Below are 72,089 nucleotides of genomic sequence, written 5' to 3'. Positions count from 1 at the left end.
CGGTCATTTATCAACTAGCGGCAAGCTCCCTCAATCACGCCACTGGCAATCTGATAGCCAGCATCCAGTGCCTTGTCATAGCAAAGCTTTGGACGGTTTTTTTGAATAAGTCTGCATACTTATCAATGACCTACCGTTTTGTCAGACCTATTTTGCTAGCACTTTGCCTGATGCCCATGGCCACCTTGTAAGACTCTCCATTGAGTATCTTCAGGGATCATTCTGTCACCCAGTTTTTAATAGCCTCATACCACTTGTCGTGTAAGCAGTGACTGGCTTTCCACAAATATTTAAGTACATGTATAAAGTCCATGATGATGGTTACCTTTACTCCATTATTTTTCATAATCCCGGTAATTAGTGTTCGCTGATGATGGTGCCCATCAATAATAATGACCCACTGTCGTTTCTGCTCCGGATCTCACCTGAGCGCTTCCTCGAAAGCTTCTTCTATTATGGCTTACGCCTCTCTTTCTACACTGACCAACACTCTCTTATTCCTATCTGGAGGATGTAATTTAACAACGTTGTAGCTCTTCCGATCCATATCCATGACTGATTATGCCGTTCGGAGATTTGGTCTTACCGTATAAACGGTGGCCACCTGTGCCATTCGTTTGCTATCTTTCTTCTTTACAGGACTGAGCTTTGTTTGCAGCTTATGATGACTCTTTTGCGCGTTCTTCTTGGTTGCTGCCCTAAACCCTTCCTAGTGCATCAATAGGTCATTACCGTCGAAACAGAGTATCTGCAGGTCTTCTGTTTGCTCAACGTTTTCCAACCATACTGGGCAACTCTCACGATGTTGTTTACTCGTTCGATCATAAGAGCGATCCATCACATCGATGACAATTTTTGCCTCATGCAATTATAGTACTGGTCAGTATTGAGGTTTAACTGAGCATTCAGTGGAAACACGCTGGATGCTTGCACTGGCTGTAACTGTGACGCCTGACTATGACAGAATCAAACAAGCTGGTAAGTTGTCTGGAGGTGTTTTTTCTGACGTAATGTCTCTGCTCACCGTCGCTACCAGTTATCACGATTGCTGCGGCTTATTATTGGCCTGTTTATACAGATACCCATGGAGGAGAAGGCGTAACACTTCGTTGCCTTCAGTCGGGATATAGCTATCTATGGTGTCATGCTCTTGTTGGATAGTGGATTCAAGGTGCTGAATGATAGCGTACAATGATCACGAGCTAGAGAGAAGAATGAATAGTTGAGAATATTTGCGTAGGATGCGTTCACACGAGACGGTGTTATGCAGTTATTGGTTTGACGACGTTATATCACTATAAACCGTTTCTTTTTCGTTACCGGATATATCGACAACCATGATGTTTTAGCGGCTGCATTGTCGTATCAAAAGAGCTGCACCATTTCTATTATTGCCTGTTTCCGCAACATAACTTTATCAAAGGCCTTCAGCTCTTTTAGCTTCATATGTTTCCTGACTTTGTTATCAGGTTCAGGCCTTTCTCATGCAACTAGGCTACCAATTTCTCATAGACATAGCCATTATTTCCATAGATCCAACCCGTGAACTCTTCTATGAGATTTGGTACTGGTTTACGCTCATCAGTGGTAGCCGTTGTCAGGCAGGATGATAGAATTGCTTCAAGATTATTCATGATAAGGTGCAACTGAAAATCAAACTTACGACCTATAGACGTTTTCCACCGTTAGCCTCTTCACTGAAGACCTTGTGCTGTTGATTCTATGGTTGTCACAGACAATGATAGGCGTCGATTCAATGAATGACAGGCCCGTTGGTTGTCCCATGCACTGAGGCTTTAGATAAACCGTCAGTGGTGTCAAAGTCTGTTGCATGAGTTGTACAAAGCGATTGCAGGATACTAGGTTCGGGAAATAGTCTGATTTAGGTTGTGTGATCAGCAGCTGGTAATAGTGCTTGAAATTGCGAAAGGCACTCTGATGGAAATAGATGATGATGGTCAGTATTTTACTGAACGATAGTTTGGATATCACTGTAGGCTTTTTTGCATGACAGATGAGTTGTCTATGCCATTGCTATTCCAAGGTTATGCAGAAACCATCCACATACAAAATACATTGACAATAGACACGGGAGCCTCCAGTTCGTTATCTCTGGTTTGATATGCGACAGATCGCAAGTGGCTGTGGCTCAACTGTCTCTTACCATAGAACTCACGTTAATTAGAAACATTACAGGCTGAAACCGAGTCAGCAATCTTATGTCAACTTGGACTCAGCACTGTTAGACTATCGGCCATCACTGATATTCACAAGTCATCCAATATGGTCAGCAACAGGCTTCAGGACATATGACAGCAAGAATTATTGATGGCAAAGCCATTGCCCTGCAACTGACCGACTCCATCGCCGTACAGGTTAAAAAAAGAATTTCACATGGTCTCCGCATGCCCGGACTGGCAGTTATTTTGATTGGTGATAACCCTGCATCGCTGGTCTATGTCGGGAAAAAGCGAAAAGACTGCGAACGGGTTGTTTTCAAATCCATATCACATGATCTGCCAGCCACAACCAGTGAGCAGCATCTGCTTGAGCTAATCGACAACCTGAATGAAGATCCGGAAATTGATGGCATACTGGTTCAACTGCCTTTACCTGAACATATTAATAGTGGACGGGTCATAGAGCGTATTAGACCAGATAAAGATGTAGACGGGTTCCACCCTTATAACATTGGCAGACTGGTTCAACGCATCCCACTGCTCCGCCCATGCACACCAAAAGGCGTGATGACGCTTCTGGAAAGCACTGGAGAACAGATCCGCGGGAAAAATGCAGTGATTGTTGGAGCTTCCAATATTGTGGGTCGCCCGATGACAATGGAACTATTACTTGCTGGCTGTACCACAACAACAACTCACCGATTCACTGAAAACCTTGCAGCCGAAGTGGCCAGAGCGGATATTCTGGTCGTTGGAGCAGGCAAACCAGGCCTTATCAAAGGAGAATGGATCAAACTTGGCGCTGTCGTTATTGATATTGGTATTAATCGGATGGAAGACGGCCGTTTGGTTGGCGATATTGAGTTTGAAACAGCCAGAGAACGCGCTTCATGGATCACCCCTGTACCAGGTGGTGTTGGACCCATGACGGTAGCAACACTACTGGAAAATACACTGTACGCCGCGAATAACCTACATAACTGATGCCCCATCAATATTCTGCATGGTATCACCCAGCCGATTTGTCTTATCAAAAGCTTTTTTCAGGAAATCAATAATGGTGTGGCTCTTTTGATACGACAATGCAGACGCTAAAACATCAGGGTTTTCGATATATCCAGTAACGAAAAAGATACGGTTTTATGGTGATATGACTTCGTCAAACCACTAATGCCATGACACCGTCTCTTGTGAACGCATCCTACGGCAATATTATCGATTATTCATTCTTCTCACCAACTCGTGATTATTTTGACGCTATCATTCAGTACCTTGAATTCACTCTGGTGTGGTTCCCTTGCTATGGCGTCCCATTCATCAGTTCTCCATGCTTATGAAGGCGAGGTCATTCCTTATGGGAGTTACAATACTCCTGCCAATCTCCACTTGAATCCAGTGAGCGTAGTTTCAACACAGCCTCTGCCCCTTGCAAACTACTTTGCCATGGTTAGATCTATACGGTTATTGATCAAATGGCGGCAAGCTTCCTCAATGACTCCACTGGCAATCTGATAGCCAGCATTTGGCGCCTTGTCATAGCAAAGCTTGGGACGGTTTTTTTGAAGATAGTCTGCACACTTGTCAATGGTATCCCGTTTTGTCAGACCTCTCTTTCTCGCATTTTGCCTGATCCCCAGTGCCACCTTGTTAGACTTTCCCCGGAGTGTCTTTAGGGACAGTTCTGCCTCCCAGCTTTCAATAGCCCCACAACACTGGTCGTGTAAGTAGTTACAGGCTTACCACAGGTATTCAAGTACATGGCTAAAGTCCATGATTATGGTTGTCTTAACTCCATTCTTTTTCATAATCTAGGTAACTAGTTTCCGCTTATGATGGAGCCCATCAATAATAATGGCTAACTGCGGTTTCTGCTCCTGATCTCACCTGAGCTCTTCCTCGAAAGCTTCTTCTATCACGGCTTACGCCTCTATTTCTACACTTGCCCCACTCTCTTATTCCTGGCTGAAGGACGTAATTTAACGTGAGTTCGACGCTCAGAAAGCCATTGGTATACCTTCTGTTCGTACCGAAACATCAATATGTGTTTTTATGGGCTGCCGCCGTGTATAGGCAATCAATTCTGTCATCAGGTTTACAGTAAAGTTAAATGGTGAACGGTGTTGAGTATGTTTGATCTGCAGAATATTCTTCAACTGATCATTTAAGCTTGCTATTACTGCCAGTTTACTTAACATCACTTTATCAAAGGCCTTCAGCTCTTTTGGTTTCATATTTTTCCTGATTTTAGTTACCAAGTTCAGGCCTTTCTACCGCAACCAAGCTATCAGCTGCTCATAGAAACAGCTCTGATCTCCATAAACTCAACCAGTTAACTCTTTGATGAGATTTGGTACTGGTTTACTGTCATCGGTGTTAGCCGTTGTCAGATAAAATGATAGAATTTCTCCAAGATGGTTAATGCTAAGGTGTAACTTAAAACCAAACTTACCACCTGTAGACGTTTTCCCTTGTTTAGCCTCTTCACTGAAGACCTTGTGGCTGTTGATCACATGGTTGTCACAGAGAATGATGAGTGTTGATTAAATGAATGACAGGCCCGTTGGTTGCCCATGCACTGAGACTTTAGATAAACAGTAGTGGTATCAAAGCCTGTTTCATGAGTTCACAAAGCGATTGTAGGATACCAGATTCTAGGAACAGTCTGATTCATGTTGTGTGTTCAGTCGCTGGTAATTGTGTTTGAAATTGTGAAAGGCACTATGGTGGACATAGATAATGATGGTCATTATCTCACTGAGCGATATCTTGGATATCGCTGGAGGATTTTTTGAATGGCAGATGAGTGGTCTATGCCATTGTGATTAACAATGTTATGCAGAAATCATCCACATCACAGAATACACTGACGATAGACACGGTAGCCTCCAGTTTGTTATCTATGGTTTGGTACTAGGAAGATAGCTAAGTGGCTTTGGCTAACCTGTTTGGTACCATTGAACTCTCGTTAATTTAACAACGTTGTCGTTCTTCCAATCCATATTCATGACCAATTATGGCATTCGAGGATTGTGTGTTACCGTATAAACGGTGGCTACCTGCGCTATTTATTTGCGATCTTTCTTCTCTCCTAGACTGAGTTTGGATTGCAGTTGCTGCTGACTATTTTGAGCGTTCTTTCTGGTTGTTTCCCTAAATCATTCCTAGCACATCACTAGGCCATTACCGTCAAAACTTAGGATCTGCAGGTCTTCTGTTTGTTCAATCCCCACCTTGGCTGTTTGTCAAAAGCCTTAAAGTCTTGAGCCGTATCCACTACCAGTTGCATAGACTGTCGTTTACCAACCAGACCTTGGCAACTCTCACGATGTCATTTAATCGTTCGATCATAAGAGCGGTCCATCACATCACTTACAATTTTTGCCATATGCCATCAGAGTACTTATCAATATTGAGGTTTAACTGAGCATCCATAGGAAACACGCTGGATTGCTTCCGCTGGCTGTGACTGCGGCGCCTAACTACGACAGAACCAAACAAGCTGGTCAATTGTCTAGAGGTATTTGTTCTAACGTGATTCCTCTGCTCACCGTAGCTACTCATTACCGACGGTTACCGCGGCTCATCATTGGCCTGTTTAGCCAAGTACCCTTGGAAGAGAAAGCGCAACACTTCGTTGCCTTCAGTCTGGATATAGCTCTCCATGGTGCCATACTTTTGTTGGATAGTAGATTCAAGGTGCTGCATGATAGCCTCCAAATAATCACGAGCTAGTGAGAAGAATTAATAATCGCTGGTATTGGCGCAGGATGCGTTCACAATAGACTGTGTTATGTAGTTATTGGGTTGACGACGTCATATCACCATAAAACCGTCTCTTTTTCGTTACCGGATATATTGAAAACCATTATGTTTTAGCGGCTGCATTGTCGTATTAAAAGAGGCGTCACACAATAAGAAGAAAAAGCCTTGGCAGAACCACACCGGCAGATGGGTATTATTCTGTTTTCATGGAATGAATGAGTTAACGATCAATAATAAAGAGCAGCATGTGGTTTGCTTGAAAGAAAGACAATCGGTGTGGTTCTTTTGATACGACAATGCAGCCGTTAAAACATAATGGTTTTCAATATATCCGGTAACGAAAAAGAGACGGTTTTATGGTGATATGACGTCGTCAACCCAATAACTACATAACACAGTCTATTGTGAACGCATCCTGCGCCAATACCAGCGATTATTAATTCTTCTCACTAGCTCGTGATCATTTGGAGGCTATCATGCAGCACCTTGAATCTACTATCCAACAAAAGTATGGCACCATGGAGAGCTATATCCAGACTGAAGGCAACGAAGTGTTGCGCTTTCTCTTCCAAGGGTACTTGGCTAAACAGGCCAATGATGAGCCGCGGTAACCGTCGGTAATGAGTAGCTACGGTGAGCAGAGGAATCACGTTAGAACAAATACCTCTAGACAATTGACCAGCTTGTTTGGTTCTGTCGTAGTTAGGCGCCGCAGTCACAGCCAGCGGAAGCAATCCAGCGTGTTTCCTATGGATGCTCAGTTAAACCTCAATATTGATAAGTACTCTGATGGCATATGGCAAAAATTGTAAGTGATGTGATGGACCGCTCTTATGATCGAACGATTAAATGACATCGTGAGAGTTGCCAAGGTCTGGTTGGTAAACGACAGTCTATGCAACTGGTAGCGGATACGTCTCAAGATATTTAGGATTTTGAGGAACAGCGCAAGGTTGGGATTGAGCAAACAGAAGACCTGCAAATCCTTAGATTTGACGGGAATGGCTTGGTGATGCGCTAGGAATGGTTGAGAAAAGCAACTAGGAAGAACACGCAAAATAGTCAGCAGAAGCTGCAAACCAAGCTCAGTCTTGGAGAGAAGAAAGATCGCAAACGAATGGCACAGGTAGCCACCGTTTATACGGTAAAACCAAATCTTCGAATGGCAGAATCGTTCATGGATATGGATCGGAAGAGCGACAACGTTGTTAAATTATGTCCTTCAGCTAGGAATAAGAGAGTGTGGGCCAGTGTGGAAAGAGAGGCGGAAGCCGTGATAGAAGAAGCTTTTGAGGAAGCGCTCAGGCTGGATCCGGATAAGAAACGCCAGTAGGTCATTGTTATTGATGGGCACCATCATCAGCGGACACTGATTACCGTGATTATGGCAAAGACGGGAGTGAAGGCGAGCATCATCATGGACTTTATCCATGTACTTGAATATCTGTGGAAATCAGGTCACTGCTTACACGACAAGGGGGATGAGACTACGGCAAACTGGGTGGCAGAACGGTCCCTGAAGATACTGTGGGGAGAGTATGACAAGGTGGTCCTAGGCATCCAGCAAAGTGTGAGCAAGAGTGGTCTGACAAAACGTGAGGCTATTGATAAGTGTGCAGATTGTTTCAAAAAAACGTCCCAAGCTATGCTATGACAAGGCGCTGGATGTTGGCTATCCGATTGCCAGTGGAGTCATTGAGTTGAGCTTGCCGCCATTTGACTAATGATTGTATGCATATAACAGAGGAAAAGTGGAGTTTGCAAGGAGCAGATGATGTGTTGAAGCTACGTTTACTGGATTCAAGTGGAGATTGGCAGGCGTATTGGAACTTTCATAAGGAATGCTCTCGCCTTCGTAATCATGGAGACCTAATGCATGTGGCGTCGTAGCAAGGGAACTACACCCAAAGAGAATGAACGATAATCAACATTTTTGGTGCTTTTTACGAGTCTGTATATTCCTGATAGTGGTGGTAGAATACAGGTAAAAATAACAAACCGCTGGAATTTGAAATTTTTCTGACAGATCATGATTATGGAATATTTGTGATCCCATTTGCTCGAAACCTTCGTGAATTTGGTATATCTGCCACTATCAATACCGTTGATACGTCCCAATACATTAACCGCCTTAGGAAGTTCGACTTTGATATGGTTATTCACAGTTGCTACCCAAGTGTTACGCAAGGAACGGAGCTGGAAAATTGCCGTAACGGTGCCAATGCTGACAGTGAAACATGGCAAAATCTGAGCTGGATTAAAAAGGACGCATTGGACAACATGATTGATAGAGCCACTAATGTAGAGGCCAAAGATAAGTTAATTATGTATACCATGGCTATTGATCGCATTGTGCTCTGGTACAATGCAGTGATTTCTCAATGGTACCTGCCTTATTGGGCGATGGTCTACCAACCAAGCCTGAAGCACCATTGAAGTTGCTAACCACTTTGAACATGGTTTACATACTGGGTGGCGAGAATTTTGAAAAATACTTAGCATAAGTAACTAACAATGATTACAAAAGCATGAATGGCACTTAACAACAATCCATGGTTAAGTATGTATGAGAACTATTACTTAGAAGCAATACTATTTTAGAGATTGTAAAACACTAACGGTTTTTTATGATGGTAATGAACTATGGCTATATCAAAGCTGCAACACTGACCTTGTGGGTTGCACTCTCCTTTGCAACTTTTTCTTCAGCCAGATCGTCTGCAACAACATCAGCTATATTATCCAGTAGTGACGCACAAACAGCGCTGGTTCTTCATGGCGATGCAAAGTACGGGCAACCTGGAACAACCTTTAAACACTTTGACTATGTCAATCCAGAAGCGCCAAAAGGTGGTAGTGTGCGAATGACTGCCAACGGTACTTTTGACAGCCTCAACCCATATACTAATAAAGGAACGATCGTCACTGGTATAGGTCTTGTTTACGATACGCTTATGACCCAGAGCAGGGATGAACCATTTTCTCTGTATCCGCTCATTGCAGAGTCAGCAGAAACGGCAGTGGATAATAGCAGCATCACCTTTAATCTAAACCAACGTGCACGTTTTCACGATGGAAAAGCTATTACTGCCAATGATGTAAAATACACTTTTGAACTGCTTACCCAAAATGGCCATCCATTCTATCGAAGTTATTATTCCGACGTAGAATCCGTAATAGCTCTTGCTGACAGACGGGTTCGCTTTAACTTCAAACATTCCAATAACCATGAATTGCCTTTTATCCTTTCAGAGCTTCCAGTCTTACCAAAACATTACTGGGAGCTGGAGGAAAACGATTTCTCATCAGCCTCTCTTAAGGCGCCTCTTGGTAGCGGTCCTTATCAGGTCCTGCGCGTTGAGGGTGGTCGCAGCATTACTTATCACAGAGTGAAGGATTACTGGGCACAAGATCTACCAGTGAATGTGGGCCGTTATAACTTTGATGAGATCAGTTATGACTACTACCGGGATGAGCATGTTGCACTCCTAGCTCTGAAAGCGGGAGAGTACGATTTGCGATATGAGAATGTTGCCAAAAATTGGGCCACTGGCTACGATGTTCCCGCTGTTCACCGGGGTGATCTTATTCTGACAACAATCCATACCAGAAACCCTGCGCCAATTCAGGGATTTGCTTTTAACCTGAGACGCTACCCTTTTCAGGATCCTCTGGTTCGCAGAGCTATTGGTTATGCACTGGATTTTGAGTGGTTAAATCGCAACCTTTTTCATAATAGCTATATTCGCTCACAAAGCTATTTCAGTAACTCCGGAATGGAAGCTTCTGGCATTCCTGAAGGCGAAGAGCTTAAGCTATTACAACCATGGCGTGGTAAATTGCCTAAAAAGCTGTTTACTGAGCCTTATACACTTCCAGTAACTGATGGCTCTGGAAATATCCGTCCACAGTTGCAGAAAGCCCTGACTCTTCTGAAAGGCGCAGGGTGGTCTCTGAACAAGAACAGGATGGTTAATAATCAGGGCCAACCACTTAAGATTGAGTTACTGATAGCCCAACCTTCTCTTGAACGTGTCGCACTGCCTTTTAAGAAAAATCTTGGACAAATGGGCATAGAACTTAATATTCGTACAGTTGATCTATCCCAGTACATTAACCGTATCCGTGACTTTGATTATGACATGAGCGTGGTGGGCTACGGGCAGTCTGCATCTCCTGGGAATGAGCAAACCGGTTTCTGGGGCAGCAAAGCGGCTGATACCAAGGGTAGTAGAAACTATATGGGTATACAAAGCCAAGTTGTTGACGCCATGATCAATAATGTTATTAACGCCGGTAGCCGGGAAGAACTGACCACTGCCGTTAAAGCGCTGGATCGTGTTCTACTATGGGGAGAGTACTTGATACCACAATGGTATTACCCTTACGACCGGATTGCGCACTCCAGCAAATTGTTAAGACCAGAGGCAGACCTATTGTACAGTACTGATATTTATACTTGGTGGATCGACAATGAGCCTGCACGAAAGAATGCAGTAAAGGTGAAAGATGCTACAGACTCTGCTGTAAGTTCACCGGAAGGTAACATCCCATGGCATTAGTCAATGCCTGATATTGCTGGGCCTGATCCCGCTCTGGATTTATCAACGTAGCAAAAATGGTTAAATCCACTGTTTAGCGCCAAAGATCAATGAGCGACAGCCTATAAGGAACGTCCAGTAGAATCACCAATGCATAACATGAGGTCTACATGAGCGGTTATATATTGCGACGGTTTGCTCTGATGATCCCGACTTTGCTCGGGATTATGCTTGTTAACTTTGCCATCATCCAGGCAGCACCAGGTGGTCCGGTAGAGCAAATGATCGCTAAGCTTGAAGGTTTCGAAGTCAATGCTATCAGTCGTATTGGTGGTTCCAGTAATGCTGAAGTACAGCAAATTAGCTTGGATGAAAGTGGAGAATACCGTGGGCGCAGGGGACTTGATCATGAGTTAATCAAAGATATTGAGAAACTTTATGGCTTTGATAAGCCGGCTCATGAACGCTTTCTGCAGATGATTAAAAATTATCTTACCTTAGATTTTGGGGACTCCTTTTTCAGAGATGCCAAAGTCGTTGATCTGATCACAGAGAAGCTACCGGTATCTATCTCCCTTGGCTTATGGAGCACTTTGATCATCTATCTGATCTCGATACCACTTGGTATCAGTAAGGCTATCAAGCATGGCAGTCGCTTTGATATCTGGTCCAGCACCATTATAACCATGGGTTATGCAATTCCTAGCTTTCTACTGGCAATTCTTTTAATCGTACTTTTTGCAGGTGGCAGTTACTGGAACTTCTTTCCTCTCCGGGGGCTGGTGTCAGATAACTTTGAAGGGCTGAGTTTTTTTGGCCAGCTTATAGATTATACTTGGCATATGATTCTTCCTGTTATCTGTATGGTCATCAGCGGCTTTGCCACTCTGACGATGTTGACTAAAAACTCCTTTCTGGATGAGATCCATAAACAGTATGTACAAACTGCCAGAGCAAAAGGCCTAGACGACCGACGAGTGCTGTACGGTCACATCTTTCGAAATGCCATGCTTCTGGTCATTTCCGGTTTTCCAGCAGCTTTGATTGGCATCCTGTTTACCAGCTCCATGCTTATTGAAATTATTTTTTCTCTGGATGGTCTTGGTCTTCTTGGGTATGAAGCAGCAATAAATCGTGACTACCCGGTGGTTTTTGGCTCCCTTTATATTTTTACACTATTGGGTATGCTGATTAAACTGGTTGGCGACCTGACCTATGTAGCAGTTGATCCACGTATTGATTTCGAAGCCAGGGACTGACGTTTAATGATCAAGTTTACTCTTAATCCGCTGAACCAGCGCCGTTGGCAAAACTTTAAGCAGAATCGACGTGGCTATATTTCACTATGGATTTTTACTATCATCTTTGTCATCACTATGCTGGCAGAAGTGGTTGCCAATGATAAACCACTGCTGCTCTGGTTTGATGGTAGCCCATACTTTCCAGCTTTTGTCACCTACCCTGAAACCACCTTCGGCGGGGAGTTTGAACTAGAGATGGATTACCGCCAAGACTTTGCCAGAGAATTGATAGAGCCGAATGGCTGGATGCTCTGGACACCCATCAGATACAGCTATGACACGATCAATTACGCTCGAATTGCACCTGGCAACCCAACTTTAGAGAACTGGTTTGGTACTGATGACCAAGGACGTGATGTTCTGGCCAGAGTTATTTATGGCTTTCGAATCTCGGTGCTGTTTGGTCTTGCCCTGACATTGTTCAGCACCATTATTGGTGTCGCTGTCGGGGCACTTCAGGGTTTTTATGGTGGAAAAATTGATCTGTTCGGTCAGCGGTTTATTGAAATCTGGTCAGGCATGCCTAACCTCTACCTCCTAATCATTCTGTCCAGCTTTGTTGAGCCAAGCTTCTGGTGGCTATTGGCCATCATGCTGTTATTCCAGTGGATGGCATTGGTAGACGTGGTTCGTGCAGAGTTCCTGAGAGGTAGAAACTTGGAGTATGTGCGAGCTGCAATAGCCCTTGGTATGACCAATGGCCGTTTGATGTACCGGCATATATTACCAAATGCCATGATAGCCATTGTTACCTTTATGCCATTTATTTTGACGGGGGCGATCACAACGCTCACATCACTTGATTTTCTTGGGTTTGGCTTACCCGCTGGTTCGCCATCACTAGGAGAGCTGATTGCCCAAGGTAAGAACAATCTTCAGGCGCCTTGGCTTGGTATCACTGCATTTCTGGTGATGTCCATCATGCTGACTTTACTGGTTTTTATTGGTGAGGCATGCAGAGATGCTTTGGACCCAAGAAAATATTATTTCGATTAGAGAGTTCCAAGTAAGAGAAACGTTATGAACAAACCGTTACTGGCAATTAACGATTTAAAAATTCGTTTCCAACAGGGAGACAGTGGTGTTGATGCCGTTAAAGGGGTTACTTTTTCTGTAAATGCAGCGGAAACCGTAGGACTGGTTGGTGAGTCAGGTTCAGGTAAGTCCATTACGGCGCTGAGTATTCTGCAGCTACTACCAGAGAATGCCAAATGCTCTGGCAGTATTAAGTTTAATGGTGAAACTCTGCTGGGCTATTCAAAGTCACAAATGCGGAAAATCAGGGGTCATAAAATCAGTATGATTTTTCAGGAACCGATGACTGCATTAAACCCTCTGCATACCATCGAAAAACAGATATGCGAAGTGCTTGGTATTCATCTTGGTCTGAAAAGTAGCAAAGCGACTGCGAAAGCCCTTGAGCTACTGGAACTTGTTGGCATCAAAGATGCTGAAAATCGTGTGAAAGCCTATCCTCACGAGCTATCAGGAGGACAGCGACAGCGGGCAATTATAGCCATGGCTCTTGCTTGTGAACCAACACTGTTAATTGCCGATGAACCAACAACTGCGCTGGACGTCACTATTCAACGACAGATCATCAGCCTGCTGGCAGGTCTTCAGAATAAGCTAGGGATGGCAATCCTGTTCATCAGCCACGACCTGAACTTGATTCGACATGTTTCTGACCGCATCTGTGTTATGCAAGATGGAGGCATTGTTGAACAAGGGCAAACAGAAACGGTCTTTACCACTCCTCAGCATCCTTACACTATTGATTTACTCAATGCTGAACCTACCGGAGAACCTGAGCCTCTTAACGAAAGCCAGACAGAATTAGTGTCGGGTAAAAACATAAAAGTCTGGTTTCCTATTAAAAAAGGTTTTTTAAAGAAGCCGGTTGGTTATGTTAAAGCCGTGACCAACATCTCACTGGATATTCACCATGGTGAAACCCTTGGTATTGTTGGAGAATCAGGTTCCGGTAAAACGACATTAGGAATGGCATTGCTTAAGCTGCAAACTTCAGAAGGCCTGATTCAGTTTGAAGGTCAACGTATAGATTGCATGAGTCAGAAGCAGTTTCGTCCACTTCGCAGGGAAATGCAGATTGTCTTTCAGGATCCTTTTGGCAGCCTTAGCCCAAGGATGACCATTGCTGAGATTGTTGGCGAAGGCCTTTATATCCATAAACTGGTTACTGAAGCTAGCTTTGAGCAAATTATCATCTCTGCCCTGAATGATGTGGGTCTGGACCACGAATGCCGTCACCGTTATCCCCATGAATTCTCCGGTGGTCAACGTCAACGTATATCCATTGCTAGGGCTCTGGTTCTCAAGCCAAAACTGATTGTTCTGGATGAGCCTACGTCAGCATTGGATAGAACGGTCCAGTCTCAGATTATCGACTTATTGAGAAGCTTGCAACAAAAGTACAGTCTCAGCTACATTTTCATAAGCCATGATCTCGCTGTAGTCAAGGTAATGAGTCAACGAATCATTGTCATGCAGGATGGCAAGATAGTAGAACAGGGACTTACATGGCAAATTTTTAATCAGCCTAAAGAAGAGTACACTCGGGGACTTATTAATGCCGCTTTTGAATCGCGACAGCATGCATAAGACTTAATTTGGTGTGGTGCCATTGCTATGATGCTACGGTCATTAGTTTTTCATGATTACAAAGGCGAGAGCACTCCTTAGAGAGGTTTCAATGCGCCTGCAAATCTACACTTAAATACAGTCTCTGCGGCTACGTTACCTTCACTGTATGGTGACACCAGTGTCCAGTTATTCTATTAATAAAACGCTCGTTAGTTAGCTTTACAGCTCCAGTCAGATCTTTCATCCATGCTTGATAATGTGACAGGTACTAGGTTGAAACTCCGCGAAATACACTGCCTAAACAGCGTTTAGAGTGACTGTGGTAATAATTTACCTGCTTCTCACCGCCACAATTGATATTATCCTGAATCACACTGTCTAAACGGTAAAAGAGCCGCAATCTATGTAGTTATTGGTTTGACGACGTTATATCATCATGAAGGCGTCTTTTTTTTTGTTACCGGACATATCAAAAACCTTGATGTTTTAGCAGCTGCTTTGTCGCATTAAAAGAACCACCACAAAAGGCATTCAAGAAAACCATGATACTCCATTTCAGTATCAGATTAAGAGTCTGGATCACCTTAGCTCAGTTGCTGCAACATGCTGTGAGCTAAAGATAGTTGAATATATTTATGCACGCATAACCAAGGATTCTGATGCACGGAGTGTCACTATAGGATAGGCAGTTGTAGCAATGATTAGTCATGGCCTTGATTTTACCAGTCAAGCGTTGCATATGTTTTCAGAATTTTTCTAAAACAACGTGAGTTCGACGAGATAATACCTATGTGCTACATAGGCTTCAGCCTTTTTGTACATATATGTTGCAGAACAAGAGTAATTTGAGTACTTTAATTGGCTGGCCAAGTTTCAGAAGGAGTCTGGGGGCCCTTTTTAAAAAACATAACTATGCCTAAAGCCCTTAAGATCTAATGGTTATAGCTAAAATTGAAGCGTCGTACTAGCGTTAAAACAAGCATGTTGATCGGCTGGTTGAAGAAGGCATTCAGGCAGAACATTTAAACGGTAAGATTCTTGGCCGAGGTCTTGATGATTTGGATGATGCTGCGTTAATGAGTTTGGTGCGGTTTTTTTGATACGACAATGCAGCCGCTAAAACATCAAGGTTTTCAATATATCCTGTAACGAAAAAGAGACGGGTTTATCGTGATGTAACGTTGTCAATCCAATAACTCCATAACCCCGTCTCTTTGGAACGCATGCTGCGCCAAGACCATCGATTATTCGTTCTTCTCACCAGCTCGTGATCATTCGGACTCTATCATCCAGCACCTTGATACTTGAATATCTGTGGAAAGCCGGTCATTGCTTACACGACAATGGGATGAGTCTATTAAAAGCTGTGTGGTAAAACGGTCCCTGAAGATACTCAGGGGAGAGTTTGACAAGGTGACCATGGGAATACGGCAAAGTGCGAACAATAGAGGTCCTTCACAACTGGAGGCTATTGATAAGTCTGCAGACTATCTTTACAAAAACTGTCCAAGGATCGGTTATGACAAGGAGCTGGATGCTGGCTATTCGATTGCTAGTGGGGTTATTGATGGAGCTTGTCACAATTTGATGAATGACCGTATGGAGCTAACTTGGGCACAGTGGAGTTTGTAGGTGGTAGAGGCTGTGTTGAAGCTACGCTCTCTGGATTCAAGTGGAGATTGGCAGGCGTATTGGAACTTCCATAAGGAATGCTCTCGCCTTCGTAATCATGGAGAACTAATGAATGTGGCATCGTAGCAAGGGAACATCACCCATTGGCTTTTAAGGGTTTGAGGCGTAGTGGTGTTTTTTGAAAAGTGCCCAATGGTCCCTTCGTAGTCTTTGCCAGCAAATAAAGTACTCAAATCACTCTTTTTCTGTAACATGAATATATACAAACAGGCTGAAGCCTATATAGCTAGCGCAATGGATTATCTCGTCGAACTAACGTTAAAATGCAAGGTTTGTAGTCAAAATTGAGCTGTTAAACTCACGTTGATTTACTAAGGTTACAGCGTAAATAGCGTATGTTAGTGCAACATAATTATGCTTAATCTGCCGCTATCTGTGTGTAAGTCTGGCGTTATTCTCGGTTTCTCAGAGTTTGGTCATATGTTCGTATTGGCTGAAGCCCTTGAAAATCAGGGACTGTTTGACTTTTCTGGAAAGTAAGAAAAGTCTACCATTGCGTGAAAGTGTAAAGGTGGATAGGTAGGTGCAGTGCTAATACAGTTGGTGAATGCTTTGGTATATGACCATCACTAACCTAATTTGTATTGAGGTTTGGCGGTGGCAATCCGTTTGTTGTATTGGTATGCTGCAGACGTTGAGACAGCACCCAAGTGCTTCTAAGACAGACGTATATTAAAAATGTATGTGGTAATTGACGGGAGCTAAGCTTGTGAGTAGTATTCACCGCCGTTGTCCAGTGGAACTTTTTATAGTTTTTTTGAGAAGGAATTGCTCGGAATTTTCGTGGTATAGCGCAGGCTGGCAGCGCGCCTGCGGTGGGAGCAGTATGGTGGTAGTTATAATCCCTCTACTACACTAGTTTGAAAATGATTAGAGCGCCCGTAGCTCAGTTGGATAGAGCATCCGCCTTCTAAGCTGATGGTCGCAGGTTCGAATCCTGTCGGGTGCGCCATTTTTAAAGATGATTACTCATTCTAAAGCGGACTTGATTATTTGGTTTATTTTGAATAATCGCGAGTTCTTTTATTGGTGGGCGTAGCACAGTTGGCGGGGCTCAGGATTGTGATCCCGGGGGTTGTTGGATCTAGGCCCTTAGCCAACCATAGTTTGTCAGATGTCCGGTTTTGATTCTTGGGTGTTTGAGAAAGCAGTGTCTTGTGTGCGTCGTATGAAGTGCTGTGAGCGGGTGTGGTGGAATTGGTAGACACGCTGGTTTTAGGTACCAGTGCCGAGTGGCGTGAGAGTTCGAGTCTCTTCATCCGCACCAATCATTAACGGGGATAAGCGTGCTTATCCCCGTTTTTGTATGTTTCATCCAAAGAAACTGCCCTGATGGGGCCGTATGGACCAACTAGTCCTTGGCTTTGAAGAACCGTATATGAATTACAGGTGTAAAAAACTGAGCAAACCTGTTGTGTTTTTGGTCTCTAGACTGTACTTCTTTATATAATGCCTGTCCAATTCGTTGGTTTTTACCGGAGGAAAGTGAGAGTGGCGCGAATCCTGTAGGGATTTGGAATGTCTGAAATAAAGAGAGTTCCTTTGCTTTGCTTGGTTCTGATGTGGCAAAACGTGTGTTTATGCATTTTTTGGATACATTTGCTAGTCTATGCGCCTTTTAGCCAATTGTTTACACAGGTTTTGGCGGTGAGGAACAAAAATGCAAGTCTCCCTTGAAACAACTCTAGGTATTGAGCGCAAGCTGACAATAACGCTTTCGGTTGCAGACATTGATGGTGAAGTCAATAAGCGTCTGCAGGATCTGTCCAAGCGCGTCCGTCTGGATGGCTTCCGGCCGGGCAAAATTCCAATGAAAGTGGTTAAGCGTCGCTACGGTGCTGGTGCCAGACAGGAGGTGCTCGAAGAGATGATACGGTCTTCCTTTGTTGAGGTGATTCATGAGCAAAAGCTGAATCCTGTTGGCACACCATCTGTTGAAGCCAAGTCTGACAATGACGAAGGTTTTACCTTTGTTGCTACCTTTGAAATCTACCCTGAAATCGCCTTGAATGAGTTTAATGGCATTACCGTTGAGCGTCCAGTTGCTGAAGTTCGGGAGTCGGATATCGATGAAATGATCGAGACTCTGCGCAAGCAGTGTTCCTCTTTTGAAGATGTTGAGCGTGCTGCTAAGCTTGGCGATTGCCTCACCTTTGATTATGTCGGTACTAAAGATGGTGAGGCGTTTGAGGGTGGCAGTGCAGAGAATTCGACTCTGGAGCTGGGCTCTGGCCGTATGATTCTTGGCTTTGAAGATGGCTTGGCCGGTATTGCTGCTGGTGAAGAGAAAGTGCTTTTCCTGACGTTACCTAAAGATTACCAAACAGAAGAGCTGGCTGGTCAGTCTGTTGAGTTTGCCTGCAAAGTACACAAAGTATCTGGACCAACTCTGCCTGAATTGAATGACGAGTTCTTTGCGCGCTTTGGTGTAACCGATGGTGGTCTGGAAGATTTCCGTAAGGAAGTGTCCAAGAACATGGAGCGTGAGCTGCGTCAGGCTGTAAAGAACAAGGTCAAGAACCAGGTGATGGACGGTTTGCTGAATATTCACGAAGTAGAAGTGCCTTCTGCTTTGACTTCTCAGGAAATTGATCGCATGCGTGAGCATGCTGTTCAGCAGTTTGGCGGTATGAATGGTGTATTTGACCATAAGCAGCTGCCTGCAGAACTGTTTGAAGCGTATGCGAAAAAGCGTGTTGCTCTTGGCCTGTTGATTGGTGAAGTGGTTAAGCAGCGTGAAGTCAAGGTTGATGATGAGCGCGTACGTGCCATGATCGAAGAAATGGCTTCGGCTTACCAAGAGCCTCAGCAAGTAATAGATTGGTACTACAGTAATGATGAGCAGCTGTCTCAGATCAAGTATGTTGTTCTGGAAGAGCAGGTAGTAGATACTATTCTGGAAGCGGCTCAGGTTTCAGAGAAGACATGCGGTTATCAGGAAGCGATTAAGTCTGCTGCACGCGCTGTTGAAGCTGAAGAGGCAGCACAACAGGAAGAGATTGCCTGATCCAGCTGGTAGAAGGCTCTTTTTGAAGAGCGAGTGGGAGGGGTGGCTGATTTATCGGCTACCTGACGAAGCAGTTAAGGTTTTTTTGGCTACGGTCGTTTAAATCTGGAATGCAAGCGATTAACTAATGTGTCTGTTTTTCATAACTGACAGAGTGGTCGCTTTCCTTCGACTTGGCAAGGAGTTAAGACAGATATGTCCCAAATGATAGACCCGTCCGCAGTGGCAATTAACAACACAGGACTGGTACCTATTGTTGTTGAACAATCGGCCAGAGGTGAGCGATCTTACGATATCTATTCCCGCCTCCTTAAAGAGCGGGTGATCTTCTTGGTAGGTCAGGTTGAAGATCATATGGCAAATCTGGTGGTTGCTCAGTTGTTGTTCTTGGAATCAGAGAATCCTGACAAGGATATCCATCTATATATCAATTCACCTGGCGGGTCTGTAACTGCTGGTATGTCAATTTATGATACCATGCAGTTCATAAAACCTGATGTTTCGACCATGTGTATCGGTCAGGCTGCTAGTATGGGGGCGTTGCTTCTGGCTGGTGGTGCCGCTGGTAAGCGTTATTGTCTGCCTCACTCTAGGGTAATGATTCACCAGCCACTTGGTGGGTTCCAAGGGCAGGCGTCAGACATTGAAATACATGCTCGTGAGATACTTAGTATCCGTCAGAGGCTGAATCAGGTTCTGTCTCATCATACTGGCCAACCTTTTGATATTATTGAGCGTGATACTGATCGTGATAACTTCATGAATGGTGATGAGGCTGTTTTGTATGGTCTAATCGACCAGGTTATGAAACGACGCGGTTCAGGTGGCAAAAAGAATAAAGAATAAGCGGACAGGCTCTACTTTGTACTAAGCAGTAGATCACTTTCCTGCAATCAATGAAAATAGCCAGCCTGTAGTGTGCTATTTTCATTGTTAAATGGTTCCTGCAGGTTGATTTTTATCCGAAGTCGTTGGACACTAACTCAGTGGTGGAGTTCACCTAGTATTGTTGAGAACTCTATCAGAATAGTTTTCCAGAAGTGTGCATGAGGCTGGATGGTCACGCATGAATTCTGGTTGCACGCTGATCAAGCACTTGAGATTATGTACTGGTGCCTGCATCTTGGCAGGTGTGTAATCGTGAATCATGGAGCAGACGTTAATCAGTCTTATGGATAAAGTCTGCTTCCACTGGACAGTGCATGGCAGGCATTGTCCGTATAACAGGGTAATCGAATGACCGACGAAACAAACGGCAAGGGTGAAGACAGTAGTAAGCTGTTGTACTGCTCTTTCTGTGGAAAGAGTCAGCATGAAGTGCGCAAGCTGATTGCGGGCCCTTCCGTATTTATATGTGATGAATGTGTTGACCTGTGCAACGATATCATCCGTGAAGAAATTCAGGACAGTAGTGGCGAAGAGTCTTCTGATAAATTGCCGATTCCTCGTGAGATCAAGGAACTTCTCGATGAATACGTAATTGGCCAACCCAGAGCCAAAAAAGTCTTATCTGTAGCCGTATACAATCACTACAAACGTTTGCGTTTTGGGGATGCTAAAGGCAACAAAAAAAAAGATGATGTTGAGCTGGGGAAAAGTAACATTCTGCTGATCGGTCCTACCGGAAGTGGTAAGACTTTGCTGGCTGAAACACTGGCGCGCATGCTTAATGTGCCATTCACCATTGCTGATGCTACAACCTTGACTGAAGCTGGTTACGTTGGCGAAGATGTTGAAAATATAATTCAGAAACTGCTGCAGAAATGTGAGTACGATGTAGAAAAGGCCCAGATGGGTATTGTCTATATTGATGAGATTGACAAAATTTCCCGTAAGTCGGATAACCCGTCCATTACCCGTGATGTTTCTGGTGAGGGTGTTCAGCAAGCTCTCCTCAAGCTGATTGAAGGCACTGTTGCGTCTGTCCCTCCTCAGGGTGGGCGTAAGCATCCTCAGCAGGAGTTCCTGCAGGTTGATACGTCCAATATTCTCTTTATCTGTGGTGGTGCTTTTGCTGGCTTGGATAAAGTCATCCTAGGACGTACGGATAAATCTGGTATTGGCTTCTCTGCTGAAGTGAAGAGTAAGGAAGACAAGAAAGATCTGGGGGAGACTTTTAAGGAAGTTGAGCCGGAAGATCTGGTGAAATTCGGATTGATTCCAGAGTTTGTCGGTCGTCTTCCTGTTATTGCAACGCTTGAAGAGTTGGACGAAGATGCGTTGGTGCGTATTCTTGTTGAGCCTAAAAATGCACTGACCAAGCAATATAGGAAGTTGTTTGATATGGAGAAAGTTGAAGTTGACTTTCGTCAAGACGCGCTTCTAGCTGTAGCGAAAAAAGCCATGGGACGGAAAACCGGAGCTCGTGGGTTGCGTTCAATACTTGAGGCCGTTTTGCTTGACTCAATGTATGAAATTCCTTCCGATGAGAGTATCTCCAAGGTGGTTATTGATGCTTCTGTTATCAATGGAGACTCTGAGCCGCTGTTGATTTATGATAACTCTAAAACGCCTAAGGTGGCTATTTCGGATAAGTGATTTTTGTGTGTCCAAGATTAAACCATGCTTTGCGGGGTTTCTTTATGACTGCTTTGTGGAACTGCTGGATAAGGTTGTTAACGTGAGTGGACTGGATAATCCATTGCGCTAAAAATGCTTCAGCCTTTGTGTACATATTCATGTTACAGGGAAATAGTGATCTGAGTACTTTATTGTCAGGTAAAGGCTCAGAAGGAGCTATTGGGCACTTTTCAAAAAACATCACCAAGCCTCACGTCCTTAAAATCCAAAGGCTGTAGCCAAAATTTAAGCATCTAACCCACGGTTGTTACTTCCTTAACGGGAGGAGTGGCTGAGAATATTGCAATCTATTTATTCTGATTTTGGTGTGGTTCCCTTGCTATGACACCCCATTCATTAGTTCTTCATGATTACGAAGGCTAGAGCGTTGCTTATGTAAGTTACCATACGCCTAGCAATATCTACTTGAATCCAGCGAGCGTAGCTTCAACACAAACTCTGCCCTTTGCAAACTCCACTTTTCCTAGGTTAGATCCAACTGTCATGGGTCAAATGGTGGCAAGCGCCATCAATGACTCCACTGGCAATCTGATAGCCAGCATCTTAGCCTTGTCAGAGCATAGCTTGGTACGGTTGTTTTGAAGATAGTCTGCACACATTAACAATGTCTTTCAGTTTTGTCAGACCTCTCTTGCTCGCACTTTGTCTGATTCCCATGGCACCTTGACAGACTCTCACCTGAGGATCTTTAGGGACCGTTCTGCCACCAAGTTTGCGATAGCCTTATCAACCTTGTCGTGTAAGTAGTGACCGGCTTTCCACAGATATTCAACGTGAATTAGACGAGATAATCACTTGCACTACATAGGCTTCAGCCTTTTTGTACATATTCATGTTACAGAAAAATAGTGATTGGAGTACTTTATTGGCTGGGAAATGCTAAGAAGGAGTCATTGGGCACTTTTCACAAAACATCACTATACCTAAGCATTTAACATTCAAGGTCTGTAGCCAAAATTGAAGCGTTGAACTCACGTTATTCAAGTACATGGATAAAGTCCATGAGGATGGTTGCCTTAACTCCATTCTTTTTCATAATCACGGTAATCAGTTTCCGCTGATGATGGTGCCCATCAATAACAATGACGAACTGCCGTTTCTGTTCAGGATCTCGTCTGAGCGCTGCTTATAAAGTTTCTTCTATCACGGCTTCCGCCTTTCTTTCTACACTGTCCCTCACTCTCTTATTCCTAGAGTGAGGACGGAATCTAACAAACGTGAGTTAGACGAGATAATCCCTTGCGTTACATAGGATTCAGCCTTTTTGTAAATATTTATGTTACAGACAAAGAGTGATTTGAGTACTTTATTGGCTGGCAATGGCTCGAAGGAGCCATTGGTACTTTTCAAAAAGCATCACCATGCTTCAAGACTTAAAAATCCAAGGCCTGCAGCCAAAATTGAAGCGTCTAACTCACGTTAACAACGTTGTCGCTCTTTCGATCCATATCCATGACCGATTCTGCCGTTTGAGGATTGGGTTTTACCGTATGAATGGTGGCTACTTGTGCCATTTGTTTGCGATCTTTCTTACTCTCGGACTGAGTCTGGTTTGCAGTCTCTGCTGACTCTTTTGCGCGTTCTTCAGGGTTGCTTCCTTCAACCATTCCTAGCACATCACCAAGCAATTACTGTCAAAACTGCGGATCTGCAGGTCTTCTGTTTGCTCAATCACAACCTTGCGCTGTTTGTAAAAAGCTTATGGTGTGGTTTTTTTGATACGACAATGCAGACGCTAAAACATCATGTTTTTCGATATATTCGGTAACGAAAAAGAAACGGTTTTATGGTGATATAACATCGTCAAACCAATAACTACATAGGGTGAGGCTGCATTGTCGTATCAAAAGAGCCGCACCCATCGTCGTTAACTGGTAGCGACGGTGAGCAAAGAAATCACGTCATAAAAAAGATCTCCAGATAACTTACTAGCTTGTTTGGTTCTGTCGCAGTCAGGCGTAGCAGTTACAGCCAGAGGTAGTAATAGCGTGTTCCCGCTGGATGCTCAGTTAAACCTCAATACTGTCCAGTACTATGATGGCATGTGGGGAAAAATTGTCATCGATGTGATTGATCTCTCTTATGATCGAACGCTTAAACGACATCATTAGAGTTGCCAAGGTATGGTTGGAAAACGATAGGCTATGCAACTGGGGCGGATACGGCTCAAGACTTTTCGGCTTTTTACGAATAGCACAAGGTGGGGATTGAGCAAACAGAAGACCTGCAGATCCTCAGTTTTGACGGTAAGGGCCTAGTGATGCATCCGTGATGGTTGAGGGAAGCAACTAGGAAGAACGTGCAAAATAGTCAACATCATCTGACACAGGCTCAGTCCGGGAGAGAAAAAAGATCGCAAACGAATGGCACAGGTAGCCACCGTTTATACGGTAAAACCCAATCCTCAAACGGCAGAATCGGTCATGGATGTGGATCGGAAGAGAGACAACGGTGTTACATGCTGTCCTTCCACTAGGAGTCAGAGAGTGTGCGTCAGTGTAGAAAGAGAGGTGGAAGCCGTGATAGAAGAAGCTTTCGAGTGAGCGCTAGGCGAGATCCCGAGCAGAAACGAGAGTTGGTCATTGTTCTGGATGGGCACCATCATCAGCTGAAACTGATTACCTAGATTATGAAAAAGAAGGTAGTTATGGCAATAATCATCATGGACTTTATCAGTGTACTTGAATATCTGTGGAAAGCGGTCACTGCTTACACGACAAGGTTTATGAAGCTATTAATCTGGGTGACAGAACGGCCCATGAAGATACTCATGGGAGAGGCTTACAAGGTGGTCTTGGGAATACGGTAAAGTGCTAGTAAGAGAGGTCTGACAAAACGTGAGGCCTTGATAAGTGTGCAGACCTATCTTCAAAAGAACCGTTCCAGGCTTTGCTATGACAAGGCGCTGGCTGCTGGTTATCAGATTGCCAGTGGAGTCATTTAAGGAGCTAGCCTTCATTTAATCAATGACCGTATGGATCTAACAGTGGCAAAGTTGAGTCTGTGAGGGGCTGAGGCTGTGTTGAAGCTATGCTCACTGGATTCAAGTGAAGATTGACAGGCGTATTGGAACTCACATAAGGAATGCGCTCGCCTTCGTAATCATGGAGAACTAATGAATTGGGCGTCGTAGCCAAGGAACCACGCCCGTGAAATGAGCGTATGTCTAGAATACCTGTACTTTCAGGAACCAGAGCTGACAAGAAGTATCAAAAATATGGAGCCAACAGGATTGATTAGGTCAATTGTATATCTAGCTTGTTGAGTAGAAATGGAAGTATGTCAGTTCATGCAGTAACGCGTGACCTGTTTATGATATGGCAAAAGCTGTCAGAAGCAAGCCAAGGCACTTTATGGTCAGGAATATTTTTTCGTTAGCATTTTGTCGCCAGCTGTCAGTTACTGCAGGAACGACCGTTATGGCGGTAATCATTAACAGCGCATACAGGTTCCTGATTACTATCGTGCCTCAGCCAGATTAAGGAGTCTTGCTCCAATGTGGTAAGTTCGTGCAGCTATGTAACAAAGCATTGATACCAATGCTTTCCAATCAAAGCTCTGGTTGAATAGATAACAATATTCAGCAAGTTATCTTGGCAGATACTTCTGGTTAATATTGAGGTAACTGCCTTTCAGATAATGTTTGACGTTTCCGGTCATGGTGTTGACCCTCGTAAACGACTCATAGCCATCTATTTGTGACCACCACCTGTTACCACTGCTGTATGTGTGTGTCTGGTGTCGGCTATTTCTGTGAATGCACCGAGGCCATCACTGACAACACCGCAGGTATGATGACCGAGATGCTTTTGCGCCCAGAGTTCCAGCTTCTTTTTCCGGAAACTGGTGACCATGCTGAAACGCATATACAGCTGGTGATTTACCTCGTTGGTTTGCACAGCGGCAACAAATTAGTGCTTGTTTTCAGAACCTCTTCCCCGGTTGCCTTTATATTTTTCACCACCACAGTAGGAATCATCCATCTGCTGATGTCCCTGCAGGGGACGGCTGTCATCCAGTTCTTTCATTACCTGCATAATCCTGTGCTTCAAGCGCCCAGCAGCAGTTAAGAGATTACCAGCTGTCTAGATAGCTTTAGGGCAGATATTCCATTCTTTGTCTGAGTCATTAAAAATATGTCTAGGAACTAGGTGGTGGATGGTAGTTTGCCAGCTTTCAGAATGGTGCCATTGGTTAATAATGTCTGGTGACGGCAGCGGTTGCACTGGTAGAGCTCACTGGTTTTTAGGGTGCAATACTCTCGGCAATAACACAGAGACATTCAAACTCATTTGGCCATCGCCATTTGAAAAACTGGTCACGGCATTGTTGTTCCTAGCCATATTGCTGGAAGAACTCCACAAGGCTAATGCTTTTTTGAAACTGATTTTGTTCTTGGCCATGATGCACCTCATACTTCGAGGCAAACCGGTGTCGGAAGTTTAGACGGGAATGAGGACTAGGTAGATGGTAATAAGGTGCAGTTTGTGTATTCACTAAATCCCATATATATCTATTGTGATGCTCTTTAATTCATGTAAAGAGACTGGAATGAAAAACATAAAGAGGCCGATGCAGCTCAGTCTGATGAATGTGATCTAGAGGGATAGTAGATACTGTTTTGACTTTGATTTTTTTTGTTGATTCACTCCGTACTACCATTTGGGCTATTTCGTTATCTGGTTGAAATGAATCGTTACTGGTAGTTGTTATGGGTGTTTTTCACTGTTTGCTTCAAAGATAAAACTGTTTTTAAGCTGGGAATGGCCTTTTTTGCTGAGAAGATAAATTAAAAATATGGTTTGTTTGAATTAACTTGATGTATATGCAGCTTAGGTTGGGAGAAGATATGTGTATTTTCTGACGACTGGTGTGGAAGGACTTTAATATTTGGTCGGAGCGAGAGGATTTGAACCTCCGACCCCCACAACCCCATTGTGGTGCGCTACCAAGCTGCGCTACGCTCCGCCTCTCCTGAAGAGTCGTTGTAGAGTCTCTTCCGAATGACTTGTCATGTTACCTGAAAGACGTTCTTTTGCAAGTTCTTGATGTCACACACTTCTTTGTAGCATTGTCGTACCAAAATAGCCCCCCCATTGAGGTTTAACTGGGCATACAGTGGAAACACGTTGTGTTGCTTTTGCTGGCTGTAACTGTGACGCCTGACTACATCAGAACCAAACAAGCTGGTCAGTTGTCTGGAGGTACTTTGTTCTAACGTGATTCCTCTGCTCACCGTAGCTACCAGTTAACGACGATTGCTGCGGCTCATCATTGGCCTGTTTATACAGATACCATTGGAAGAGAAGGAGCAACACTTGTTGCCTTCAGTCCGGATATAGCTCTCTATGGTGCCATGCTCTTGTTCAATAGTGGATTCAAGGTGCTGAATGATAGCGTCCAGATGATCACGAGCTGGTGAGAAGAACGAATAATCGATGGCATTGGCGTAGGATGCGTTCACAATAGCCGGTGTTATGTAGTTATTGGTTTGACGACGTCATATAACCATAAAACTGTCTCTTTTTCGTTACCGGATATATCGAAAACCGGATGTTTGAGCGGCTGCATTAGCGTATCAAAAGAACCACACCCAAATGGTTTTATCAAAGCTTAACGCATGTTTGACTTTTTTAGAGACCATTAAAGCTTAAAATCCCTGACTTACCAAGTGTTATAGCGGTAATAGTGTACGGTAGCGCAACATAATTATGTTTAACTTGGCGTCTATCAACGTGTAAGTTTTCCGTTATTCTCGGTTTGTTAGAGTTTGGTCATATTGGCTTAATCTCTTGAAAAGCGCGGATGGTATACTTTTCTGGGAAGTAAGAAAAGTCGAACATCGCGTAAGCTGATTAATCTCTGAACTCCGATTATGTTTGCTTTATTACCACCGTTCTTCAGTAAGCTTGAGTAGCCCTACTGGCATTGGTCAGATACGCGTAGCCATGTAACCAAGCCACGATACCATTGTTTTCAAATTAAAGTGGTGGTTGAATCAATAACAATATTCAGCAAGGTATATTCTAGGCGTATTACTAGGCCATTACCGTCAAAACTGAGGATCTTCATGTCTGTTGTTTGCTCAGTCACAACCTTGCGCTGTTCGTAAAAAGCGTCAAAGTCTTGAGCCATATCCTCTACCAGTTGCATAGCCTGTCGTGTTCCAACCATAGTTGGTCAACTCTCACGATGTGGTTTAATTGTTCGATCATAAGAGCGATTCATCACATCGCTGACAATTTTTTCCTCATGCCATCAGAGTACTTGTCAGTATTGAGGTTTAACTGAGCATCCAGCGGAAACACTCTGTATTGCTTCCGCTGGCTGTAACTGCGACGCCTGACTACAATAGAACCAATCAAGCTAGTCAGTTGTCGAGAAGTATTTTTTCTGACGTAACGTCTCTAATCACCGTATCTACCAGTTACAGACGATTGCTGCGGCTAATCATCGGCCTGCTTATCCAAACTACCATTGTAAGAGAAGGCGCAATACTCCGTTGCCTTCAGCCTAGATATAGCTCTATATGGTGCCATGCTCTTGTTGGAGAGTGGATTCAAGGTGCTGAATGATAGCGTACAAATGTTCACTAGCTGGTGAGAAGCATGAATAATCGTCGGTATTGGCGCAGGATGCGTTTACAAGATGTGGTGTTATGGAGTTATTTGCTTTATGACGTTGCATCACTATAAAACTGTTTCTTGTTCGTTACTTGATATATCGTAAACATGGTGTTTTAGCGGCTTCATGTCGTATCAAAAGAGCCATATCATTCTCCGTTTGTCTCCATGGTTTTCACCACCAAGGTAGGAATCATACATATGCACATGTCCCTGCAGGTAACGGCTGTCATACAGTTCTTTTATTACCTGCATGAGCTTGTCCTTCAAGCGCCAAGCAGCATTGTAAGAGATTCCCAGCTGGTTTGATAATTCTATTGCCGATATGTCATTCTTGGTTTTGGTCATTGAAAACATGCCTAGAAACCAAGTTAAATGGTAGTTTGCTAGCTTCCAGAATGGCGCCACTGGTCAATGATGTCTGGTGGCGTCAGCGGTTGCACTAGTGGAGCTAACTGGTTTTTAAGGTGCAATACTTACGGCAACAACACAGAGGACATTAAAATCCATTTGGCCAAAAGCATTTGAAAAACTGGTCTAGGCATTGTGGTTCTTGGCTATATTTCTGGGAGAACTCCACAAGGCCCAAGCCTTTCTGAAACAGAATTTTGTCCTTGGCTATAACGCACTTCCTACTTCGAGGGAAACGGTGCCGTAAGTTTAGACGGAAAGGATGATTAGGTTAGATGGTAATCAACGTGAATTCGATGGTGAAAGACAGTGGAGCCTCAGCCACTTAGCTATCTTTAGGATACGAAATCAGAGATAACGAATTGTAGGCCCATGTGTCTATTGTAGTGCATTCTGTGATACGGCTGATTTCTGCATAGCGTTGTGAATCACAATAGCATAGACGACTCATCTGTCATTCAAAAAGGCCTACAGTGATATACAGACCATCGCTCAGTGAAATAATGGCCATCATCATCTATCTCCATCAGAGTGCCTTTTGCAATTTCAAGCACTATTACCAGTGATTGATCACACAACATAAATCAGACTATTTCCAGAATTTGGTATCCTACGAGCGTTTGGTAGAACTAATGAAACATACTTTGGTATCACTGACGGTCTATCTAAAGTCTTAATGCGTGGGGTAATCAACGGGCCTGTTATTTATTGATTCGATGCCTATCGTTGGCTGTGACAACTGTAGGATCAATAGCATAAGGTCTTCAGTGAAGAGGCAAACTGGGAAAAACGTCTATAGGTTGGGAGTTTGATTCTAAGTTACACCTTATCATTAACCATTTTGAGAAATTATATAATTTTGCCTGACAACGGCTACATCGATGACCGTAAACCAGTACCAGATATCAGCGAACAGTCAATGGGTTGGATTTATGAAAATAATGGCTATGTTTCTGAGAAGTTGGTAGTTTAGTTGCAGGAGGAAGGCCTGCACCTAGTAACGAAAGTCAGTAAAAATATGAAGCCAAAAGAGCTAAAGTCCTTGGATAACGTGATATTGATGGAACTGGCAGTAATAGAAAGCGTAAATGATTAGGTGAAGAATATTTTGCAGATCGAGCATACTCGACATCGTTCATCATTTAACTTTGCTGTAAACTTATGGGAGTATTGATTGCCTATGCACGGCAGCCAGAAAGCCACATATTTGATGTTTAAGTACTAACAGAAGGTGTACCAATGTCTTTCTGAGCGTCGGGCTCACATTAATAGGCATATTGTTGATTAATGTTTTACTGTCAGGCATAATATGATTTAATCGTCGCTTATATGTTTGGGATCATAATGCTATACGTCATGTATTTGAGCACTTACAGTTTGAATTGGCTTTGCTTGAGCCATAACAGTTGCTAGCTAATGGAACTTTATGGATTTTCAAAGGACGAAAGGGTAGACATCGAAATTTATCTGAAAAAGCCACATCTTAGGGAGTGCGACCGGGCTTACGGGTGATGATGGACTGTACTTTAAAGTGAGCTAGGTGAGATAAGCCATGTGCTACATAGGCTTGAGCCGGATGTGCATATTCGTGTTACAGAAAAAGAGATTTGTGTACTTTAATTGGCGGGCAAAGGCTCCGAAGGAGCTATAGGGCGCTTTTCAAAAAAACATCACTATGACTCAAACCTTTAAAATCCAATGGATGTATCCAAAATTGAAGAGTCGAACTCATATTATGCTAGGTGTTTTATGTTGTTGGCTGTCTATGTAATTAATATGTAATATTATTGTGTTCTAAATGCCTGCAAGCTTTCATTTTTATATTTCCTGTCCTGTATAGGCCCGTGAATGGCAGGCCTACTGGTAATGAGCATAAAGGGGCTGAGCTATGGATAATAAAGATACTCTGCAACTGTCAGAGCACTACGAACTGCCTCTGTTGCCCCTCCGTGATGTTGTGGTCTACCCGTATATGGTAATTCCACTTTTTGTTGGACGGGAAAGATCCATACAGGCGCTGGATCATGCCATGTCAGGTGATAAGAGAATTCTGCTGGTAGCTCAGAAAAACGCACAAACGGATGATCCGCAGGCGGAAGACCTCTTTTCTGTGGGCACCGAGGCTAGCATTCTTCAATTGTTGAAGCTTCCTGACTGTACCGTAAAAGTTTTGGTGGAAGGTGAAACGAGGGTAACGATTGACTCCATCTATGAAGATGATGGATTGGTTATGGCTAAAGTACATGAACAACTGTCAGAGCAAATTAGTGACCGTGAAGGTGAGCTGCTTGTGCGCTCTGTTATGTCGCAGTTTGAACAGTATGTTCAATCTAGTAAGAAAGTACCTAATGAGGTACTCAGTTCACTAGCAGGTGTTAAGGATCCAGCTAAGTTGGTGGATACCATCAGCGCCCATATGCCTATGAAGATCGAAGACAAGCAGAAAATGCTTGAGGTCGTAGACTTGGGAGATCGTCTGGAATACCTGATTGGGATTATGCAGGGAGAGATGGACTTCCTTCAGGTGGAGAAAAAAATACGTGGCCGCGTTAAAAAACAGATGGAACGCAGCCAACGTGAGTACTATTTGAACGAGCAGATGAAAGCCATCCAGAAAGAGTTGGGGGATATGGATGACGCGCCTAATGAACTGGAAGAACTGAAGACAAAAATCTATCAGGTAGGTATGACTAAGGAGGCCATGGAGAAGGCGCTGTCTGAACTGGCGAAACTGAAAATGATGTCGCCAATGTCTGCCGAGGCCACTGTGGTTCGGGGATATATTGACTGGATGCTCAGTGTACCATGGAAAAAACGAAGTAGAGTTCGTCACGATTTGAAGCGTGCCCATGATATCCTCGAAGCCGATCACTACGGTCTGGAAGAAGTTAAGGAACGTATTCTTGAGTACTTAGCGGTACAGAAACGTGTTCGCAAACTGAATGGCCCAGTTCTCTGTCTGGTAGGTCCTCCGGGTGTTGGTAAAACTTCACTAGGTGAATCGCTGGCGCGGGCTACCAATCGCAAATTTGTAAGGATGGCATTGGGGGGCGTTCGTGATGAAGCCGAGATTCGTGGTCACCGTCGCACCTATATTGGCTCTATGCCTGGGAAGCTGATACAGAAAATGGCGAGAGTTGAAGTCAGGAATCCACTTATTTTGCTAGATGAGATTGATAAAATGGGTTCTGATATGCGTGGCGATCCTGCTTCAGCATTGTTGGAGGTGCTGGATCCTGAGCAGAACAACTCATTTAACGATCATTACCTTGAAGTGGATTATGACCTCTCGGATGTCATGTTTGTTTGTACATCTAACTCCATGGGTATTCCAGGCCCATTGCTGGATCGTATGGAGGTGATCCGAATTCCTGGTTATACAGAGGATGAGAAGCTAAATATTGCCAAGTGCTATTTAATTCCTAAGCAGATTAAACGTAGTGGCCTGAGAAATGGGGAGCTTTCTTTCGCCGATGGCGCTGTGCTGGACATTATCCGTTACTACAGTAAAGAAGCCGGTGTCCGTGGACTTGAGCGTGAGATTGCTACAGTCTGTCGTCGTGCCGTGAAGCGAGAAGCGCTCTCTGAAAAAAATCGCAGTAGTGTAGTGACGACAGAGGTGCTTGAAGATTTCTTGGGTGTTCGCAAATTCACTTATGGCCGTGCTGAAGACCATGATCAGGTTGGTCAGGTGACAGGTTTGGCTTGGACGTCAGTGGGTGGTGAATTACTGACTATTGAGTCCGTTGCGGTTCCTGGTAAAGGACAAATTATCAAAACTGGTTCTCTGGGCGATGTTATGCAGGAGTCAATTCAGGCGGCTTTAACGGTTGTTCGCTCCCGTGCCGTCGCAATGGGGATTGATCCCGACTTCTATCAGAAAAATGATTTGCACATTCACGTGCCTGAAGGTGCGACACCCAAGGATGGCCCAAGTGCAGGGATTGGTATGTGTACTGCCATAGTGTCTATTCTTACTGGTATTCCTGTCAGGGCAGATGTTGCCATGACCGGTGAAATTACTCTCAATGGTCAAGTATTGGCGATTGGTGGCCTTAAAGAGAAGCTACTGGCTGCGCATCGCGGAGGTATAAAGAAGGTGCTGATTCCTGAAGAAAATCGCTGTGACCTCAAGGAAATTCCAGATAATATCAAGGCAGATCTAAAGATTATTCCAGTACGGTGGATTGATGAAGTTCTGGAAGTGGCTCTGGCGTATATGCCGGAAGCTTTGGCAGAAAAAACACTGGAAGTATCTGAATACGAGCAAAAAACTGCACAAGGGAATGATGAACGCGTCAATACTCACTGATCTTAATAAATAACGATTGTAATAAATTGTACGTGGTTCGGTTATGTTATGGCTTCCCGGTTGATTATTCAGTTGGCAGTACTGTCTGGCGATTGGTATAAATTGCCGCTATTTATGATCAGGTGGTAGTCCTGAGCCGCGAACTAGATGTGCTAAGCAGTGTTGGGCTCATGCGGCTAAAAGGATTCTTCTTATACTTAATAACCGAGCATTCGTACCCATTATGTGAACCAATAGGTCCCCCTCAAAGGTAAGGGCTGTCCCAGCTTGAATGGCCTTTCTACTTAAGATAAATATCGCTTATTTGTTATCTTTGGGCTGCTGGTATACCGCCGCAGGCTTCATGAATATAGTTTTATAATTTGCTTGACGGCAGATTATCAGACCTCATACTGCCTCGTGGTATCGCTAGCTTTTTGCGATTGATACGGGTTGGTTTCCATCGGACAAGATGAGTTCTGGCGATTATTTTCAGTGGTCAGAGATTAAATTGGCTGGGTGGCAGGCTATAAAGCACGAGGTGCCTGTGTGGTGCTTGTTTTTCACTTGAAAATGCAGCAGCATAGCGGTCGCACCAGATTGGGTAGATGATAGAAGACCGGCAAATTACTCAGTTGCCAGCACGCTTTCTGTGTCTATCCTCTGTTAATGATTGAAATCGCATCCTACTTAGAAGGGGAATAGAGTGAACAAGTCCGAGCTTATTGATGCTATCGCTGCATCTGCAGACATTTCTAAGGCTGCCGCTGGTCGAGCCCTGGACGCCGTGATTAACTCTGTCACTGGTGCACTGAAAGATGGTGAGCAGGTTGTTCTGGTAGGTTTTGGCACATTTTCTGTGAAAGAGCGTGCTGCTCGTACTGGCCGCAACCCACAGACTGGCGAGCCTATTGAAATCGCTGCAGCAAGAATTCCAAGCTTTAAGGCTGGTAAGGCTCTTAAGGATGCGGTGAACTGATAAGGCACTCTCCTCAAAGCTTTCTATCGGTTTTATTTCATCAGTTGGACAGGCATGGTTTTCCATGAAATGTTTCATGAGAGTTGTCTGCTTGGTTACGAGAAAGCGCATCCGATGGTGCGTTTTTTTTAAGCATAGTAGCCACAACTGTGGGTGAAGAATAAGTGGGTTACTTTGCTGACTCAGCGGCCATGGTATCTGAGGTTTATATGCTGCAATCGATGAGGGACAAAGCGAAGAGTTGGGTGACATTTGTTGTCGTTGCCATCATTGCTTTTATGATGGCTATTACTGGACTGGAAACACTTGCGCCCAATCCAAACAATCTCAAAGTGGCGTCAGTGAATGGTAAGGATATAACACGGGAGGAGTTAGCTCATGGTGTTGATCAGCAGAGAAGAGTGTTGATTCAACAGATTGGCGGGCAGTTTGATCCGTCCATGCTGGATGATCAGTTACTGCAAAGCTCTGTTCTGGATGCCTTGGTTGATCGTCAGTTGATGCTTCAGAGTGCAGAAGATCAGAACATGGATATTGGTCAGTCACAGGTCGATAGGCTGATTCTTTCTATGTCGCAGTTCCAGCAAAATGGACGTTTCGATAAAGATCGTTTTCAGATGGTAGTTCGAAGCTATGGTATGAGTCCTTTGCAGTTTAGAGATGCTCTCCGTGAAGAAACTTTGCTGCTTCAGTTGCGTTCAGGTATTGCCAATACTGAGTTTGTTACCGAACAGGAGTTTAAGCGTCTGCAGAGCCTAGAAGGGCAGACTAGGGATCTGGCTTGGGTTGTATTGTCGGCTGATGTGGTTCGTAATGCGATTGTTCCAACTGAAGATGAGATCAAGTCTTATTATGAAGCTAACTCAAGTCAGTTTATGACATCAGAACAGGTTGTTGTGGACTATGTTATCTTGAGCAAAGAGCATATTGCTAAAAATAGAAGTGTAACCGCTGAAGATATTGAAGCAGAGTACCAGTATCGTGTTGAACAGTTGAAACAGCAGGCTGGTAATAATACGAAGGTTTCTGTCATTTTAATCCGGACAGGTGAAGAGCGGACGCTTGAAGAAGCGAGGTCTAGAGCCGGTGAGGTGATTGCCAAGCTTAAGTCTGGGATCATCAGTTTCTCTGACTTGGCCACGTCTTATTCTGATGATCCTATGATTGCAGAAAAAGGTGGCGACTCTGGTACTGTGGATCTTGGTTTCTTTGGAGGTGTGTTTGATAACACGGTTTCTGAACTTAGCGTTGGAGAAGTCTCTGCGCCGATTGAGACTGCTTCTGGTGTGCAGATTCTCAAAGTCATTTCACGGGATGAACCTGAGGTTCCATCACTTAATGAGATGCGCTTTGAGATTGAAACAGCGCTCAAACAGGATGAAGTTGATTCCATGTTTCTTGAGCAGTCGAGGGAGTTAGCGGATATAAGCTTTGAAGCTTCTGATCTTGTCCAGCCTGCAGAGCAATTTGGTCTAACTATAAATACCAGTGAGCCCTTTGGCCGTGATGGTGGTGATTATGGTATTGCCTTAGATAGCCGTATACCTGCGGCAGCATTCAGCAATGATGTGCTGAATTTTGGTGCAAATAGTGAACTGATTGAGATAACACCTGAACAAGCTCTGGTTCTCATGGTTAAAGAACACAAGAAGCCTGAGTTGATGCCACTGGTTGACGTGAAAGACGCTATTGTCGCAACATTGAAAGATAACAGTGCCGCTGAACATCTGGTCGCCAGTTCTGAAGAGTTGATTGCCAAACTCCAAGCAGGGTTTTCGCTGAAAGTACTTGCTGATGAGCAGCAGCTAGAGGTTGTAGAAAGCTTAGAAACCAACAGGAATATGGCTAATGTTCCTGCGCAATTACTTCAGAAAGCTTTCAAAATGCCTCATCCTGGTAAGAATGTATCCTATGATACAGCTATTTTGCCTAATGGCGATTACGCCGTGGTTGCACTTTCAGGCATCTATCTTGGTGCGATGGACGAAAATACTGAACAGTTAAGAGGTCTGCGGCAGTTCATTGCTAACAGCAATGGTTGGGTTATTTTTGCTGAATATCTTGCCAGTTTGAAAGAAAGAGGGAAGGTTAATATTCTGCTAAACAATGAATGAGTGTCTGTACTATTCTTGGTAATTGATTAAGACCACCGGCAGGTGGCCTTTTTTATATTGATACACGATGTTCGACTTTTCTTACTTTACAGAAAAGTCGAATATTACATGATTTTCACGGGCTTCAGCCAATAAGACCAAACTCTTGGTAAACGAGAATAACGCCAAACTTACACGTCGAGAGCCGCTAGATTTAGCATAATTAACGGTGGCGGCTCTTTTGATACAACAATGCAGCCGTTAGGATATCATGGTTTACGATATATTGGTAACGAGAAAGAGACGGTTTTATGGTGATATAACGGAGTCAAACTAATAACTACATAACCACGTCTATTGGGAACGCATCCTGCGCCAATACCTGAGATTATTAATTATTCTCATCAGCTCGTGATCATTTGGACTCTATCATTTAGCACCTTTAATCACTATCCAACAAGAGCATGGCATCATAGAGAGTTATATCAGGACTGAAGGCACCTCAGTGTTGCGCCTTATTATACAAGGTATCTGGATAAACAGGCTAACGATGAGCCGCCGCACTCGTTGGTAACAAGTAGCTACGGTGAGCAGAAAATCACGTCACAAAAAATACCTCCAGATAACTGTCCAGTTTGTTTGGTTCTGTCGTAGTCAGGTGTCACAGTTATAGCCAGCAGAAGCAATCAAACGAGTTTTCGCTGGATGCTCAGTTAAACCTCAATACTGATAAGTACAGCAATGGCATGAGGGAAAAAATTGTCAATGATGTAATGGATCGCTCTTATGATCGAACGATTAAACGACATAGTGGGAGTTGCCAAAGTATTGTTGGAAAACGACAACTATGCAACTAGTAGCGGATACGGCTGAAGACTTTGAGGCTTTTTACGAACAGTGCAAGGTTTGTATTTAGCAAACAGAAGACTTCAGGTTTGACGGTAATGGCCTAGAGATGCTACTGGAATGGTTGAGGGAAGCAACCAGTAATAACATGCAAAAGAGTCAGCAGAAGCTGCAAATCAGGCTCAGTCCAAGATAGAAGAAAGATCGCAAACGAATGGCATAGGTAGCCACCGGTTATACGGTAAAACTAAATTCCTTAACGGTGGAATCGGTCATGTATATGGATTGGAAGAGCGACAATGTTGTTACATTAGGTCCTCCAGTAAGGAATAAGAGAGTGTGGGCCAGTGTAGAAAGAGAGGAGGAAGCCGTGATAGAAGAAGCTTTAGAGGAAGCGCTCAGGCTAGATCAGGAGTAGAAATGGCAGTTGGTCATTGTTATTGATGGGCACCATCATCTGCGGAAACTGATTACGTAGATTACGAAAAAGGAGGGAATTAAGTAAACCATCATTATGGACTTTATCTATGAACTTGAATATCTATGGAAAGCCGGTCATTGCTTACGCGACAAGGTGGATGATGCTATTGAAAGCTGGTGGCGTAACGGTCTATGAAAATACTCAGTGGAGAGTTTGACAAGGTGGCCATGGGAATCCAGTAAAGTGCGAGCAAGAGATGTCCTCCAAAACTGTAGGCTATTGATAAGTGTGTAGACTATCTTCAAAAAAACCGTCCTAGGCTCTGCTATGACAAGGCGCTGTATGCTGGCTATCCGATTGCCAGCGTAGTCATGGATGGAGCTCGCCGCCATTTGATCAATGACCGTATGGATCTAACCGTGGCAAAGTGGAGTTTGTAATGGGCAGAGACTGTGTTGAAGCTACGCTCACTGGATTCCAGTGGAGATTGGCAGGTGTATTGGAACTTCCATAAGGAATGCTTTCGCCTTTGTAATCATGGAGAATTAATAATGTGGCGTCGTAGCAAGGGAACCACACCAATTAACTTTCCAATTTTAAAGTTCAAAAAATTCTGTTAACACTATCTAGTTGGTAACATTACCCAGCTAAGTACCTGTGCACAAATACACGGTAGTTCTCGTTAAACAGTTATTGATTAAAACTGTTTAAAGACTTTTGTAATCTTCCGGCAGATTGCTTCTGACGAGCCTCATTCACTCTAATTGAGCGACCAGCAACTTCCTTTCCATCCATTGACCTACCGGCTTCCGCTTCAGACTCTTTTTCAAAAGTAATAAATGCAAAGCCTCTGGAACGATCAGTATCACGATCTCTCATTAATTTAATATCTTCAATTACACCAAATGATTCAAAAGCCTGTTCAAGATCTTCCTCAACTGCGGTATAAGCTAGGTTACCGATGTATAAAGTCCTTTTTTGCATGGAAAAACTCTGATTTTTCACTTGTTTACACGCAAATACTTGCGTAGACAGGGTTTAATTACCTCAATTAATACAACAATATTCAGATTCTCACATTACATAGTTGTTGTCCACAGGCTTATCGGCAACCTACTAGCTTCCATTAATAGAACATTGATTTATACTGAATTTCTTATGTGAATAAGAAAGCGCAAAGTGAAAAAAATCTGCCGTTGTAGTATACCTACCGGGTACTTCTAAATGCCCTCGTTCTCAGAGAAAACTCCTTCAAACAGTGCTATTGAAAGGTACCTCTCGCCAGAGTACGGCAAGATAGCAACAATGTCCTTGCCTTTATTCTCAGGCTGTTACGCAACTTTCAGTGCAGCACTGACCGGAGCACCACCAGAAATACCTGCAAGAATTCCCTCTTCACGCATTAAACGGTGTGTAGTATTCAGCGTCCTCATTAGGCACTTGCTCAACCTGATCCACAAGCTTGAGGTCCAGGTTAACTGAGATAAAGCCTGCACCAATTCCATTACTCTTTTGAGGTGCAGGCTTTACTTCTGCACCCGCCATAGTCTGACTGATAACTGGAGAAGCATTTGGCTCGGCAGTAACTGATGTAATTTTAGTGCCATGAATTTTCTTGATGTAACGGGATACACCGGAAATTGTACTACCAGTACTAACGATTACAATAAAAATAGTGATATTGGCATTAATGGCATTCCAGATTTCCGGCCCGGTTGTCTCTTTGTGAATACGTGGATTGGCAGGGTTTTCAAACTGTTGAAGCAACAAATACTGTGGGTGTGGTTACCTTGTTACGACGCCATATTCATTAGTTCTCCATGATTATGAAGGCGAGAGCATTACTTATGGACATTCCAATTGGTGTGGTTCTTTGATACGACAATGCAGCCGCTAAAACATCATGGTTTTCGATATATCCGGTAACGAAAAAGAGCTGGTTTTATGGTGGTATAATGTCGTAAAATCAATAACTAACGAGAGTTTGATGCTTCAATTTTGGCTACAGGCCTTGGATTTTAAGGGCTTGAGGAATAATGATGTTTTTGAGAAGTGCCCAATGGCTCCTTCGGAGTCTTTGCCAGCCCATAAAGTACTCAGATAACTCTATTTCTGTAACATGAATATGTATAAAAAGGTTGAAGTCTATGTAGCGCAAGGGATTATCGCGTCGAACTTACGTTAATTACATAACTACGTCTTTTGTGAACGCATCTTGTGCCAATACCATCGATTATTCATTCTTCTCAATAGCTCGTGATAATTTGGACGCTATCATTCAGCACTTTGAATCCACTCTCCAACAAGAGCATAGCACCATAGATAGCTATATCCGGATTGAAGGCAACGAAGTGTTGCACCTTCTTCTCCAAGGGTATCTGGATAAGCAGGCCAATGATGATACGCAGCAATCGTCGGTAACTGGTAGCGACGGTGAGCAGAGAAATTACGTTAGGAAAAATATCTACAGACAACTGACCAGCTTGTTTGGTTTTGTCGTAGTCAGGCGTCGCAGTTACAGCCAGCTGAAGCAATCTTTCGTGTTTCCTCTGGATGCTCAGTTAAACCTCAATACTGACAAGTACTCTGATGGCATGAAGAAAAAAATTGTCACCGATGTGATGGAATGCTTTTATAATTAAACGACATCGTAATAGGTTCCAAGGTATGGTTGGAAAATGACAGCTATGCAACTGGTAGCGGATACGGCTCAAGACTTGGGAGCTTGTTACGAACAGCACAAGGTTGTGGTTGAGAAAACAGAAGACTTTCAGATCTTCTGTTTTGACGGTAAGGGCCTAGTGATGCTCTAGGAATGATTGAGGTAAGCAACTAGGAAGAACGCGCAAAAGAGTCAGCAGAAGCTGCAAACTAGGCCCAGTCCTAGATAGCAGAGAAAAGAAAAGAAAGATCGCAAATGTATGGCGGAGGTAGCCGCCGGTTTATACGGTAAAACCCAATCCTCGAACGGCATAATAGGTCATGGATATGTATCAGAAGAGCAAGAACGTTGTTAAATTCCGTTCTCCCTACAAGAATAATAGAGTGTAGAATAGAGGCTGGAGCCGTTATACAAGAAGTTTTCGAGGAAGTGCTCAAGCGAGATACGGAGCAGAAACGGCAGTTGGTCATTGTTATTTATGGGCACTATAATCAGCTGAAACTGGTCACCTAGATTATGAAAAAGAAGGGAATTAAGGCAGCCATCATCATGGACTTTATCTATGTACTTGAATATCTGAGGCAAGCCTGTCAATGCTTACACAACAAGGAGGGTGAGGCTATTGAAAGCTGGGTGGTAGAACGGTACATGAAGATACTCGTGGGAGAGTCTACAAGGTGACCATGGGAATCCGGTAAAGTGGGAGCAAGTTAGGTCTGACAAAACTTGAGGCCATTGATAAGTGTGCAGACTATCTTTAAAAAAACGTCCCAAGCTCAGCTATGACAAGGCGCTGGATACTGGCTATCCGATTGCCAGTGGAGTCATTGGGGGAGCTTGCCACCATGTGATCAATGACCGTATGGCTATAACCTGGCAAAGTGGAGTTTGCAAGTGGCATAGGCTGTGTTGAAGCTACGCTTACTGGATTTAAGTGGAGATTGGCAGGCGTATTGGAACTTCCATAAGGAATGCTCTCGCCTTCGTAATCATGTAGAACTAATGAATTTGGCGTTATAGCAAGGGAACCACACCACTAGAGAGATAAAGTAGCCAGAGTTGTTAACTTGGTTCATTATTTTTTCAGTGGAAGCTGATACTGCCTTTCAGCCGTTCTGATGATTTAGAGTCTTCGCAGGCTTTTTCAATAATGGTAATAAGACCAATAATTAATGCTGTAATGCTGTAATGCTGTAATGCTGTAATGCTGTAATGCTGTAATGCTGTAATGCTGTAATGCTGTAATGCTGTAATGCTGTAATGCTGTAATGCTGTAATGCTGTAATGCTGTAATGCTGTAATGCTGTAATGCTGTAATGCTGTAATGCTGTAATGCTGTAATGCTGTAATGCTGTAATGCTGTAATGCTGTAATGCTGTAATGCTGTAATGCTGTAATGCTGTAATGCTGTAATGCTGTAATGCTGTAATGCTGTAATGCTGTAATGCTGTAATGCTGTAATGCTGTAATGCTGTAATGCTGTAATGCTGTAATGCTGTAATGCTGTAATGCTGTAATGCTGTAATGCTGTAATGCGATGGGCGCCACGTTCTGTAATCATAGTTTCTTGCTGTTTGAGTTCGATAGTTTTCAGGAAATTTGTAAGTACTTGAGCAGAACTGGAGATGTCTGAAAAGCCATAGCTTTTTACTAGGCCACAGAGGTTATGCACCAGTACTTCAAGCTCATCCAGCTGATCTGACGAATAGCTGTTTTCTTGACTCAGTCTATTCAGATGCTGGTTAAGTAACTCAATACTGTTGTGTGGGTTCTCCAGATAATCTTCCTGCAGGCTGGTAAACTGGTTATATAGAGATCGTTGTGATGCTGATAGTACAGAGTCCAGAGGGATTAGGTCATGTGGGCCAGTTAAGTTGACTCAAACGGCTTGGCAATAACGCCGGCAATGCCAAGCTGCTCAAATTCAACAAAATCGGAACTGTGAACCATGGAGGTCAGGCAAAAATAAGGAAGGGCGCTGTAGTTAGGTAGTGCTTTCAGCTTTTTCATGACAGCCGTCCCATCCATTCCTAGATCATCACATCCAAAAGCATCAGTTGAGGCTCTAGGTCATTCGCTTTTTCTATGGCAGATTCACCACAGTCAATATGGAATACCTGATAGTTATTGAGTCTGTAATGGTCATATTGATGAGTGCGTGGATGTAATAACTGTCTTCAACAAGGAGTATCCTGCTGAGTTTCTGGATGTATATCTGTACAGGTTCCTGATTATGTATTGTTTTTATTTCTCGGCTGAACCTCCCTATTGTTTATCAGGTTCAGAAGCAGTTGGTGGGTCTTGGCAGTCCAGCAATCCGTGCTGCAACCTTAGCAGGGCTTTCAGAAAAGAGCGTCATAAGGTAGATGCTATTGCCTTTGCCTTTTCCCATGGTATTTGCAATATGCTTAACAAATGGGCGTTGGCTGGGTGCCAGTTCATACTGTTGATAGAAAGCTCTGAGTGCATGGATGACTTCCCAGTGGGCCTCAGTCAGAACAATACCCTCGAGGGTCGCCAGTTGATTGGCTACATCTGTATTCCAGCCGTCAAGATTGGCCAGATAACCATCATTGTTGAGAGTCATGGGCATTGCTTATTCCGGTATAAATTGACAGGTGGTAATTCTACATCAGGAGGTTGTTTGAGAATACAATGTGCTGCATGACCTTGGGCCTGTGTCCATAAGTCTCGTGCTATCTGCATGTTGTTTGAAAAGTGTGCTCTATCCTTACATCGTTATTTCTGGATAGCCACTTCGCCACTGTGCCTTAGACATGGTATGAGTTAATAGGTTAGGATGTGGTTCCCCTGCTGCTGCTCTTAATTCATTAGTTTTCCACAATTACGAAGGCGAGAGCATTCCTTATGAAAGTTCCAATACGCCTGCCAATCTCCACTAGAATCAAGTGAGCGTAGCTTCAACACAGCTTCTGCCACTTGCAAACTCCACTTTGCCAAAGTGCGATGTATACGGTAATTGATCAAATTGCGGCAAGCTCTATCAATGACTACACTGGCAATAGGATAGCCATACTACAGTGCTTTGTCGTAGCAGAGCTTGGGCTTGTGATGGTTTTTTTGAAGATAGTCTGCACACTTGTCAATGGCCTTCAGTTTTGTCAGACCTCTCTTGCTCGTACTTTGCCGGATTCTCTGGACTGCCTTGTCAGACTCTTCCCTGAGTATCTTTAGGGACAGTTATGCCACCTAGCTTGCAATAGCATCATACCCATTGTTGTGTAAGCAGTGATCGTCTTTCCAGAGATATTCAAGTACATAGATAAAGTCCATGATGATGGCTGCCTTAACTCCCTTCTTTTTCATAATCCCGGTAATCAGTTTCCACTGATGAGGGTGCCAATCAATAACAATTGCCCACTGTCGTTTCTGTTCACGATTTTGCCTGAGCGCTTCCTAGAAAGCTTTTTCTATCACGGCTTAGGCTCTCTATCTACCCTAGACACATTCTCTTATTCTTGGCTGGAGGACGGAATTTAACAACGTTGTCACTATTTCGATCCATATCCATGACCGATTATGCCGTTCGAGGATTGTGTTTTGCCGGATAAACGTTGGCTACCTGTGCCATTCGTTTGCGATCTTTCTTTTCTTTCCTCTGCTATCTAGGACTGAGCCTTGTTTGCAGCTTCTGTTGACTCTTATGGGCACTCTTCCTAGCTGCTTCTCTCAACCATTCCTGCCGCATCACTATGGCCTTACCGTCAAAACGGAGGATTTGCAGGTCTTCTGGTTGCACAATCACAACCTTGCGCTGTTCGTAAAAAGCCTCAAAGTCTTGAGCTGTATTAGCTACCAGTGCGATAGACTGTCGTTTTCTAATCATACATGGGCAACTCTAACGATGTCGTTTAATCGTTAGATCATAAGAGAGATCCATCGGATTCTGACAATTTTTCCCATCATGGTACCATAGCACTGGTCAGTATTGAGGTTTAATTGACCACCTGATGGAACACGCTGGATTGCTTTAGCTGGCCGTAACTGCGACGCCTGACTACGACAGAACCAAACAAGCTGGTCAGTTGTCTGGAAGTTTTTTCCTGACGTGATTTCTCTGCTCATCGTCGTTACCAGTTACCGACTATTGCTGCGGCTCATCATTGTCCTGCTTATCCAGATAGCCTTAGAGGAGACGGCGCAATACTTCGTTGCCTACAGTGTGGATATAGCTCTCTATGGTGCCATGCTCTTGTTGGAGAGTGGATTCAAGGTGCTGAATGATAGCGTCAAAATGATCACGAACCAGTGAGAAGAATGAATAATCGATGGTATTGGCGTGGAATTCGTTCACAAGAGACGGTGTTATGTAGTTATTGGTTTGACGATGTTATATCATCATAAAACCGTCTCTTTTTCGTTACCTGATATATCGAAAACCATGATGTTTTAGCGGCTGCATTGTCGGCTCACAAGAGCCGCACCAAATAGGTTATACATCAACCTGATTATCATTGTGCCCCAACCAGTAGGAGCCTTGCTGGCATAGGGCAAGCTCGCGCAGACATGTATAACCATGCCTTGATACCATTGCTTTTACCTCAAAGTGCCTGTTGAATCGATAACAATATTCAGTAAGGTATCTTGGCAGATGCTTCGGGTTAATATTGTGGTAACTGCTTTTCAGAGAATTTTTGACGTCCCATATAATGGTGTTGGACCGTGCAAATAACTCATGAGGTATCGATTCGTGATCACCACCTATATCACCATGCTGTATGTTGGTGCTAGGCGTCGGCTACTCCTGTTAATGTACCGAGGCCATCACTGACAACACCGCAGGTATGATCATCGATATGCTTTTGCTACCATAGTTTCAGCTCATTTTCTGGGAACTTGTTAGCTTGCTGAATTGATATGTGGGTGGTTCTTTTGATACGACAATGCAGTCGCTAACACATCATGGTTTTCGATATATCCGGTAACGAAAAAGGGATGGTGTTATGGTGATATAACTTCGTTAAACCAATAATTACATAACACCGGCTATTGTGAACGCATCCTACGCAATACCCTAGATTATTCCTTCTGCTCTCCAGTTCGTGATCATTTGGACGTTATCATTCAGCACCTTGAATCAACTATCCACCAAGAGCATGGCACCATAGATAACTATATCCGGACTGAAGGTAACGAAGTGTTGCGCCTCCTCCGCCAATGGTATCTGGATAAGCAGGACAATGATGGCCACAGTAATCGGCAGTAACGAGTAGCAACGGTGAGCAGAGAAATTACGTCAGGAAAAATACCTCCCGAAACTTACCAGATTGTTGGGTTATGTCGTAGTCAGGTGTCGCAGTTACAGCCAGCGGAAGCAATCAAGCGTGTTTAAGCTGGATTTTCAGTTAAACCTCAATACTGACAAGTACTCTGATGACGTGAGGAAAAACATTGTCAGTGATGTGATGGATAGCTCTTATGATTGAACGATTAAACAACATCGTGATAGTTGCCAAGGTATGGTTGGAAAACGACAGACTATGCAACTGGTAGCGGATACGGCTTAAGACTTTGAGGCTTTTTACGAACATCGCAAGGTTGGGATTGAGCAAACAGAAGACCTCAGATCCTCAGTTTTGACGGTATAGGTGGTGATGTGCAAGAAGGGTTGAGGGAATTAACTAGGAAGAACGCGCAAAAGAGTTAGTAGAAGGCGCAAACCAAGCTCAGTCCGAGAGAGAAGAAAGATCGCAAACGAATGGCATAGGTAGCCACAGTTTATACAGCAAAACTCAATCCTCGAACGGCAGAATAGGTCATGGATATGGACCGGAAGAGCGACAACGTTGTTAAATTCCGTCCTCACTCCGAGAATAAGAGCGTGTGGCCAGTGTAGAAAGTGAGGCTGCAGGCGTAGCGGAAACTGATTGCTAGGATTATAAAAAAATAAGGTAGTTCAGGCAACCATCATCATGATTTTATCCAAGTATTTGAATATCTGTAGAAAGCCGGTTACCGCTTACACCACAATGGAGATGAGTCTATTTGAAAACTTGGTGACAGAATGGTCCCTGAAGGTACTCAGGGGAGAGTCTGAAGGTGGTTCAGGGAATCCGGGAAAGTGCGAGCAATAGAGGTCTGACAAAACTGGAGGTCATTGATAAGTATGCAGACTATCTTCAAAAAAACCGTCTCAGGCTCTGCTATGACAAGGCGCTAGATGCTGGCTATCCAAGTGCCAGTGGAGTCATTGAGTGAGCTTGCCGCCATTTGATCAATGACCGTAGTATCTAACTTGGGCAAAGTGGAGTTTGCAATGGGCAGAGGCTGTGTTGAAGCTACGCTCCCTGGATTCAAGTGGAGATTGGCCTGCATATTGGAACTTCAATAAGGAATGCTCTCGCCTTCGTAATCATGGAGAACTAATGAATGTGGCGTCGTAGCAAGGAAACCACACCAATTGGATTTGGGTGCGGTTCTTTTGATACTACAATGCAGCCGCTAAAACATCATGGTTGTCGATATATCCGGTAACGAAAAAGAGACGTTTTTATAGTGATATGCTGTCTTCCAACCAATAACTCCATAACACTGTCTCTTGTGAACTCATCATGTGCCAATACAATCGATTATGCATTCTCCTAACCAGTTAGTGATCATTTGGACGCTATAATTCAGTACCTTGAATCCACTCTCCAGCAAGAGCATTGCACCGTAGAGAGCTATCTTCAAACTGAAGGCAACGAAGTGTTGAGCCTTTTCCTACAAGGTTATCTGGATAAGCAGGCCTATGATAAGTCGCGGTAATCGTCGGTAACGGGTAGCGATGGTGAGCAGAGAAATCACGTCAGGAAAAAACTTCCAGACAACGGACCAGCTTGTTTGGTTCTGTCGTAGTCAGGCGTCGCAGTTACGGCCAGCTAAAGCAATCCAGCGTGTTCCATCAGGTGGTCAATTAAACCTCAATACTGACCAGTGCTATGGTACCATGATGGGAAAAATTGTCAGAATCCGATGGATCTCTCTTATGATCTAACGATTAAACGACATCGTTAGAGTTGCCCATGTATGGTTAGAAAACGACAGTCTATCGCACTGGTAGCTAATACAGCTCAAGACTTTGAGGCTTTTTACGAACAGCGCAAGGTTGTGATTGTGCAACCAGAAGACCTGCAGATCCTAAGTTTTGACGGTAAGGGCTTGGTGATGCGCTCGGAATGGTTTACGGAAGCAACTTGGAAGAGCACGCAAAAGAGTCAGCAGAAGCTGCAAACCATGCTCAGTCCGTAGGAGAAGAAAGATCGCGGACGAGTGGCACAGGTAGTCACCGTTTACACGGTAAAACCAAATCCTAGAACGGCAGAATCGGTCATGGATATGTATCTGAAGAGCGACAACGTTGTTAAATTCCGTCTTCCCTCCAGAAATAAGAGAGTGTGTGCTAGTGTAGAAAGAGAGGTGAAAACTGTGATAACAGAAGCTTTCGAGGAAGTTCTCAGGCTAGATCAGGAACAGAAACGGCAGTTGGTCATTGTCATTGATGGGCACCATCATCAGCGGAAGCTGATTACCGTGATTATGAAAAAGAATGGATTTGTTAAGGCAACCATCATCATGGCCTTTATCCAAGTACTTGAATATTTATGAAAAGCCGGTCACTGCTTACACGACAAGGGGGATTAGGCTATTGAAAGCTGGGTGGCAGAACGGTCCCTCAAGACACTCATGGGAGAGTCTAGCAAGGTGGCTATGGTAATCCGGCAAAGTGTGAGCAAGATAAGTCTGACAAAACTGGGGGCTATTGATAAGTGTGCAGACTAGTTTCAAAAAAAACGTCCTAGACTCTGTTATGACGAGGCGTTGGATGCTGGCTATCAGATTGCCAGTGGAGTCATTGATGTAGCTTACCACCATTGGATCAATGACCTTATGATCTAACCGTGGTAAGGGGGAGTTTGCAAGGGGCGAAGGCTGTGTTGAAGCTACGCTCACTGGATTTAAGTGGATATTGGCAGGCGTATTTGGACTTCCATAAGGAATGCTCTCGCCTTTGTAATCATGAAGAACTAATTAATGTGGCGTCGTAGCAAGGGAACCACACCATTGGATTTTACCGTATAAACGGTGGCTACCAGTGCCATTCGTTTGCTATTTTTCTTCTCTACCGGACCGAGCTTGGTTTGCAGCTTCTGCTGACTCTTTTGCGTGCTCTTCTAGGTTGCTTCCCTCAACCATTCCTGCTCATCACTAGGCCCTTACCGTCAAAACTGAGGATTTTCAGGTCTTCTGTTTGTTTAATCACAACCTTGCGCTGTTCGTAAAGGGCCTAAAAGTTTTGAGGCGTATCCGCTACCAAGTGCATAGCCTGTTGTTTTCCAACGAACTTGGGTAACTATCACAATGTCGTTTAATCGTTAGATCATAAGAGCGATCCATTACATCACTTACAATTTTTCCTCTCATGCCATCATAGCATTTGCCAGTATGTAGGTTAAACGGAGCATCCAGAGAAGACACGCTGGCTGTAACTGCGACGCCGGACTACGACAGAACCAAACAAGCCGGTCAGTTATCGTGAAGTATTTTTTTTGCCACCATCGCTACCCATTACCACGATTACCGCGGCTCATCATGGGCCTGTTTATCCAGATAACCTTGTAGGAGAAGGCGCAATACTTCGGTGCTTTCAGCTTGTAGATAGCTCTCTACGGTGCAATGCTCTTGCTGGAGAGTGGATTAAAGGTGCTGAATGATAGCGGCCCAATGGCCACAAGCTGGTGAGGAGAATGAATAATATGTGGTATTGGCCCCGGATGCGTTCACAATAGACGGTGTGATGTAGTTATTGGTTTGACGACGTTATATCACCATAAAACCGTCTTTTCCCCGTTACCGGATATATCGAAAACCCTGATGTTTTAACGGCTGCATTGTCGTATCAAAAGAGCCGAACCAAATGGATTTAATAATAGTGAGGCAATCGTTGTGGTGGTTTATGGCATAAGCACAGCCTATCAGCTTTAGGCTAAGCTGCCACGGACGTATTGCCGAGCTGATGACTCTCAGGCGCTTATCCGCATTGGTAAGGTTAGCAGTATTCAGGTTGGTCAGCCGGGGAGGTATCTAATTTAAGCTCCATGGAAAACACTCATAGTATACCAGAAAGATTATTTTTTAAAAGTTTAGTGTAAATATGTTAAATACCCATAAAATAGTACGCGATGTTCTGACTTTGTCAGAGGCCATGAAAGTTTAAAATGCCTGACTTCCCAAGGGTTACAGCGTAAATAGCGTACATTAGCGAAACGTAATTATGCTGAATCTGTGGCTATCGACGTGTAGTTGTTAGCTATTTGCGGTTTTCCAGAGTCTGGGCATATGGTCGTATTGGCTGACACCATTGAAAATCATGGAATGTTAGGCTCCCAAGGAAAGTAAGAAAAGCTGAACATTGCGTAAAATAGCATACAAAACGCGATGTTAGACTTTTTTAGAAACTATTAAAGTTTAAAATTCCTGACTTCCCTAGGGGTACAGCGTAAACAGTGTTCGTTTGCGCAACGTAATTACGCTTAATCTGACGTTTGTTTGCGTGTAAGTTTGGCGTTTTTCTAGTTTTTTTCCATAGCTTGGTTATATGGTTGTATTATCTGTAGCCATTGAAGATAAGGGACTGTCCAACTTTTCTGGAAAGTAATTAAAGTCGCACATCGTGTATACAAATTATTTAAATACACAGTGTTTGGCAAAGTCTGCAGCCTCGTTTGCAGTCCAGTCCCCTTTTGGTTTCGCTTTCAAGTCGTTACACCATGCTGCACTGCCAACCTCAGGTGTGCAGGCAGCAAGAAAAAATGCAGTTACCAGCACCGCAAATAATAGTTTCATCAAGTCAATCCTTTTTCACGTATTGCCAATTACCTGAACAGAATATACTTTTTAGACAGCGGTTTGCTAGGGCGTTTGCATATCGCATTCAATATGATACAGCATTAATGGTGTTGCAGGCCTAACTATCTGCGCCCGATCTTCCGGTATGCTCTCGCGACGAAAAACTGCTCGACATTCATCGCGGAAATAGACTACGGCTTCCTCAAGATCTATTAATTGCAGTCCTGAAGCCATAAGATCGTTACTTTCAACAACCTTAAGCATAGCCTTCACATCTTTAATATTCTGATACTTCGGAGGAAGTGCCCCGACAGCCAGCGCTCCTGCAGACATGAGAACCACAGATAACAGAATAAGCGACTTTTTCATAATCAATACTCCAGAAAAATGAAGGCATCTCCAAGCTGAGACATTCAGATCTAGTTAAAGAACGTTTACCTACCAGAACTGACATGCTAAAAATGGAGACCTGCTTTTCACCGCATCAATTGATATTTCCATGAATCCAACTGTTCAAAAGGTAAAAGGCATTCAGGGAAATCATGATACAGCCATTCCAGTACCAGATTAAGAGTCTGGATTACCTTTGCTTGGTTGTCGCAACATCTCGGGAGCTAAAGATAGCTGAATATATTGATTCACGCATAACCAATGACTCTGATGCACAGGATGTCACTAGCGGACAGGTAATTGTAGCAATGATTACGAAATGTTCGACTTTTCTTACTTTCCAGAACAGTCGAACATTTCCTGATTTTAAATGGCTAAAGACAATACGACCATATGATGCAACTCTGGTGAACCTAGAATAATGCCAAACTTACACGTCTCTAGCCGCCAGATTAAGCATAATTATGTTGCGCTGACGTATACTATTGACGATGTAACCATTGGTAAGTCATGGATTTTAAACTTTCATGGTCTCTAAAAAAGTCGAATATCGCGTATGATTATTAATGCTCTTGGCTTTACCTGTCAAACGGTGCATATGGTTTCAGATTTTTTCGAAAACAGCCTGTTGATCGTCTGGTTGGAGAAGGCATTCAGCCAGAACATTGAAACGATAAGATTTTTGTACGGGCTTTTGATGACTTGTATGAGGCTGACGTCAGCGAATTGTATCTGGACCTTGCCATCAAGGTCGTCAATCATCTGAAACTGCCATGCATGGCATTGAATCTGGACGGTACCAGCCTGCATGTGTACGTTGATTATAACAGCGATGAAAAACCAGATGACTTGACTTGCATCCATATCTGCCTTGGCTATAGCCGTAATCACCGTCCTGACTTGAATTAGGAGGTCTTGCAGTTAATGATATAGAATCAGGCTGGTATTTCTCTATTCACGGCTACATGTAGTGGCAATATAAACGAGAAACCATGCTTTAATGGAATCATCAAAAAACACTTGTCTGGCTTTAAAGAGGCCTTGAATAATCGCTGTCTGGTATGAGATGCGGCATGGTATGTTGCCGAAACCATTAAGTCTCTCAATCAGCAAAAGCGGTTGCTTATCTCGCTGGTTCCTATGAATATCAAGGAGGCAAGGGAGTTAGTTAACGTGGGTTCGACGAGATAATCCCTTGCGCTACATAGGATTTAGCCTTTTTGTACATATTCATGTTATAGGGGAATAGTGATTTGAGTACTTTATTGGTTGGCAAATGCTGCGAAGGAGCCATTGAGTACTTGTCCAAAAACACTACTATGACTCAAGCTATTAAAATCCAATGGCTGTAGCCAAAACTGAAGAGTTGAACTCAAGTTAGTTAAAAAAGCGCCTTCGATGTTATTGCAGCCTGTTGAAGGCCATGAGGATTATTACTTTGTTGAAGTATCTTCTGTTATGGAGAGGTTGAGCAAGGCATGGTTATGTTTGGGAATGATAATCGCAAGTTCAGTGACCATAAAGAGCTGATCAAAATGATACAGGAAAAGTAACTGAAGGAGGTCGGTACTCTGGGAAAACTGGACAAAAAGGCATTGGGTGTGGTTTCCTTGCTACGACGCCATGTTTATTAGTTTCCCATGATTATGAAGGCGAGAGCATTCCTTATGGAAGTTCCAATACGCCTGCCAATCTCCACTTGAATCAAATGGGTGTAGCTTCAACACATCCTATGCCATTTGCAAACTACACTTTGCCTAGGATATATCCAGACAGTCATTGATCAAATGGCGGCAAGCTCCCTCAATGACTCCACTGGTAATCGGATAGCCAGCATCCAGCTCCTTGTCATAGCAGAGCTTGTTACGATTTTTTTGAAGATAGTCTACACACTGATCTATGGCCTCCAAGTTAGCCATACTTCTATTGCTAGCACTTAGCCTGATTCCCTTGACCACCTTGTCATACTCCCCCATGAGTATCTTCAGGGACCGTTCTGCCAACCAGCTTTCCATAGCCTCATCATCTTTGTAGTGTAAGCAGTGATTGGCTTTCCACAGATATTCAAGTACATGGATAAAGTCCATGATGATGGTTGCTTTAACTCCATTCTTTTTCATAATCCAGCGAATCAGTTTCCGCTGATGAGGGCGCCCATCAATCACAATGCCCCCCTGGCGTTTCTGCTCCGGATCTCGCCTGAGCACTTCCTCGAAAGCTTCTTCTATCACTGCTTCCGTCTCTCTTTCTACACTGGGCAACACCCTCTTATTCCTGAGGGAGGATGTAATTGAACAACGTTGTCGCTCTTCAGATCCATATCCATGACCGATTTTGCCGTTCGAGGATTGGGTTTTACCGTATAAACGGTGGCTACCTGTGCCATTCGTTTGCAATCTTTCTTCTCTTCCGGACTGAGCTTGGTTTGCAGTTTCTGCTGACTCTTTTGCGCGTTATTCTTGGTTGTTTCTCTCAACCATTCTAAGCCGTATCACTAGGCCATTACCGGCAAAACTGAGGATCTTCAGGTCTTCTGTTTGCTCAATCCCAACCTTGCGCTGTTTGTAAAAAGCCTCAAAGTCTTGAGCCGTACTCTCTATCAGTTGCATAGCCTGTTGTTTTCCAACCATCCCGTGGTAACTCTCACGATGTTGTTTAATCGTTCGATCATAAGAGCGATCCATTACATCACTGACAATTTTTCCCCTCATGCCATCATAGACTTGGCAGTATTGAGCTTTAACTGAGCATCTAGCTAGAATACGCTGGATTGCTTTCACTGGCTGTAACTGCGACATAACCAAACAAGCTGGTCAGTTGTCTGGAGGTATTTTTTCTAACATGATTTCTCTGCCCACCTAGGCTACTCGATACCAACATTCGCTGCGGCTCATGATTGCCCGGTTTATCCAGATACCCTTGGAGGATAAGGCGCAACACTTCGTTGCCTTCAGTCCAGATATAGCTCTCTATGGTGCCATGCTATTGTGAGATAGTGGATTCAAGGTGCTGCATGATAGCGTTCAAATGATCACGAGCTGGTGAGAAGAATGAATAATCGATGGTATCGGTGTAGGATGCATTCACAATAGACGGTGTTATGTAGTTATTGGTTTGACGACGTATATCACCATAAAACCGTCTCTTTTTTGTTACCGGATACATCGAAAACCCTAATGTTTTAGTGTCTGCATTGTTGTATCAAAAGAACCACCCCATGATTGGTTTGACAACGTTATATCACCATAAAACCATCTCTTTTTTGTTGCCAGATATATCGAAACCATGATGTTTTAGAGGCTGCATTGTCGTATCAAAAGAACCACACCATTTTATGAACAGCGCAAGAGTGTGATTGAGCAAACAGAAGATATGCAGATCCTGAGTTTTGACGGTGATGGCTTGGTGATGCGCCTAGAAGGATTGATGGAAGCAACACGGAAGAACGCGCAAAAGAGTCAGCAGAAGCTGCAAACTAGGCTCAGTCCGGTAGAGAAGAAAGATCGCAAACTAATGGCACAGGTAGCCACCGTTTACACGGCAAAACCCAATCCTCGAACGGCATCATTGGTTGTGCCTATGTATATGTATATGTATATGTATATGTATATGTATATGTATATGGATAGGAAGAGCGACAACGTCGTTAGATCCTGTACTCCAGACAAGAATAAGATAGTGTTGGTCAGTGTAGAAAGATAGGAGTAAGCAGTTATAGAAGGAGCTTTCGCGGAAGTGCTCAGGAGAGATCAGGAGCAGAAACGGCAGTTGGTCATTGTTATTGATGGGCTCCATTATCAGCGGAAACTTATTACCGGGATTATGAAAAAGAAGGGAGTTAAGGTAACCATTACCATGGATTTAATCCATGTATTTGAATATCTGTGGAAAACCGGTCACTGCTTACACGACATGGGTATGAGGCTACTGAAAGCATGGTGGCAGAACGGTTCCTGAATGTACTCAGGGGAGAGTTTGACTAGGTGGCACTGGGAATCCGATAAAGTGTGCACAAGAGAGGTCCTCCAAAACTGTATGACGTTGATAAGTGTAGAAACTATTTTCTTTCCAAATAACTGTCCCAAGCTCTGCTAGGACAAGGCGCAGGATGCTGCTATCCGATTGCAGTGTAGCCATTGAGAGCGCTTGCCGCTATTTGATCAATGGCCGTATGGATCTAACTTGGCAAAGTGGAGTTTGCAAGTGGCAGAGGTTGTGTTGAAGCTACGCTTACTAGATTCAAGTGGAGATTTGTAGGCGTATTGGAACTTCCATAAGGAGTGCTCTCTCCTTCGTAATCGTGGAGAACTAATGAATGTGGCGTCGTAGCAAGGGAACACACCATGTTCATATTGTAAGCGCACATAGCGTAGCTAGAATGTTAGATTGGTATGAGTTCCCAGAAGTCGTACCACCACTGCAGAGTACAATCAACCATGCATCATGCTAGACTAGATTTTAAGCATTTCATGGATGAAACTTTTAGGGGCCTTTCTTGTGGGCATAGGGATGTACAAATTCCTCTCTGCTATTTTCCTTCTTCTTATGGCCGCTGGTGTTGTCGCAAGGAGTTTTGACCTGTCTGTATACAAATATGTTTACTATCTGCGCTATGAATTTCCACGCTACGCACAAGGAACCTAGTTTGAAGTTACCAAAGGTAAGCGGCAGGGACTGGCAGGCATTATTTACGAAGTAAAAAATAAAGCCAGCAAGTAATTGCTGGCTTTATTTAATCCATCATTTTAACAAAAAGCTTACGATCATTTCTTTTGAGAACCAGTAATAGAGTTCATGAGTTTGGAGGCTGATTTTTTGAAATCTTCAATTGCTGAGACGCCAAACGTTCTTAACGTCTACCAAGTGTGGCTCTGTCTTATAGAGGTATTCATCAAGATGATTGCTTTTCTCATGCTGCATATCCAGACGTTCAGCTTCCAGCTTCTTGTCAAGATGTTTTAACGGTGCCTTGACCTCTTTAATCTGAGCCTCCAGTTGCTTCTTGTATGCTTTATATTCCTTAAGTGTGGTCATGGCTGCTTTTCACCACTAAAATTGATACAGTGGTGGTTCTTTTGATACGCAAATGCGACCGCTAAAATATTATGGTTTTCGATATATACGGTAACGAACAAGAGACGGTTTTATGGTTGTTTAAAGTCGTCAAATCAATAATCACCGTGAGCTAGGTGTTGCAGTTTTGGCTACATCTCTTGGATTTTAAGGGCTTTAAGCATAGTGGTGTTTTTTTAACTGTACCAAATGGCTCATTCTTAGCCTTTGGCATACAATGAAGTACTAGCAGCATCATGTTTCTGCAACATGAATATGTACCAAAGGGCTGAATCGCTATGCAGCGCAAGGGATTATCTCGTCGAACTCACGTTTAAACCGTATCTCTTTAGTTACTGGGTTTATCGAAAACTTTGCTGTTTTAGCGGCTTCATTGGCGTATCAAAAGAACCATACCTAATTGATATTTCCCTGAATCCCACTGTCCAAATGGTAAAAGACATTCAGGAAAATCATGATACAGCCATTCTAGTACTAGATTAAGAGTTTGGGTCACCTTGGCTTGGTGGCCACAACATACTTGGAGCTAAATATAGCTGAATAACGTGAGGCTGACGCCCATAAAACCATTAGGGGCGGCTCTTTTGATACAACAATGCAGTCGCTAAAACATCGTAGTTTTGATATATGCGGTAACGAAAAAGAGACGGTTTTATGGTGATATAACGTTGTCAAACCAATAATTACATAACTCCGTCTCTTGTAACCGCATCCTGCGCTAATACCATTGATTATTCATTCTTCTAACTAGCTCTGGGTTATTTTGACGCTATCATTCAGCATCTTGAATCCACTCTACAACAAGTGCATGGCACCATAGATAGCTATATCCAGACTGAAGGCAACGAAGTGTTGCGCCTTATCCTCCAAGGGTATCTGGATAAGCAGGCCAATGATGAGTCGTAGCAATTGTCAGTAACTGGTAGCGACGGTGAGCATAGGAATTACGTCAGAAAAAATACCTCCTGACAACTGACCAGCTTGTTTGGTTCTGTCGTGGTCAGGCGGCGTAGTTACAGTCAGCGGAAGCAATTCAGCGTGTTTCCGCTGGATGCTCAGTTAAACCTCAATACTTACAAGTACTCCGATGGTATGAGGGGAAAAATTGTCAGCGATGTTATGGATTGCTCTTATGATCGAACAATTACATGACATCGTGAGAGTTGCCAAGGTATGTTTGGTAAACTACAGGTTATGTAGCTGGTAGCGGATACGGCTAAAAACTTTAAGGCTTTTTACGAACAGCGTAAGGTTGTGATTAATCAAACAGAAGACCTGCAGATAATCAGTTTTGACGGTAAGGGCTTGGTGATGTGCCAAGAATGGTTGAGGTAAGCACCTAGGAAGAACGCGTAAAATAGTCAGCAGAAGCTGCAAACTAGGCTCAGTCTGCGAGAGACGAAAGATCGCAAACTAATGGCACGGGTAGCCACCGGTTATACGGCAAAATCCAATTATCGAACGGCAGCATCGGTCATACATATGGATCGGAAGAGCGGAACGTGGTTAAATTTCGTCTTACAGTCAGAAATAAGAGAGTGTTGGTCAGTGTAGGAAGAGAGGCGTAAGCCGTGATAGAAGAAGCTTTCGAGGAAGCGCACAGGCTAGATCTAGAGCAGAAACGGCTGTGTGTCATTGTTATTGATGGGCACCATCATCAGCGGAAACTGATTACCGTGATTATGAAAAAGAAGGGAGTTAAGGCAACCATTATCATTGACTCTATTAATGTACTGTGATAGTTCTGGAAAGCCGGCTACTGCTTACACGACAATAGCGATATACTATTAAAAGTTGGGTGCCAGAACGGTCCCTGAAGATACTCAGGGGAGAGTCTGACAAGGTGGCTCTGGGGATCCGGTAAAGTGTGAGCAAGTTAGGTCTGACAAAACGGGAGACTATTGATAAGTGTGCATACTATCTTCAAAAAAACCGTCCTAGGCTCTGCTATGACAAGGCGCTGGATGCTGGCTATACGATTGCCAGTGGAGTCATTGAAGTAGCTTGCCTCTATGTGATCAATGACCGTATGGATCTAACTTGGGCCAAGCGGAGTGTGCAAGGGGCATAGGTTGTGTTGAAGCTACGCTCACTGGATTCAAGTGGAGATTGGCAGGCGTATTGTTATTGATTGGCCCCTCATCAGGGTAAACTGATTACCGTGATTATGAAAAAGAAGGGAGTACGGTAACCATCATTATGGACTTTATTCATGTACTTGAATATCTGTGGCAAGCCGGTTACTGCGTACATAACAAGGTGGATGAGGCTATGGAAAGCTGGGTGGCAGAACCTTCCATGAAGATATTTATGGGAGACTCTGACAAGGTGGCCAAGGGAATTCAGCAAAGTGCAAGCAAGAGAGGCCTGACAAAACTGGAGGTTATTGATAAGTGTGCATACTAGCTTCAAAAAAAAACGTTCTAGGCTCTACTATGACAAGGTGCTGGCTATCCGATTGCCAGTTGAGTTATTATTGATGTGGCTTGCCACCATTTGATCAATACCGTATGGATCCGACCGAGGCAAAGGGAAAGTGTAGTTTGCAAGTGGCAGAGGTGATGTTGGAGCCACGCTTACTGGATTCAAGTGTAGATTGGCAGGCGTATTGGAACTTCCACAAGGCATGCTCTTGACTTCGTAATCATGGAGAACTACTGATGGAGCGTCGTAACAAGGGGACCAAACTCAAAGCTTTTCATGGAAAAATCAAGTGGGGTGGGTTTTTCAGTATCTAGAGGATTCTGTGCAAAAAAAACCAAAACCCGTGTTTATGTGGTTTAGCATTTCTGAATGATTAAAGGGTGCTGATATAAAAGAAGCACTTATCAATAGGTTAATAATAAATATGTGGCGGAGGGACAGGGATTCGAACCCTGGGTAGGCCGTTAGCCTACGCTGGTTTTCAAGACCAGTGCTTTCAACCGCTCAGCCATCCCTCCGTGGGACTTTACCTATATTGAAGACCGCGTAAGGGCACATGCTAAAATGGCGTATGGACAGGTTTTTGAACCACACTGGGCTATTAACCACCGCCGATTTTCAAGACCGGTGCTTTCAACCGCTCAGACATCCCCCCGCGACGAGGCATAGTACCTGAAATCAGAATTATGTCAACGCCTTGATAATTGGTAATCTTTTGCTACACTCCAAGCTAAAGACTTGGAGATATAGCCGATGGCTTTCGAGCGTGAACAATGGCAGAAATCGTTAAAACTATAGCACCAGCAACTTGGTATGGTATAATCATTGGTATTACATCATTAGAGGAATAACAAAGATGGACCGCAAACCAGTGATGACGACTGCTTCTACCCGGCTAGGCGCGGGCGTTGAAATCAATAAGGTTCTTCGCAATACCTACATGCTTTTGGGCATGACTTTGCTGTTCAGTGCTGCCACTGCATGTATTGCCATGGCTCTGCAAATCAGCCAGATGACTGCACTGATTCTCTCCTTGGTGGGTTTTGGCTTGCTGTTTGTTGTTAATAAAACTGCCGATTCTGCCAATGGTATTGTGGCTGTGTTCGCCTTCACCGGTGTGCTAGGTGCTGCTTTAGGCCCCATGTTGAATCATTATCTAGGGATGGCTAATGGCCAGTCTCTGATTATGCAGGCGCTGTGTGGAACCTCAGTGGTTTTCTTTGCCCTGTCTGCGTATGTTCTGACAACTCGTAAGGACTTCTCATTCATGGGCGGCTTCCTGATGGTCGGCCTGATTGTGGCTGTGGTTGCCGGCATTGCCTTGATGTTCTTTAACGTTCCGGCTGCGAGCATGGCGTTGTCTGCCGTGATTGTTCTACTGATGTCAGGGTTTATCTTGTTCGACACCAGCCGCATTATCCACGGTGGTGAGACTAACTACATTCGTGCCACCGTGGCGCTATATCTGGATATTTATAATATGTTTACTGCCCTCCTTCATCTGCTGGGCGCTACCAATGACGACTGATTACTAAACATACTTATCTCTGACCCCGCCAATTGGCGGGGTTTTTTATGGTTTCGTAAATCTGGCTGATCGGTTTTGGGTGCGACTCTTTTAATACGATAATGCAGCCGCTAACACATAAGGGTTTCGATATATCAGGTAACGAAAAAGAGATGGTTTTATGGTGGTAAAACGTCGTCAACCCAATAATTACATAATACAGTTTATTGTGAACGCATCCTACTCAAATATCATAGATTATTCATTCTTCGCACCAGCTCGTGATCATTTGGACGCTATCATTCAGCACCTCGAATTCACTCTCCAACAAGAGCATGGCGTCATAGAGAGCTATATCCGGACTGAAGGCAACGAAGTGTTGCGCCTTTTCCTCAAAGTGTATCTGGATAAACATGCCAATGATGAGCCGCAGTAATCGTCTGTAACTAGTAGCGATGGTGAGCAGAGGAATTACGTTAGAAATTACCTCACGATAACTGACTAGCTTGTTTGGTTCTGTCGTAGTTAGGCGTCGCAGTTACAGCCAGCTGAAGCAATCAAGCGTGTTTCCGCTGGATGCTTAGTTACACCTCAATACTTACAAGTACTATGATGGCATGATGGGGGAAGTTGTCAGCGATGTGATTGAGCGCTTTTATGATCGAACTATTAAACGACATTGCGAGAGTTGCCAAAGTATGGTTGGGAAACGACAGGCTATGAAACTGGTAGCGGATACGACTCAAGACTTTGAGGCTTTTTACTAGCAGTGCAAGGTTGGAATTTAGTAAACATAAAACCTGCAGATCTTATGTTTTGGTGGTAATGGCTTAGTAATGTGCTAGAGATGGTTGAGGGAAGCAATTAGGAAGAACTCGCAAAAGAGTCAGCAAAAGCTGCAAACCAAGCTCAGTCCGGGAGAGGAAAAAGATCGCAAACGAATGGCATAGGTAGCCACGGTTTATATTGGTAAAACCAAATCTTCGAACGGCAGAATCAGTCATGGGTATGGATCGGAAGAGCGACATCGTTGTTAAATTTTGTCATCACTACATGAGTAAGGGAGTGTGGGCTAGTGTAGAAAGATAGTCGGAAGCAGTGATAGAAGAAGCTTTCGAGGAAGCGTTTAGGTGAGAGCATGAGCATAAATGGCAGTGGGTCATTGTGATTGATTGGCACCATCATCAGCGGAAACTGATTACTTGGATTACGAAAAAGAAGGTAGTTAAAGCAACTATCATCATGAACTTTATCCATGTACGTGAATATCTGTGGAAAGCCGGTTACTACTTACACAACAATGGTTATGAGGCTATCGAAAGTTTGGTGTCAGAACGGTCCCTGCAGATACTCGGAGGAGAGTTTGACAAGGTGGGCAGTGGCATCCGGTAAAGTGCTAGCAAGAGAGGTTTGACAAAACTGGAGGGCATTGATAAGTGTGCAGACTATCTTCAACAAAACCGTCCAATTCTCTGTTATAACAGGGCGCTGGATGCTGGCTATCCGATTGCCAGTGGAGTCATTTAGGAAGCTTGCCGCCATGTGATCAATGACCGTATGGATCTGACTTTGGCAAAGTGGAGTTTGCAATGGACAGAGGCTGTGTTGAAGCTACGCTAACTGGAGTCAAGTGGAGATTGGCAGGCGTATTGGAACTTCCATAAGGAATGCTCTCTACTTCGTAATCATGGAGAACTGATTAATGTGGCGTCGTAGCAAGGGAACCATACCCATCGGTTTTTCTGTTAATATGAACCTGTTACAGAACCGTTTGATCGAAGGTTATTGTTATGAAGTTTGCATTGGCCGTATACGGAGCTCCGGCCAGCAGTCAGGCTCCCCAGAGTGCGCTGCATTTTGCTAGGGCCCTAGTGGCCCAAGGGCATGAAATTGTCAGACTGTTCTTTTATCAGGACGGGGTGCATATCGCGACGGCAATTGCTCAGCCACCTCAGGATGAGCAAAATCTGCCCAATGAGTGGCAGGCTTTTATCCAGGAACACGAACTGGATGCCGTGGTTTGCATTGCAGCGGCATTGCGAAGGGGGGTGGTTGACCAAGCAGAAGCTGAGCGCTATCAGCTGCCTAACCATAATCTCCGCGCAGGTTATGAGCTCTCAGGGCTCAGCCAGCTGCTAGATGGTGCTCTTGTGGCTGATCGACTTATTACCTTTGGAGCTTGATATGAGCCAGTCTGTCTGCATTATTTCTACCCGTGCTCCTTATAGTGGCCAGGCAGCTAGGGAAGCGCTTGAAGCTGCACTGGTTTCTGCTTCTTACGAGATCCCCACAAGTCTTCTGCTGATGGGTGATGGGGTTTTTCAGTTACTGAAAGGGCAGGAGATCAGTGATATTCTATGTAAGAACCTTTCAGTTATGCTGCAAGTGCTGCCTCTGTATGGCATAGAGGCCATCCATGTAGACCAAGCTTCGCTGGATGAGCGTTGTCTGAATGTCGAAGACCTTCATGATACAATAACGATTCTGAGTCAGGTGGAGTTGCCTCTGTTTATCCAGCAGCATTCAAAGACGCTTAATTTCTGATGAAAACACTGCATATTGTCAATAATTATGGCCAGCCTATGGCGCTTTGTCTTCGGACTGTTGCAGCTGGGGATTCTGTATTGTTGATTGAGGACGGTGTTTATGAGCTGCTCTTATATGGCAAAAAGATCGAAACGCTACTAGGTAGCTGTTCGTTGTATGTGTTGGATGTTGATGCGAGGGCACGAGGGGTTTCTTGGCTAGAACACATTAAAGCCGTCAGTTATAATGATTTTGTCGTAATGTCTGTTGATCATGATAACGTGCTGTCATGGTTTTAGATTATATGATCCAATCATGTTTATTCGTTTAAATAACTTGATCACAGATCTGAAAGATTCGTTAATCATTTGATTAATGCAGTTCTGGTTGCATCAGCTATGGTTGTAAGCTGCCCAGTAACTGAACTTTTTCCAGTACTTATGCTCTTAGCGGCGTAGTCCGTTATGTTCTTCCGCAGCTTCTCTGAGCTTGTTTTATATTTACTTGCGATGAAAGCCATGAGGCTCCATTTATTCACTCTATTGTGTGAATGTCTGTATAAGAATCTGGCAGTTTTTGCAGACGCTTGGTAGTTAGTACGGCAGGCTGCTAGTCTGTGGTGGAAATAGTATGCCGGGGAACAGTTTAGTATCTTTACTGATGATTGCTTCGATGTTGACAGTTTTTGAGGAATACCATTTGAAAGCACCTGTTGCTCCTAAAATTCCACACTTTATTGTTCAGCATGGACAGACTCGCATTGATGAGTACCACTGGTTGAGGGATGAGCACTGGCAGAAAATCGTGGCAGGCGGTCTGGATTTTAAAAATCCGGAGATTCTGGAGTATCTGAAAGCAGAAAGTGCCTATAAAGATCTCCAAATGGAGGATAGTAAGGTTATTCAGGAGCACCTTTATCAGGAGATTTTGTCTCGCATTAAGGAAGACTATCAATCATGGCCGGTTAAAAAAGGTGAATTTTTGTATTACTACCGGGAAGAAAATGGTAAAAATTATCCTATTCTCTGCCGCCGCAAAGCCTCTATGGATGCACCTGAAGAGATATATCTGGATGTTAACCGGGAGGCAGGTGGAAAGGATTTTTATATGTTTGGTCCTTCTGCCACTAACCGAGCTAACACCTTTCTGGCTTATGGCTATAACCTGACAGGTTCCATGGAGCGAACCATTCGAGTCAGAAACATGCAGACCGTACAGGATAACGAGTGGTCCTTCCATAACAGTACCGGTTCTATACTCTGGATCGATGGTGAGCACCTGCTGGTTGTTGAGCGTGATGAGCAGGCCAGAGGTAAAAATGTCTACAAGGTTAATATTCACCATGGACCTGAAAAGAAAGTTCTGGTTTTCTCCAAGCCAGATGAATTTGACGTGATGTTCCTGTCTCTTGATGAAACCACAGATCATGAATATGTTATGGTCTACCTTAACAGTGGCGCCAGTCAGGTTGTTTATGTTTCCCCCCGGTCTTTCATAGCCTTCCGACTTTTTGCCCATGGTACGAATGATGTGGTGTTTAATCTGGACCACTTCAGGAATTATTTTTATATTCTCACCAATCTTGAAGGTGCCAATAATTTTCAGTTGTTTAAAACACTGGTAAGCCAGTGGGATAAGAAACAGTGGCAATTGATTCAGGATGAGAGTGACAGCATTAGCCTTACCAATATTCATTTTTACAACCATTATCTGATTATAGAGCAGAAAAATAACGAGAAAGCGCTTGATGAGCTGGTGGTTAAGAACATGGACTCAGGGCAAAAGGCACGAGTAGCTATGACTGATGAAGCCTATGAGTTGGATTTTGCTGGTGACTGGGATCATCACACAACCAAGGTTCGTCTGGATTATTCCTCTCCCATAAGGCCAAGTACCGTTCTTGAGCTTGATCTGACAACAGTTCAAACGACAGCGGTATATACCCGCGAGACACCTAACTTTGACCAGGATAAATATGAGGTTAAACGTGAGTATGCCAGTGCCCGGGATGGTGAACTAATACCGGTCACCATTCTTCATAGAAAAGGCCTTATTCAGGATGGTTCTCACAGTGCTTTAGTATACGGCTATGGTTCATATGGCTATGGTATGACGGCTGGGTTTTCTTCAAAGCTGTTTAGTCTGGTTGATCGTGGCTTTGTTTACGCAACCGCCCATATTCGTGGTGGGGATGAAAAAGGGTATCAGTGGTATCTCAATGGCAAAATGCACCATAAGATGAATACGTTTACTGATTTTATTGATGCTACTGAGTATCTGATCGAACATGGTTATACCGGTAAAGGACAAGTGGCTATTAATGGTGGCAGTGCAGGTGGACTGTTAATAGGGGCTGTGACCAACATGCGCCCAGAACTGTTTGGCTGTGTGATCGCTGATGTCCCCTTTATGGATGTTATTAATACTATCAGTGATGCCTCTCTTCCACTTACCCCTCCAGAATGGGAAGAGTGGGGGAACCCTATTGCCAGTGCTGATGATTTTGCCTACATCATGAAGTACTCGCCTTACGACAATGTTAAAGCCATGGATTATCCGCCGATGTTGTTTAATTCAGGGATATCGGATGAACAGGTTACTTACTGGGAACCTGCTAAGATGGTTGCACGGTTAAGAGCCTTTAAAACCGATGATAATCTTGTGCTACTGAACATGAATATGCATGCTGGCCATGCTGGTGCAAGTAAGCGCTATGAGTGGATTGACGAAGAAGCGTTTAAATATGCCTTTATTTTGAAGTGTTTTGGTTTGAACTAGTTGGATTGTGTCAATTACAGGCTGCTGTTTTAGTACAACAGTTACTGGCAGCACTTCCTGATAAAAGCTGAAGAGCGGGAGACGCTTAATGGGTATGGAAATCACTGCAATAGCCTTTGTGGCACTGGTTGCGGTTCTTTTAACTACCGGTGTTCGGATGGTGCCACAGGGTTTTAATTACACGGTGGAGCGTTTTGGTAAGTACACCCAAACTCTGAGGCCTGGTTTGCATGTTATTGTTCCAATGATTGATACCATTGGTAAAAAAGTTAATATGATGGAACAGGTGCTGGATATTCCACCTCAAGAAATTATCAGTGCTGACAATGCTCAGGTGACTACCGATGCGGTCTGTTTTTATCTGGTTCAGGATGCGGTGAAAGCATCTTACGAAGTGAATGATTTGGACAGAGCCATGAAAAATCTGGTGATGACTAATATTCGTGCCGTTTTAGGCTCTATGGAACTGGATGAGATGCTGTCCAACCGCGATCGAATTAACAGCCAGCTGCTGGTCAAGGTTGATGAAGCCACTGATCCTTGGGGGCTTAAAGTCACTCGAATTGAATTGCTGGATATTGCGCCTCCAGCCGATCTGGTAGAGGCAATGGCCAGACAAATGAAGGCTGAGCGGGAAAAACGTGCTCAGATTCTCGAGGCAGAAGGTGCTCGTGAAGCAGCAATTAAGGTTGCAGAGGGTGCAAAACAGGCTCAGATTCTTAAGGCCGAGGGTGAGCTGGAAGCTGCTAAACGTAAAGCTGAAGCCAGAGAGCGTCTTGCTGAAGCTGAGGCCGTGGCAACTGTGATGGTATCCAAGGCCATTGCTGAGGGTGATCATCGCGCCATTAACTATTTTGTTGCCCTGAAATATGTAGAGGCCCTGACCGCTGTGGCATCTGCAGATAACAGCAAGGTTATCATGATGCCTTTGGAGGCCAGCAGTGTCATTGGTTCTATTGCTGGGATTAAGGAATTGGTGGGTGAAGTAACCAGTAATAGGGCAAGCTGATGGATATAGCTTTTACACTGCATCCATGGCATTGGCTGGTTCTTGTTTTCCTGTTCCTTGGCGCTGAAGCACTTGGGGCAGGAGGGCTTCTGCTGGGAAGTGCCATTGCCGCGGCAGTGGTTTCTCTCTGGCTCTGGCTTGCGCCAGAGATGAGCTGGCCGGTTCAACTGCTGATTTTTGGTATTGATAGTTTGTTGTTTACGGTGGCCTACTGTAAGTTGTTCCGAAACGTCAATAACAAGAACGATAGTCCTGAGTTGAATAACCGGGCCCTTCAATTGGTGGGGCGAACTGTGACGCTTGAGCATGACCTGCCTGCTGGTCAGAGTCTTCTTCAGGTTGGTGATACGTTCTGGAAAGTGGAAGCTGCCCGGAATATACCCAATGGTTGCAAAGTTTCTGTGATTGGCCATCGTGGTATGGTGGTATTGGTTAAGGAGCAGGTTTAAAGCATAAGGTGGTATGGCTGTTGATTTTATTGAGGAGGCATACTCTCTTATTGTGAACACGAGATGTTCGACTTTTTCAGAGAGCATGTAAGTTTAAAATCCCTGCTTTACCAAGGGTTGCAACGTAAATAGTATAGTTAGAGAAACATAAATATGCTTAATCTGGTTGTTATAGATGTGTAAGTTGGGAGTTATTCTCGGTTTTCCATAGTTTGTCCATATGGTCGTATTAGCTTAAGTCCTTGAAAATTGTGGCATGTTCTACTTTTCGAGACAGTAAGAAAAGTCGAACAGCGAGATGTGAAAATAATTTATATCTTTTGGGGGCGGATCTCTTGATACGATAATGGTGTGGTTCTTTTGTTACGGTAATGAAGCCGCTAAAACATCATGGTTTTCGATATATCCGGTAACGAAAAAGATACGGTTTTAACGTGAGGTAGACGAGATAATCCCTTGCGCTACATATGCTTCAGCTTTTTTAGACATATTCATGTTACAGGGGAAGAGTGATTTTAGTACTTATTGGCTGGCAAATGCTCAGAAGGAGCCATTGGCCACTTTTAAAAAAATCACGATGCCTCAAGCCCTTAAAATCAAAGGGATGTAGTCAAAATTGAAGCGTGAACTAACGTGAGTTCAATTAGATATTACCTTGCGCTACATATGCTTCAGCTTTTTTAGACATATTCATGTTACAGGAAAAGAGTGATGTGAGTACTTTATTGGCTGGCAAATGCTCAGAAGGAGCCATTGGGCACTTTTCAAAAAACGTCACTACGCCTAAATCCATTAAAATTCAATGGCTGTAGCCAAAACTGAAGCGTTGAACTTACGTAGTTATTGGTTTGACGACATTGTATCACCATAAAGCTGTCTATTTTTCATACCTGATATATTGAAAGCCATGATGTGTTCGAGGCTGCGTTGTCGTATCAAAAGGACTACACCAAACGCCATTAGTACACCTTCTGTTAGTACTTAAACATTAACCTGATTACCATCTGACCTCAGCCTACTTTTCGTCTAAACTTACGACACTGTTTTTCCTCTAAGTTAAAGGTGCATCATGGACAAGAACAACATTCAGTTTCAGAAAGGCATGAGCTTTGTGGAGTTCTTTCAGCAATATGGCTAGGAACAACAATGTCGTGCCAAGTTTGTCAAATGGTGGTGGCCGAATGGGTTTGAATGTCCTCTGTGTTGTTGTCGGTAGTATTGCACCATAAAAAACCGTGCGCTCTATCAGTGCAATTGCTGCCGTCACCAGACATCATTGACTGGTGGCACCATTCTGGAAGCTAACAAACTGCCATTTACCACTTGATTTCTAGGCATGTTTTTAATGACTCAGACCAAGAATGGCATATCGTCCTTAGAGCTCTCTAGATAGCTGGTAATCTCTTATAATGCTGCTTGGCGCTTGAAGAACAAGCTTATGTAGGTAATGAAAGAACGTGATGACAGCCGTCCTCTGCATGGACATGTTCAGATGTATGATTCCTACGTGGGTGGTGAAAAACATGGAGGCAAACGTGTAAGAGGTTCTGAAAATAAACACCACTTTGTTTCCGCCGTGCAAACCAACGAGGAAAACTACCAGCTGTATATGCGTTTCAGCAAGGTCACTAGTTTCTTGAAAAAGGAGCTGGCACTCTGTGAGCAAAAGCATCTCGGGGATCATCCTTGCTGTGTTGTCAGTGATGGCCTCGGTGCATCCACAGGAATAGCCGAAGCCGCACTCACATACAGCAGTGGTGACAGGAGGTGGTCACTAATCGATGGCTAATGAGTTGTTTACGTTGGTTAACGCCATGATCTAGAACGTCAAAAATTCTCCGAAAGGCAGTTACCACAATATTAATCCGAAGCATATGCCAAGATACCTTACTGAATATTGCTATCGCTTCAACCGGCGCTTTGATTTGAAAGAAATGGTATCAAGGCTTGGTAAGATGGCTGCGCGAACTTGCCCCATGCCCGCAAGGCTCCTGAAGCGGGATGATGAACAGTGGTAATCAGGTATCATTAACCATTTTGGAGAAATTCTATCATTTTGCCTGACAACGGCTACACCTATGACCGTCAACCAGTACCAGATCTCATAGAAGAGTTAACTGGTTGGATTTATGGAGATAAGGGCTATGTCTCTGAGAAGTTGGTAGCTTGGTTGCAGGAGAAAGGCCTGAACTTGGTAACTAAAGCCAGGAACAATATGAAGCCAAAAGAGCTGAAGGCCTTTGATAAAGTGATGTTTAGGAAACTGGCCGTAATAGAAAGCGTAAATGATCAGTTGAATAATATTCCGCAGATCGAACATACTCAACACTGTTCACCATTTTACTTTTCTGTAAACCTGCTGGCAGGATTGATTGTCTATGTACGGCAGCCAAGAAGGCCACATATTGATGTTTCGGTACTAACAGAAGGTGTACCAATGGTTTTCTGAGCGTCGAACTCTCGTGAGCTAAGTGGCTTGGCTCACCTTTATTTCACCATCTAACTTACATTAGCTTTAAAGTTTTCGTAATCTCAATTACGCACTGTCCATTCAGGTAACCAACCACTTGTGAAATTGGATATTTCGGATGGATACTAATCCACATATGTATATGATATGCATCAAATGCCACTTCAAAATCTTGTAACCTTATCTTCTGGCAAGTTCATGGGAAATTTCTCCAAGATACTTCCTGAGCATTCCGTAAATAACCTTCCGTCGTCTCTTTGGAATAAAGACAAGGTGATACTTACAATCTCATGCGTATGGGCCAAGCTCTTGTCATCTCGCATTTGGGTTCCTTCACGTTTTTTGGTCGAAACATGAAGATTAGCTACCGTCGCCACGGTAAAACCTATGCGAGTCACTCCGCCATAGCCTGTGGTTTATCAGATGCTAATTATGTTGCGCAAACGTGCACTATTTACGCTGTAACCCTTGGTAAGTAAGGTATTTTACACTTTAATGATCTATAAAAAAGTCGAACATCGCGTGATATACGTGAAAATCACGGATAACCAGACCATGACCGTGTGGGTTGGCTTATTATTGGTAAATTAATGTGTTAGTCTAAAATAGATAACAATCAGAATAACATAACCGATAAATTGTCTAACCGATCGATCTTATCAGGTCTGAGTGGCCAATCTCATACATTCACTGGTTGATTCAGCCACTGAAAAGATCAGTTATGGATATGGCTAGGCATGTTGCCCTTTATCATGGATTGATAAATGTGATCCTCTGTCTGGTATATTCTGAGATTGAATACTGCCTCACAACCTGTTGATTGACTGACTTGGCAGGAAACAGTGCGCTTTTATTCTAGAGAGTTGGTACGCTGAAGTCTTGGAGACGTTACTTACCGAATCCATGGTGGTTATAATCGATGGCTCTATTATCTAGCTACCAAGTATTGTTTTCTGCGGTGGTCAACGCTTATAACCATGCCATCATCAATTGTTCGCTGTTTGAACGAGACAATAACCAATGCATGTATTGTGGTCACTTATATAAACGCATGGAGCTGACGCAGATCATTATTGCCAAAATCAAGAGAAGGAGTGGAATACTGGATGAATGTTGTAGCGGCCTGCCGGCGCTGTAACCAGTTTAAAGGTGACAAGTTGTTGGAAAATATAGATATGTCATTGATTGCCACGCCCTATCGTCCCAATGCTGCATAATATCTTGTGTTGGTGAATAGTCAGCTAATCCTACTAGGCGGGCTGATTATTTAGTATTTAGTTTTCCAAAAATTGCCGTTGGGAAAGTCGAAAATGCAATCAATCAATGGGCATTTTTCAGCCTAATTGATGTACCTGATTACTATCTGACCTAAGCCTCATTCTCGTCTAAACTCACGGCACTTGGTTCCCTCTAAGTAGGAGGTGCGTCATAGGCAAGAACAAAATTTAGTGTCAGAAAGGCATGAACTTTGTGGAGTTCTTTCAGCAATATGGCTAAGGACAACAACGCCGTCACCAGTTTTCAAATGGCGGTGGTCGAATTGGTTTGAGTGTCATCTGTGTTATTGTCTGGGGTATTGCACCAGTAACCGCTGCCGTCACCAGACATCATTGACCAGTGGCACCATTCTGGAAGCTGGCAAACTGCCTTTTACCACTTGGTTTCTAGGCATGTGTTTAATGACTCAGAGCAATAATGGCATATCGGCCATGTAGTTCTAGAGACAGCTGGGAATTTTTCATCATGCTGCTTTGCGCTTGCAGCACAAGTTTGAAGGTAATGAAAGAACTGGATGACAGCTGTCCCATGCATGGGCATGTGCAGATGGGTGATTCCTACTGTGGTGGTGAAAAACATGGAAGAAAACTGGACAAAGGTTCTGAAAAAAAACATCATTTTGTTGCCGACGTGCAACCCACGAGGAAAACCACCAGTGTATATGCGTTGTGTGTGGTTTTTTTGATACGACAACATAGCCGCTAAAACATCATGGGTTTCGATATATCAGGTAACGAACATTATACGGTTTTATGGTGATATGATGTCGTCAAACCAATAACTCCATAACACCGTCTATTGTGAACGCATCCTACGCCAATGCCATCAATTATTCATTCTTCTCACCAGCTCGTGATCATTTGGACGCTATCATTAAGTACCTAGAATCCACTATCCAACAAGAGCATGGCACCATAGAGAGCTATATACGGACTGAAAGCAACGAAGTGTTGAGGCTTTTCTTCCAATGGTATCTGGATAAACAGGCCAATGATGATCCGCAGCAATTGTAGGTAACTGGTAGCGACGGTAGCAGAGAAATCTAGTTAGCAAAAATACCTCCAGACAATTGACCAGCTTGTTTGGTTCTGTCGCCATCATGCGTAGCAGTTACAGCTAGCGGAAGCAATCCAACGTGTTTCCGCTGGATGCTAAGTTAAACCTCAATACTGACACGTACTTTGATGGGATGAGGGAAACAATTGTCAGCGATGTGATGGATTGCTCTTATGATCGAACGATTAAACGACATCGTGAGAATTGCCTAGGGATGGTTGAAACACTACAGGCTATGCAACTGGTAGCGGATACGGCTCAAGACTTTGAGGCTTTTTACGAACAGCGCAAGGTTGGGATTGAACACACAAAAGACCTGCAGATCCTAAGTTTTGACAGTAATGGCATAGTGATGCGCTCGGAATGGTTGATATAAGCAACCAAGAAGCACGCGCAAAAGAGTTAGCAGAAGCTGTCAACTAGGCTCAGTCCTATAGAGAAGAAAGATCGCAAATGAATGGCACAGGTAGCCACCGGTTATACGGTAAAACTCAATCTTTGAACGGCATAATTGGTTATGGATATGGATCTGAAGAGCGACAACGGTGTTAAATTCTGTCCTCCAGCCAAGAATAATAGAGTGTGGGCCAGTGTAGAAAGAGAGGCGGAAGACGTGATAGAAGAAGCTTTCTAGGAAACTCTTAGGTTAGATCAGGCGCGGAAACAGCAGTGGGTCATTATTATTGATGAGCACCATCATCAGCGGAAACTCATTCCTTGGATTATGAAAAAAAGGAGTTCAGGCAACTATCATGATGGAGTTTATCAATGTACTTGAATATCTGTGGAAAGCCGGTCACTGCTTACACAACAAGGGGTATGAGGCTATTGAAAGTTGGGTGGCAGAATGGTCCATGAAGATACTCAGGGAAGAGTTTGACAAGGTGGCAAGGGGAATCCAGCAAAGTTCGAGCAAGATAGGTCTGACACAACGGAAGGCCATTGATAATTGTGCAGACTATCTTCAAAAAAACTGTCCTAGGCTCTGCTACGACAAGGCGCTGGATTCTGGCTATTCGATTGCCAGTGGAGTCATTGAAGGAGCTTGCCGCCATTTGATCAATGACCGTGTGGATCTAGCCGTAGCAAAGTGGAGTTTGTAAGTAGCAGAGGTTGCGTTGAAGCTACGCCCACTGGATTAAAGTGGAGATTGGCAGGCGTATTGGATCTTCCATAAAGAATGCTCTCGCCTTCGTAATCATAGCGAACTAATGAATGGATGTGGCTTTGTAGCAATGGAACCACTCCCCAAGGATTGCAGCTTTTCATAAGGCGTCATCATATTTT

General features: G+C 43.8%; 2 protein-coding genes across 2 annotated transcripts; both read left to right on the top strand.

The window, feature by feature from the left end:
* Window positions 1-17,740: 17,740 nt before the first annotated feature.
* LOC311328171 (trigger factor-like) lies at window positions 17,741-19,087 on the top strand (the record flags this gene model as incomplete). Its single annotated transcript, XM_084462183.1, has 1 exon — window positions 17,741-19,087. One exon carries the CDS (start codon window positions 17,741-17,743, stop codon window positions 19,085-19,087), a length of 1,347 nt encoding a protein of 448 aa, XP_084318309.1.
* A 15,075-nt stretch (window positions 19,088-34,162) lies between these two features.
* LOC311328170 (periplasmic chaperone PpiD-like) lies at window positions 34,163-55,194 on the top strand (the record flags this gene model as incomplete). Its single annotated transcript, XM_084462182.1, has 2 exons — window positions 34,163-35,867; window positions 55,115-55,194. 2 exons carry the CDS (start codon window positions 34,163-34,165, stop codon window positions 55,192-55,194), a joined length of 1,785 nt encoding a protein of 594 aa, XP_084318308.1.
* Between the last annotated feature and the right edge of the window lie 16,895 nt (window positions 55,195-72,089).

The sequence above is a fragment of the Borostomias antarcticus genome (assembly GCF_949987555.1).
Source record: "Borostomias antarcticus genome assembly, contig: scaffold_156, whole genome shotgun sequence".
NCBI classification, from domain to species: domain Eukaryota; kingdom Metazoa; phylum Chordata; class Actinopteri; order Stomiiformes; family Stomiidae; genus Borostomias; species Borostomias antarcticus.
This window is presented reverse-complemented; position numbering and strand designations above follow the sequence as displayed.